Source organism: Nicotiana tabacum, chromosome 22 (assembly GCF_000715075.1).
Source record: "Nicotiana tabacum cultivar K326 chromosome 22, ASM71507v2, whole genome shotgun sequence".
In the NCBI taxonomy this organism is placed as follows: Eukaryota; Viridiplantae; Streptophyta; class Magnoliopsida; order Solanales; family Solanaceae; genus Nicotiana; species Nicotiana tabacum.
The window spans coordinates 161964393-162022197 of NC_134101.1; the positions used below are offsets into that span (position 1 = coordinate 161964393).

Genomic DNA, 57805 nt, shown 5'->3' on the forward strand with positions numbered 1-57805 from the left:
GCCCAGACTCTTGCTACTCGCACTCCGGAGTAGGTATCTCCCCAGTTCTAGACTCCAATAGTTCAGCCAGTTGGTGCAGTTCAGCCGGGCGTGGTAGCTTAGACCGGTGATGGAGCAACTATGTATGATGATGCTTTATGGAGGTTGGACAGGTTCACCAAGCTCTTCACTACTACTTTCAGCGGTGCATCTTCTAAGGATCCCCAGGATTATCTAGACAGTTGTCATGAGGTTCTTAGGAACATGGGGATAGTGGAGACCAATGAGGTCGATTTTGCTACTTTTCGCTTGTCTGGATCCGCCAAGACTTAGTGGAAAGATTATTGTTTGGCTAGACCAGCCTGATTGCCAGTTTTGACTTGGGAGCAGTTTACTCAGCTATTTCTGGAGAAGTTTCTCCCCATCACTCAAAGAGAGATCTATCAGAGGCAGTTTGATCACTCCAGCAGGGTTCTATGACTGTTACTCAGTATGAGACCAGATTCATCGACTTGGCTAGTCATAATCTTATCATACTTCCCACCGAGAGAGAGAGGGTGAGGAGGTTCATTGAGGGATTTATCCAGCCTATTCGGCTTTAGATGGCCAAGGAGACTGGGAGTGAGATTGCTTTCTAGGAGGTGGCCAATGTGGCCAGGAGAGTTGAGATGGTTCTATCGCAAGGAGGTGGTCAGGGGTCTGATAAACAATAAGTAATATCAAATACCTAATATTATTGCTTTGGATAACTATTATATTGATTAAAATCTTTAATATATATTTTTACTTTATATTTTATATTCTAATTAAATAAAAAGAAAAATTAATTATTTTTTAATAATAATATTTAAATTCATTTTTCTCTTTTATATAATAATATAATATACTACATGTAAATTGAATATGTATTGTCTTTTTTTTGTAATTCGACATTCAAAAGTACTTTTTGAAAAGATTGTCCAAACACAATTTGCTTATTAAAGTACTTCTTAAATGGACTGGCCAAACACAAATTGTAATTTTTCAAAAGTAATTTTAAAAAAAAAATACTTTTGAACAAAAGCACTTTTTAAAGTATAAGTAGTTTTGGTCAGCTTAGCCAAACGGGCACTAAGTACTAACCTCTTACTTATTGGATTAGTTACCTCCTATAGCAAAGGTTGATACCTTATTTATTTTAAATAAATATCCTTTTAAAAAATTATATTCCATAGCTACCTTTTAATTTTTTATAGCCAAATATCTATTTGTGGTCATCTCCTATCCTTAAGCCATAAAATAAGCTTTGTATAATTTTTTTTTTCTCATATCCCCTCAAATATTTCCTATCCCCTACCCCATATCTATTATCCCTCTCTCTCCCTCTACTTCCCGATGTCTTCTCCTCTGCCGGACGCTGCAGTAATTGCCACCGTCACCATTTCGAACGTGGCCGTTATTCATTGATATGCCGCCCTCAGCCTCCCAATCTCATTCTTTGACACAACATATCGGATCAACAAAAACCTCCGTTATTTCGCCGATAATTACGTGCTAATCGTCGGCAACCCGTATGTTTACCTTACGGAACTCAAAATATATGACCTTGAGTTTTCTGGTTTTCATCTTTATAAGATGTCTCAAGAAATTACACATAATCAAAGGACAAAATGCAATAAAGTGCAACTTGAAGTAGGTCAAGGAGTTGTATGTTAGAGATTCAGAATATTCATCTTCGTTCTGGAAAGCTTTTCATTGTTAAATAGTTTCATTGTGATATCTGATGGTAGTTAGATTCTTTTTTTTTCTTCTTTTGGTGGTCTTCTCTTGGGCAACGGTGACGGCGAGCAAGGACTGGATACTGATGCTACTTCAATGAGACGACATTAGGGTTGTTCTTTAACAAAGACGACGGAGTTGGGGGCTGAGCAACTTGAATTTTGTGTTAATATATTTCAATGTATCTCGCTATATTTCATTGTATTCATTGTCTTTTTTTCATTGTATTCAATGTATCTCGCTGTATTCTATGTATTTCATTGTATTCATTATCTTTTTTTTCCATTGTCTTTCAATGTATCCCGTTGTATTCTATGTATTTCATTGTATTCACTGTCTCGCTATATTCCATGAATGTATTCATATATTTGTTTAATTAATATAATTTATGTATTCAGATGTATTATATAATTTCTCTGAAGATTGCTATGTTTTTGGGGTATTTTTCGGTTGAGAATCTTTTTTATAATTGGAAATACAAAATTTGCGTGTTATAATTGAGTTTGTTGAGTTATATTAGAAGTCTATTATGTTAATTGATTCACTTTCCGTTTAAAAACAGTGTAATTCCCTGTTTCACATTGTGAATACAGTCGAATACAATAATTTGTCCACATGTAATCCCATGTTTCATGCCATGAATACAGTCGAATACAAAAATCTGTCTAGCTGTAATCCCCTGTTTCACGCCTAATAAGTTACGACAATGTTGTATCCTGCAGTATTTTACGTGGAATTTGTCGTAAGGTAATTGACATCAGTCCAAGGAAAAGATTATTTGGGAATTATAAGGATTATGCTATTTCACAAGTGATTAGTAAATTCATGAAGGTAAAAGGGGGAGCAAGTCTAAGAAAATGAATTTTGACAAAGTTTGGCATTTTGGGATAAAATACGGCCCGAGCTAAAATACCCAGTATTTATGGACTAGTGTCATGCGAGGTACCACATGACCATATTAGTAAGGTGTATAAGGTATGTGAAAAATGAGTAATATTTTAAGTAAGTGAGAATAATTCTCAATTTTACGGGTATACTTATTGCCCATTCGCCATCCTTGGTGTGGGTAACAGGACATTACCCAATTAATTAATAAGTAGATAATTTTTTGGATAAGGTTAAGTGTAGTAATGTGGCAACAAGAGAATCAGAGAAGTGTGACTCAAAAGTAATAATGATATGTGGCAATTCTTAAATAAAGTGAGTCATTTCCATTTAACACATAAAAACGTGAGTCATATCATGTCTAGTTACCAAATAAAAGGTAAGTCATATAACAAATGTTCCACACCAATTTCCAATATTATGATCAAATTCAAAGGAAAGTTCAGCAACTTATTCAAAAAATTGGCAATGTAAGTTTGATACAAAAATCATACGAGACTACATAATGTTGTAGCAATGAGATTTTGCGATTCTAAGAGAGTACGGTGCAATATTTCTCAAAAATATCATATGGATTTTCCCCTACTTCGATCCGCCGTTACATGTTCGTCACACAAGACGTGTGTTAGAGGAATTGTCAAGAGAATCGGTCCATGTATGTTAAGGCTATCCCTTCTTTCTTTTGGCATGAATCCATACGATACGAATGAAACGTGCAAATACACAAATTCCATAAATGACTCTATTCATAGAAGTATTAGAGATATCTATGTTCTTAAATTTTCATGTGTCATAATATTTTATCATCTGTTCATGGGTCTCAGAAAAATACGAAAGTTTAGAAGAGTTTACTTTATGATATTACTCAAAGGCAAAATGGTCTTATGACATTCCGAAAGATTTTATTAATGTACTTTTCATGCATTGCATTCATGTACATTGACCCGTGATCAGATGGTGTTATATACGCATATATATGTATGTATGTATATGTATATGGGATATGGGAAAAGGCTACGGTGTTGTATACGCACCACCACCTGATCAGCTGGTATATGACGATGATGTTGCCCACAGTGGCTAAAATATGATTCAAACGGCGTTATATACGCATATATATGTATTTATATGTATATGGGATATGGGAAGAGGTTATGACATTATATACGCACCACCACCTGATCAGCTGGTATACAATGATGATTTTGCCCACAGTGGCCGATATGATATGATGGGATACCCTCAGAGGCTGATGATGTTATGAAACATGTACCTATGCACGACATGACATTCATACGCATATGCATGACGCTAAAAGTAATTTATGATTTACAAAGTTATTCAGACTTACAAGTTGAGTCATGTACTCTATATGTCTTTCATGTCTCTTATGTATTTATTTATGTGCCTTACATACTCGGTACATTATTCGTACTGACGTCCCTTTTGCCTGGGGACGCTGCGTTTCATGCCTGCTGGTCCCGATAGATAGGTCGAGAGCCCTCCAAGTAGGCTATCAGCTCAGCAGAAGATGTTGGTGCGCTCCATTTGCTTCGGAGTTGCTTGTTTGGTTAGTATGATTTAGACGTGTATTGTTTGGTATGGTGGGATTATGTCTCGACCTTTATGATATTTATGTATTCTTAGAGGCTTGTAGACATATGTCGTGTACTTGAAAGATTGTACGGCCTTGTCAGCCTATGTTTTGAGTTTATAAATGATTATGTTGGCCTATTAGGCCCCTATGTCACGTGTATATGATGATGTAATAAGAAAGATACGTTACGTTGGTACTCGGTTGAGTAAGATACCGGGTGTCCGTCGCGGCCTATCGGTTTGGGTCGTGACAAATACAGTAGCTTAAATACATCGAATACACTCTAAAAAATCTAAAAACATAATTATAGGAAATAATATAGTAAATAGTAGCTACAACTAACTAATAACTACTAAAACATAGTGGTTTTTGAAAGTTTCTGCTGCTTATTTAAGTAGCTAATTGATTTGTTGAATAAGAAGTAGGGGTACCGGGGGCACAAGAGGAGGCGCCAAAACCCAAAAAGGCGTGAATATTTACCTTAGCAGGACGATTTTGTGGATAAGGAAAACAGGCCGAGTTCCATTCTATAACACTATAGCAAATTAGTATTCTCCATTGCATTTGCTACATTTTGTTAGTACATAAATATGGCAGCTGCAGCTGCAACCTGCTGGTTCTCTGCCGGCACTTCACTATACTCTCTAACGTCCTACCGCTTCTCAACACCCATAAGACCTCCTCCTTCTTCTTCTCCATTTATTCCTAAAGCTGTACATCAAAATCAATATCAAAAGAAGGGTCTCAAGAATTCCACCTCAGAGGTACATTACCAAGCCCAATTTCTTGTCTTTACTACTTTCCAGTTAAGCATTTGCTTTATTCTCTAATTTTAATAAAAAGTGTCTTTTTATTGCGTTTCTGAGCTGTTTACTTTTAGAAAATGCCTACATATTGGTTTGTGATTTAACAATTTTCTGATTAGTATAAGTCTTGAATAAGTATTGCACCTCTTGAGGTAAGTGCAAAAATGACCAATGAAGGGAAATTCGAGTTTTGGTTTTACTGGTTTTTATTATGTTTGTTAAAGTGCCTTTGACACATGAATGCTCGTATTGCTATGTCTTTTCTTGGCAGTAGATGCTAGAAAGATATAAGAAAAGGATATGATACAAATATGTTCATGTATGATTTCCGTTATCCAAGATATAAAGGAACATAGCTGATAAAAACAAGTTGGGGTTGGCTCTCACTTATTCCTTTAGATCAACTCATATCATCATCATACCGAATAAAATAAAGTAGAAATTCTCTAACAAGTCTAAAACCTATTCGCAACTAGTAGATATCACCTGTATGGATCTTTATCTTTCGTTATGCTCTATCTTTAAGTCTGCATTGATTCAAAGGATTTGTAGGTCTTTTGAGACAACTTTCTTTCATGTGATTTTAGGTCTACCATGTCCTTTTTTAACTCCTTCACTCACTATAGTTTCACACCTACAGACACGTGCATCTGTAGGTCGATGCAAGACATGGTCAACCCATCTTAAGCGATCTTCTCTCATTTATCCTTATTACATATGTCGTCAGTTAATCTTATCTAATCTTATATGATCGCACATCCATCTTAGTATTCGCTTCTCTGTTGTTAGCAGCACAACATTCACTACCATATAACTTTGCAGGTCTTAAAGCTGTTTTATAGAACTTACCTCTCACTTTGGTAGGCATCCTTTTATCACATAATATCCCTGTAGTACTTTTGCGTTTCATCCTTTCGATTTTAATCATATGAGTAGCATCTTCATCTATCATTTCATTTTCTTGAAACAATGATCCTAGATATCTAAATTATTTGCATTTTGGCATCGAAATCCCATCTAGTCTCACCTCAACTTCGCTCTTCTGATGCTGACTATACTTACATTACATGTATTTAGTCTTTTTTTAGACCGTTTACCAGCCTTGAACTCTTGACTAGTAGTTTGGAGAGAACTCCGTAACCACTATAAACAAGGATGGCCGGTGATACTTCAAGCTTTTGGTTGACACCCTCGCTAATTTCATCAATTAATTCAACATCATCAGCAAATAACACACATCATGAGACCTCATCTTATATTGTGTTGGTTAGCTCATCAATAGTTAGGATAAACAAGTTGCGGCTCAATGCCAATCCCTATTGTAAACCCACTATTATAAGTAACTCCTCTGAATCTCCTACTGTTTTCTCACTAGTGATGATTCCTTCATACATGTCTTTTATGGCATTTATATATTTAATATGAATTCCTTTCCTCTCCATTACCCACCAAAAGACCTTTCATGGTACTCTATCATATGCTTTGTCTAGGTCAATGAATATCATATCTAGATCTTTCTTCCTTTTGCAACATTTTTCCATCAATCGTCTTAACAAAATATGCCTATGTTATCGATCTACTGGACATAAATCCAAACTGGTTCTCTGTCACTCTTCTCGTGTTCCTAATCTATGATCTATCACTCTTTCCCAGAGTTCCATCGTATGATTCATGAGTTTAATACCATGATAGTTTCCACAACTTTGAATGTCTCTTTTGTTCTTGTAAATTGGAATCAAGGTACTTTTCCTCCACTTCTTAATATAGCATCGAATAGCTTGGTGAGCCATTCTATTCCAACCTCTCCAAGACACTTCCAAACCTTTATAGAGATACTATCTGAACGACAAGCTTTTCTAATCCTTATATTTTTCGTGGTATTCTTTACCTCTATCGTCCTAATTCTACGAGTGTAGCTAAAGTTTCTATCGTACACAGACATATAGAGGTCTAAAATGTTATTCTCTTGGTCCGAGTTGAACAATAGATCAAAAGCTTCTCCATCTCTCCTTGATCTCGTTATCTCGCGTCAACACTTGTTGAGAATCGTCTTTAATATACTTCACCTGGTTTAAATCCTTACTCTTCTTCTCTCTCAGTCGTGCTAGTTTAAACGTTTCTTTCTCCCCTTCTTGTGTCCCTAACTTTTGGAACAAGCCATCTAGAGCTTCCCCTCGGGCTTTACTAATAGCCTTCTTAACTTCCCTCTTAGCTCTCTTGTATTCTTCAAAGGCTACTATGTCTTCTGCTTTTGGCAACTTCCTATAACACTCTTTTAAAGAAGTTGGAATTCAAATTTTTTATTGTTTGTTCTGTTGTCACTTGATGAAAAAGATATAACTAATGAATTAGTGAAGGACAGTTTTGGTGAAGGAAACACGCAGCAAAAGCTTTTGTTGTTGATAGCTCGTGCTTGAATTCCACGTAAGTTTGATGATTCATATAGCCTGAACTGCTCTTATGAGTTCGTGTTTTTCAGTACTCATGGCCGTGCAGCTTGTCATGTTACTTTGTCCTAATTTAGAAAAAAGGTATTTTTCTTTTTGTTCATCAGTAAAGATTTTATTTAACAAGCAAAGGATGGATTCAGAAAGCAGTTGGTAAGCAGAACTTCCCATGGAGATCAAAAGACGAAAGGCTATTGGCAAATAAAGATGGTAGAAGTAGTAAAAACGAAGCAGGGCGATCTCAATCAACTGCATTTAAATTATCTGGTCAGCAGAGGAAAGGAGCAGGAAAGGGAGCTGTATTTGAGTCAAAGGAGCAGCAGGTATGAAAGACAGTAATATTACTTCCTCTGTTTGTGCTGTCGAGGTGACTTTCTTTCTTTCTCATTCATGAGACCTATAAATTAGAAGGCAGAAAGCTGGGTCACTGAGGGAAGGTGAGTTGAGAACCTGAAAAGCCTTATTATTTTTCACATATCTTGGTTCTGCCATAGTTTTTATCACACAGTGATGTTCTTGATCTGTCCATAAGAGTCATTAATTTGCCTGGTTGGGATGCAATATGCATTTTCTTCTACTTTACTATGTTTGTGTCACCTTTTCACTGTTTTTTGCTGTGCTTGAAAACAACAGCAATATTCTCGAGATTGATTTTGCTAGATATAAGGCTGTTCTCATGGACAATCAAAGTTCGTGTGTACTTTGATACTTCTGTGTTATCTCCATAGTCCATATTAGCTTCCATTCACCTGTTTATTTGATCCTTAATGCTTTTACTCATTGAATTATTTTAGTTTGGTGCTTATAAGTCCTTTCTTCTTTATCATGTCCCTAAACGAAGTTTCATGTTGTCTTTCTGTTCCACACCCCACTATCCAAGTTGCTTTCTTTTCCAGGTAGAAATTGGTATCATTGAAGATGCAACTTTTATGAATGCTGTTGTGAAGGTAAATATGTGGTTAACATGTCAATATTTTTATTATGCTCATTTCGTTTGGAGGCCTCATCTTTGAAGCTCAAGATTTCTTTTTAATTTGTTAATTGTTTGACTGAGTTGAACCTTTAGCTCCTTTTCCAGGAGAGTTGAACCTTTAGCTCCTACCAAGTATTATCCTTTAGCTCCTACTAACATTCTATACTGACCCATACCACTAGACCTGTAGCAAATTGTTGATCTCAGCTCATCCTTGCTTAATGATCTCTTCACTGCTGTGTTTAGAGTTGAGACTAAATTCCCGATTATCTGATGTCTTAAGCCATATATTGTTATATACAAATAGAAAACCACATAGTCTGATCTTAAATATTGTATGCTAGCCTCAAGAAAAACTGTTGGTGCCTTTTTTGTATGCTTCGTTGACGCTTCCATTTGACATAAGTTGATTTCAATATTTTAATATTAGGGTCTAAAATACCCTAATATTAAGATGAATGACATAGAATGACATAGACCTCCATAAACAATGAATGGCAATCAATTTTCTTTTTTAGCATCAGTAGGTATATTAACAGTATGAATAGTCATTTCACATATATCTGCAGTTGGATTTTTAATCATTTCCCGGAATGCATGGTAAATTTAAAATGTAATGGACTAACTTTTTCCTTTTCCATTATGCTTATCTGTAGGTTTACTGTACACACACCGCTCCAGATTATTCCCTCCCTTGGCAGAAACAAAGACAATTTGCAAGTACAGGAAGGCATGCATTTCCAGCTTTTGCTCAAATTTATTTTTTCCGTTAAAAGTTGTGAGAAAAAGAAAATTTCCTGCAAAAAGTTGTTCTCGATTGGGCTTAATGGCTTTTGATTCTCATTAGGAGACATGGAATGAAGTTGTTCCATAATGTGTAATTACTTATGAGGAATTGTTGTTCTGTACGATAATTCAATATTATGTGTGTGTGTGTGTGTTACATCTTTTAGGACAGGGGGTGGGAGTGTCTACGATTCTGACTGTTGTTTGATCTGTTCAGTGCTTTCATGATTGGTGATGGGAAACTCTTGACAAATGCACATTGTGTTGAACATCATACCCAGGTATTTTTGCAATTTTACTTTGCTATACTGACATTCTTCCTATTAATTAACTCTTCCATGTGTCTATCTGCTTTTATTATAATATGAATTTTGTATTAGCCTGCTATGAATTTTTCTAGAAAACATTTTTCATGAAATAATATAAAGCCCTTAAACTAGAGCAAATGGTGACATGTGAATTGTATATCATGACCAGTAAATCATAATTGTAATTCTGTTTTGTTATGTAAACCCTGTAGTGTGGTTTGTGTTGGATATAATATTTCTTTTTCTGAGAGGAGGGAATATCTAGGTCATCCATAACCACGGTCCACAGATCAAGGCTTGACTTTAGGATTAGACTGCATTTTTGGAAAAAGGTTAACATGCACTTTATTTCTTTTTTTCTTTTTTTGTTAAAGGTGAATTCGTGAAGGAAGCAAACTTTTGATTTGTTATAAAAAAGAAAGCGTGCAGAAGATGTAGAAGTGAAAAAGTAACTCCACAATTTGTCTTCTTTACTTTTTAGGCTTTGCACCGTGCCTTCCACAAATTTTATAGTCACACTTCTTTTCTAGTTTTTTGAACTTTGTTTCAGCTTTTCATCCTGGGCAACATTTTTTTGTCAAAAACTTGCTGGAAAGGAAATCTAAATGCATGGTAATGAAAATTTCCATGCACTTCTCCCTCTAATTACAGCGATAGGGGTGTTGGGACTACTCAAATGAGAAACAACTTGACATAAAAAATAGAGGCTCATGTCTCCTGACGTGGATGACTTTCTTTCCGCTAGGAAAATGATTGGCATAGCAAAGGGCAATAATCTCTAAACTCAATGGCAAAGAGAAATTCTAAACGATTTGGATGGCACTTTGCAAAGTCTTAGAGAATTGTAATTTGGCTTTAAAAAAACTTAAAGAGATCACGTTTGGGTTATCTAACCCAAGGAAAAAATATCCCTCCTAATCCACATCACCACGTGAAAATCCATCCCTTTTTGCAATTTACTCCATCCATGTCATCAAGGTCCATTTCTAAGCCCTACTTTTGTTATTCACTATTCTCAAGTGTATACATGGCTTCTGACTTGCTAGTCATAAATGGTGGAGACCTCTTGCAAGTATAGAAGGTTTTTTTACCCACATCGTTATTAAACTTTCTAACATATGCATATAAAAAATGCACTTTTAGATGAAGTATCTTTTTGGTGGCAGGTTAAAGTGAAGAGAAGGGGAGATGACACCAAGTATATTGCCAAGGTATGCTTTCCATGGTGATTTGTCAATGCCTATATTACTTGGGAGTCTTCTTGTAAATCTTTTTTTATGGGGTAGAAGTCTTAAGGATGCAAACTTGGGTGAGGTAGACAGAGATATTTACCCAGCCCAACTGCTTGCTGATCTAAACCAAAACTTTCTATCTGGGATCCGGTAAGAGGAAATGTGACACAACCCACTTAGCAGGTTTACCACGGGCTCATTGGGTTAGTAGTTAGTTGATAATGCATGTTATATGTCTGTTGGAACATAAGTTTGGAGCTTTCAGCTAATTCCTTCAAAGAGCAGTAATCGCATTTGGTATTATGCCTCAATCTATAAGATGGAAATTTTATGCTTATTGAAAGTAAGATGTTACTAGAGAATAAGAAATTAGCTTCTTCTTTTTTCGCTCAAAAAATTGTGGAGCTTCAATTAAGAAATTAGCTTCAAAAGCAATTGATTTTTATTTTTATCAATGCCTAGATGAAGTGATGCAGTTCCAGGGTTTGGTATATTTATAATCTGACACAATAAAGACACAATTTTATTCTTTAACTTAGTTATACTGGACCCAAAAATAGGTATCAAATAGATACGTTTTACTCTTTTCAATGCGGTTTAGGTACAGGCTAAACTTAAATATTATTTGAGTGTACACGTTATGGTATGGTCAAGGTGTCTGAGTTGAGTCTGTGCCTATTAGGTGCAACTGCAAGACGGTGACTTCACCAAATCCAGTAAAAGAGGGTATGCTAACTATTCCTCAGAAGTTCCGGTTTGATTTCCGTCTTGTGCCATTTCTTGTTTAAAGAAGACAAGAACTACAGTCTTATGTAAAATCACTGTAGGTCTTGCAGTGGTTTCAGATAGTATCAGGACTTAAAATCAACCTCGGTAAGTGTGAGATTTTCTCGGTGGGTGAGGTTGCTAACATTTGCTTTGTCTTATGTTCTCAGATGTAAGGTGGGCTCCCTTCCCACTACTTACCTGGGTCTCCCATTGGGCGCTTCGCATAAGGATACTACGTTTGGAATCCAGTGGTCGAAAGGGTTGAAAAAAGATTAGCAGACTGGTAGATACGGTACTTGTCAAAAGGCGGTAAGGAAGTGCTTATTAAAAGCACTTTATCGAGTATGCGCACCTATTATTTGTCCGCGTTGCAAGCTCCTCTGAGCATCACAGAAAAACTGGAGCGTCTTCAAAGGAATTTTCTTTGGGATGCGGCGGATGGAGGTAGAAAGTTTCATCTAGTGAATTGGCAGACAATCACTTCCCCAAAGAAGTGGGGTGAACTTGGAGTAAAAGATCTTTGGGTATTCAACAGAGCTTTGATAGGGAAGTGGCTGTGGAGATTCGGGGTAGAAGAGTATGCTCTATGGAGGGAGGTCATAGTAGAAAAGTACGATTCCACGGGAGGGGGTTGGAGGACCAAGGCAATCACAGCACCTTTCGGGTGTGGCATGTGGAGGAGCATCACAAAGAATTGGGAAGCCTTCAATGGCAACATCACTTACAAGGTGGGAGATGGAAGGGGAATCAACTTTTGGAATCATAGGTGGTGTGGAGAGGATACTCTAAGGGTCTCTTTTCCCCACGTCTTCAGAGTTTCAAACCAGAAGGAATTGATGGTCCAACAGATTCATAAGGAGCATGAAGGGGGGGGGGGTAGTATGAGACCTCTCATTTAGAAGGAACATGCAAGATTGGGAGATTGCAGAGCTCCAAGATTTGTTGACACTGCTATATGGGCAAGACAGGCCCCAGCTATCTTGTGATGCTTGGAGATGGGGTTTGCGTGGCGATGGTTTGTTCACTGTAAAGTCCTTTTACCAGAGTATGTTGGTGAGAGAGGAGGCCACTTTTCCATACTCCTCGATCTGGATTCCTAAGGCGCCCACGAAGGTGTGCTTTTTTGCATGGCTAGCAGCGAGGGGAGTGATTTTGACTGCTGAACATCTGCGAAAGAGAGGAATCATACTTGTTAGTTGGTGCTACATTTGTAAAAGCTCAGGGGAAGAAGTTGATCATCTTTTGTTGCATTGCCCTGTGTCCTCGGCTTTGTGGAGCGCAATCCTAAATGGCTAAATCTTTTTGGTGTTCAATGGGTGATGCCAAGCTAGGTGATGCCAAGCACTGTAAAGGAAATGTTATATACCTGGGCCAGTTTCCGTAGAAGAAGAAAGCAAAAGGCATGGAAGTTCGCCCCATTAGCTCTCATGTGGATAGTTTGGGGGAGAGAAATAGGAGAGCTTTTGAGGGGATTGAGTCTCCTTTTTCACATCTTAAGAATAGTCTTTTATCTTTGATCGCATTTTGGTGCACTCATATAGCCCCTACTTGTATAGAAGATTGGGCTTCTTTTGTAGAGAATCATGTTCTGATGTAAACTCTCTACTTTTTGGTATACTTCCTGTATACGAGAGTTCCCTCCCTTTTGATTAATACAATTTACCTTATCAAAAAAAAGAACTACAGTCCTCTAGTTATCAGTGGTTCCACTCATTATTTCGACCGTTCTTATTCTGTCTCTCTGCATATGTGCGTATGCAAATACCATCCGCACTGGAAGCTCCCGAAAAGTTTCCGATTTTAAACAATTGATAGGTAAACTAAATAGACCCCTTCACTTTTTTTCTTTTCTTTTGTAAGGCGAAATAATAAATTGAATCTGGAGTCTTGACAACCAGCAAATACTTTAAGACGATGCATTTAGTGATGCCTGCTAAATGTTAGACTATAAATTGAACGAAGGGATGCTATTCTTTAATAAGATCTCTTTTTTGATGTTGAGAATCATAGGCTAGGTGAGTATAGGGGCCTGATCGTTTGAAAAGTTGGTTTTTATAGATGAGAGTCAATATCGAAAGTGCTATAACGTAATTGATTTTTGGTTCCTGGAATATTTTTAACAAAATTTCTTATTTTATGCTGAAAACCAGAAGCTGAGTGAGAGATGATTACATTTAGGCCTGATCTATCGGAAAGATAAGTATTCTTAGGTGAAAAGTGGTGTCAAAAGGCTCTTTACCAGAAAGTGGTGTCAAGCTAAAATGTCATTGGTTTTTGATGCTTAGTTTCATCATCTGTTAAATGCAGGTTCTAGCTAGAGGAGTGGAGTGTGATATAGCCTTGCTATCTGTGGAAAGTAAGGACTTCTGGGAAGGAGCTGAGCCCCTCTGCTTTGGACACTTGCCTCATCTGCAGGTGCATCTCACATTCCTCAGTACAGATAAGTTCTGGTGCCAAATATATGCATGTATTTTTGAAATATTTGCTTTCTCATTTATCTTAATTTTGTCATATACAATGTTTTCCAATCATACTTGATTTTGGTGGAATATATCTTGGATTTGCCGATACTCTATCATAAGGTTGAGATTGTTTCTGATATTAGTGGTACTGGTATGTCTTATTTATGCCAGCAGTTTGGTATAATGTTAGGCTTCAATTGAAGAAATAATAGTCGATGCTTAGCTTTTATTTGGATTTAATTATTCTGTGAGGAGTAATAATAGTAATTCTACATGAAATTTGTGAAATCTTTGCTCAAAAAACTTGCTTAATTTTTGGGAATAGCTAATTTGTGGCTCACAGAGAGTAAAAACCTCTAATAGCCATATGGATATATTACTTTATCATTTGAAGTTTGCTGAACCATTTTCTTCTTCTGAAATTGCCATTTTCAATTGAAGTTCTGATGAAATCTTGACTTCTTATTTAATACCCAAATTCGAATCTGTCCAAGTCTGTTGCATTTTACATAGGTATAATTCTTAAGCTGGAAGTTATTTCTGACTTGCAGGATGCTGTAACTGTTGTAGGTTATCCACTTGGAGGAGATACTATTTCTGTGACCAAAGGGGTGGTATCAAGAATTGAGGTCTGTTTATGTTGTTTGGATTTCAGTTTAATGTTGCATCAATTTATCTATGCTACCAGGCAGTGACTTCATCTTCATTAAAAGTCCGTATTCCTCCATTCGCCGGTGCTGCTCCTTATCATTTTCTGGTCACACCATTTGGATTAAGATGTTATGATTGCTCCTTCTCTTATCACATTGATATTGAAGAGTAACCGTTTTCTACAGTTAGAAGAACCGTGAAATATTTACTTAGGAACCTCCATAGATAATACATGAATTTCACAAATGCTTATTACTGACATGGTATAGAAGCAATAAAGAGATACCATGCATATTGTTGCTTCTACTTCCAAAATTAGAACCTATGCTGTAAGGCAGTTCGTTTACTATAGATCAGGTTCGTCATCCTAAACTAAAATTTGCGGAACATCTCTATTGTATTACCTGGACAGTGGGCAAAATGACATTCCATCAATGACCTCCAGCAATTTAGCATCTTGATGGAAGCTAAGCACTATGGCGAATATCCTTTCTTCTTTGTGATAATTGTTTTTTTCTCTTTGAATTTTCTTTTACTTTTATGCTGTTTTGTTTCTTACTATTGCCCACTTTTTAATGGTTATTGTTACAGTTAAAGTTTATCACTTACAGTGGCTCTGGTGTTTTACTTATCACCAAAAAAAGTAAACAGCTTCCTTATTTCTTAGTTAATACTGAAATGGGGGAAATTTTTGGAAAATAAGTCGATCTTCCCTTTTACTCCTCGTGATAAACAACACATTATACTATTTTGTTCTCCTAAATGTTTAATACTGGTGCTAACTCATATATTGGTCTTCATCATTAGGTCACGTCATATGCTCATGGATCATCTGAGCTGCTGGGCATTCAAATAGACGCAGCAATAAATCCTGGTAAATATGGTCATTGATGATGAGACTCTTGATTTATAAAAGAATGCCCAATAAATTTCTCTTATTAATCTAGCTTGTTTTATACCTTATAAAAGAAAAGAACAAAAAAGAAAAGAAAATCTAACTTTTTGTTATGACTTCGTGCATGTGCTTGATCATGGCTTGTGCTTTCTCTCTGTACTGTAGTTTCTGCTACTAATAGCAACTGTTTTAGGTAATAGTGGTGGCCCTGCATTCAATGACGATGGAGAGTGCATAGGGGTGGCATTTCAGGTAGTTTCTTGTCTGAATCTGATATTGCTATTGTCAGGTTACTAAATTATGGCTTCTTGTGGATTACCATTTGGTCTATAAAGGATAATGTCTTTATAAATTGGGATGCAGCTTTTGCTCTTCAAGTTTCAATTGGTTTCTAACTACTTAATTGCCCTAGTTCTTCATTCTACCGCTACTGCTATCATCATTGGTTCGGAAATGCATGTTTGAACTAGTCTGAAACCTTGCTTCAAGACAGACCATAAAACTACTACCATTGGGAATTGGTAATTGCCTCCGAAGCCATATGCCTCATCAATAATATCACAAATTACTTTTTATACATTTTGCTTATTTGAAGCTTTTCTTGATATATTTTCTGCTTTACAAGTTCAAATTTCCTGAATCGAAACAGCAATATGTTCTGCCCTTTGATCAGTGGGCGACTCATTTCCTTGTGCATTTCCCCATCAAAACATGGTTATCATCATGCTGGTTTCTTCAACTATGACAATTTGATGACTCTCCCTTCATGTTTTCCTCTGAAAAGTTCTTTTTAAAGTTTGTGCTTTCTTTTAAGATATATGTTTTGACAAGAAAAGTCTTTTAGGTTTACAGGTCAGATGAGACTGAAAATATTGGTTATGTCATCCCAACTACTGTAGTGTCTCATTTTTTGGAAGACTATGAAAGGAACGGGAAGTACAGTGGTGAGTCTCCCTCTTTTGTGAAAATATGTGAATTTAAGGTATTCTATGTTGGGAAACTACCTAAATATCCAGGCCTCTGCAAACACTGTCTCGTTCCAATATCTTATTTTCTGGTATGCAAGAATTTTGATTTTCCAAATGACACCTATTGGCCACTGGGTGAAAATCACAAGGAAAGAACCTTCAATTGGACACACTTGGGTTAAAATCCTAACACTTGGGTTTAAATCCTGTGAAATTAGGATTTTACAAGCATCCAACCCAAATGTCTAAAATTCAATTAATTTTTGGAAAGAAGATAACCTATTCAGAACCTGCAAATGTTGACTATACCTGTTGTTTTGTTTTTAAAATACTCTTTGTTGAAGTGTTCTATATTGCTTGAGGGAATGAGTTATTATCTCCTTGAGGTCTTGGGCATTTCTCACCACATGAGTTGGGGTTGAATTAGGCCCAAGGTCCATTTTATATGGTATTGGAGCCAGACCTATCCATAATCTTGGTTTACTGAAGCGTTGATGCCCATGTTGTATTTTTCATGCTCCAGATGTCTAGCCCTGAGAGTGCCCGGGGGGGAGGGATGAGGGTGGTGTTATAGTGTCCCATATTGGTTGAGAGAATGTGTTGTCTCTTTATATGATCTGGCGCGGTTCCACCTTATGAGCTACATATTGGGTTGGGTTACACCAAATGTAACACTTTTGAGTTGCATGTTACAAAAAATCCCAGTTCTAAACGTGAACAGAAAATCCCAGTTTTAAAAAGGCTCTGTGGACGCCGTTAGACCAAAAGGTGCTTCCTGTAACAAACCCCATCAGCTCTCACAATGGTGAAACCAAAAACTAAGAAGACTTACTGCAAATAGGAGGAGTGCAAGAAGCACACCCTGCATAAAGTTACTCAATACAAGAAAGGAAAAGATAGCTTAGCTGCTCAAGGGAAGAGACATTCTGATCGCAAGCAATCAGGTTATGGTGGACAGACAAAACCTATCTTCCACAAGAAGGCTAAAACTACCAAGAAGATTGTGCTAAGGTTGCAATGCCAAGTGTGCAAACATGTATCCCAGCACCCAATCAAGCGGTGTAAGCCCTTTGAGATTGGTGGAGATAAGAAGGCAAAGGGAACTTCTCTCTTTTAAGTGGAAAATTCAAGCAGATGGCCTTCTTCTGTTCTGACATATTGGAATTGCTTTTCCAGTTGCAATGTAGTTTAAGATCCTTGACCATTAAAATCTGTGTTGGGAATTCTGTTTTCCAATGATTTAAACTTCGAATTTCCTTGTCTTTCAAAAAACAAAAATAGAAGTTTAGTTTGAAACTTAATCAAACTTGTCGGTTGCAGCAGCTGCTGCTTTACTCTTATGTGAGAATCAAGTATCTTTGTGCCTATTGTCAGTCTGTCATAATGGGTAAGTTGCAAATGAGAGGACCAAAGCATTTCAGTTCTGAGCCATGGACTTTTCTCTGGCAGCAAGTGCTGATGCTTCTTCGTTCTGCAAGATAAGCAAGGGTTGGTTTATGAGGGTTTTCGCTTAAGAATTTCAACAGTTGGTATTCCACGCATCCCTTTTTATATAACAATATTGCAATTTGGGCAAGCAAAGAGTTGAGGGAATGGTTTGTTGTCTTCTTAAGTTCTTGGTATTTCTTACCGCATGAGCTAGCTTTTGGGATTGAATTAGGGCCAAGGCCCATTTTCTTGGTATGGTAATGGAGCCAGATCTATCCATATTCTTGGTTTACTTAGTTGTGGGCTCCCATGTTATGATGTTCACGCTCTAGATGTCTAGTCTTGAGAGTGACGGGAAGGGAGGTGTGGGTGTTATAGTGTCCTATATTGGTTGAGAGAATATGTTGTTGTCTCTTTATTGATCTTGGGCAGTTCTCACTTCTTCAACTACATTTGAGGTTGAGTGATGCCCCTTAACAATTTTGAGTTGCATATTGTTTATTTTCGTCTTCTAGAGCCGAGGGTCTTTCGGAAACAGCCTCTCTACCCCTCCGGGTAGGGGTAAGGTCTGCACACACTCTACCCTCTCCAGACCCACTTGTTGGATTTTACCAGGTTGTTGTTGTTGTATGTTATAAAAAAGCCCCGTTCTAAACTTTAAACAGAAATTTATTTTTAAACTTAACCAACTTGCCGGTTGCTACTGCAGCTGCTCTACTCTTATGTGAGTATCTAGAATCTTTCTGCCTATTGTCAACCTGTCATAATGGGTAGGTTGCAAAAGAGAGGACCAAAGCATTTCATTTCTGCGCCATGGACGCTTCTGGCAGAAAGTGCTGATGCTTCTTTGATTCTGCAAGATAATAAGGGTGTGTTTGTGAGAATTTTTTGCTAAGGAATATTAAAAGTTGGCACTATTACAGTTTGCGCAAGCAAAAAGTTTTTTTCTTTTACTAAAATGTTCTATATTTTTAAATTTTTATAGTTATAATTGGTTGTGATTCATAATTCTTCTTCATCTAGTTTCTTAGTGTTTCAATTTTCTTCTACTCCCTCAGTTTCAATATATGTGGCAAACTTTTCTTTTTAGTCTGTCACAGAAAAATCATACCTTTCTATATTTAGAAACAATTCAAATTTAAAATTCTCGTTTTATCCTTAATGAGATGATTTATAGCTACACATGTTTATGACTGGTTTTAGACCACAAGTTTCAAAAGTCTTTCTGTTTTAAACTCCGTGGTCAGTCAAACAATGCCACAAAATGGGACAGAGGAGTAAAAAGATAGATTTTTTTTTGTTCCAATGCACCCGAAAATCATATGATTTGGACCTCCTACTCCAAACGCTTTCGTCATTTTCGGAACAGAGGAAATACTCAAAAATAACAACAAAACAACCCAGTGAAATGCCACTAGTGGGGTCTGGGGTGGGTAATTTGTACGCATACTTTACCCCTACCCCGATGGGTAGAGAGATTATTTTCGATAGACTCTCAGCTGAAGAAGATGAAAAGAAGACGAAAAAAGACAGTATATCAGTACCATCGATAAACCTTAGAAAGAAATAACAACATCACAAGAACATAGACGAAAAGCAAAACAATAACCAGTAGATAAAGCCCGACACTAAGAGGAACGAAAGAGTAATGTGAAGTCAACATTAACCACTAATAGTCTACGACAAAATCCTAACAGACTAGCCTCACTCTGGCGCGCCATAAGAATATGCATAACTACCTCCTAACCTACAACCCTAATGCTCGACCTCCACAACTTCCTATTTAGGGCCATGTCCTCAGTAATCTGAAGCCTCGCCATGTCCTGGCTGATCACCTCTCGCCAATACTTCTTAGGCCGCCATCTACCTCTCCTCGCGCCCACCAAAGCCTGCCGCTCGCACCTCCTTATCGGGGCATCTGGGCTTCTCTTCTGAACATGCCCGAACCATCTGAGCCTAGCTTCCCACAGCTTGTCATCCATGGGGACCACGCGCACCTTCTCCCGAATATCTACATTCCTAATCTTATCCATCTTAATGTGCCCGCACATCCACCTCAACATCCTCATTTTTGCTACTTTCATCTTTTGGATATGTGAGTTCTTAACTGGCCAACACTCGCCCCATACAACATAGCCGGCCTAACCACCGCTCTATAAAACTTACCTTTGAGTATCGGTGACACTTTCTTGTCACACAAGACTCTAGACGCTAACCTCCACATCCACCCCACCCCTATACAGTGAGTGACATCCTCATTGATCTCCCCATCCCTCTGTATAAATGACCCAAGGTACTTGAAACTGCTCCTCTTGGAGATGACCTGTGATCCAAGCCTAACGTCCAATCCCGCTACGTCGGCTCGACGCTGAACTTGCACTCTAGGTATTCCGTCTTAGTCCTGCTCAATGTGAAACCCTTAGACTCAAAGGCCTGTCTCCAAGCCTCCAATCGCTCGTTGATGCCGTCTCGCGTCTCATTAATCAGAACAATGTCGTCAGCAAATAACATACACCATGGCACCTCCCCTTGAATATGGCTTGTCAGAGCATTCATCACCAGGGCAAATAGGAATAGGCTGAGTACAGATCCTTCGTGTAGCCCCCAGTGATAAAAAAAGCGAGCGCTTCCTCGCTTTAAGTGAGAAGCGGAGCGGAAGGGTCAGCGCTTCTACCATTAAAAGCGGCTATGGTATGTATAAGCGACCGCTTCTCTGTAAAAAGTGAGAAGCGGTGAAGCGAGAAGAAGCGAGCGAAGCGGACGCTTTTTGATTTAAAAGACCCAAAGCCCTATTTAATTAAAAACTTGGTTCTATTTTAGTTCTCTGGACTTCTTCAGCAACGACAACAAGAAACTAGGGCTCTTCGGCAGCGATTTCTTCCTCTCTTTTTCATCAACTTCAAGCAGTGATTTCTCTTCTTCAAACTAGGGTTCTTCTTCTTCTTCTTCAACAGTACAACAACAACTTTCAACAGGTATGTTCTGCACTTTTTATTTTCATTCTTCTTCTTTTTCTTCTTTTTCTTTTTCTTTCTAAACGTCCAAAAAGCACCGCGAATTTTTTTCAGAAAAATTCTGCCCAGTTTTTGCCAAGTTTCTGCCCAATTATTGTATCTTTTATTCTTAGTTCTTATTGCCTTTCTTATGTGTTATGTAGTTGTTCTTTTAATGGCGCCAAAAGAAGATAGGAAAGACCCGGTTTAGGCTTACTCTGCAAGAGTTAACGAGACCAACAAGATGGCCATTAGATGTCTTTTTGTGATAAGATTACAAATGGAGGAATCTATCATCAAAAAGCGCATCTAATCGGTGGTTATCCAAATGTCGCATCTTGTCCTAAAGTTCCGGGGCATGTGAAGGAAGAATTGAAAGCTTACCTTCAAGAAAAGAAAGAGTTAAAGACTCAAATGATTCATGAACAAGAACTTTATAATCTTGATGATGATGATGAAACAGAAGAAGGTGACGATGCTTCGTCGCTTCCACCAAAATCACAAAAGTGGGGAAGGATGCTTCCACCAATGTCTTCTAGTTGTGGATCTACTGGCAAGATCAAAGGTCCTATGGATTGTTACTTCCCGCAAAAATCTGGAGATAAGGGAGTAAAAAGTGGTAATCCTCAAGTTGATGCCAAAGCGATTTTGAGGGACCGTGCAGTTACCTTTTTTGCCCGGTGGATGTATGATACAGGTCTTCCTTTTAATTGTGTTAATTATACTGACACTTTTGCTGCTTTTATTGAGGCCGTAGGCCAATATGGCCCAAGAATGAAGCCTCCAACTTATTATGAAGTTTGAGGGCCATATCTAAAAAAAGAGGTGGCAGAGGTGAACAAAATCGTGGAGGAGCACAAAGTAGAATGGAACCAGTTTGGTTGTTCCATTATGATGGATAAGTGGACGGCGAGAAATGGAAAAATGATCATCAATATCTTGGTGAATTCTCCTAAGGGAAGCCTGTTTCTTGAGTCCGTTGATGCAAGCGACTCTTCGACTGATTCAACCAAAATGTACTCCTTGTTCAAGAGTACAATAGACTCTATTGGAGCAGAAAATGTTGTTCAAGTTGTCACGGACAATGCCAGTGAAAATGTTAAAGCTGGTGATATGATGTCTGCTTGCTACCCGCATATCTATTGGACTCCGTGTGCAGCACATTCTGTTAATTTGATCTTCGGTGATATTTTCAAGGAAAGACCTTCAGTACTGTCTTTAATCAGGCAATTAGAGTGCATTCCTATATTGTTCAAAGGCCTTTGTTATTGAACATGATGAAGAGATTCACTAAACAAAGAAGCTTGGTGAAACCTGCAAAGACAAGATTTGTTACTGTTTTCTTGACTTTGGCTAGGATGTATGAGCAAAAAAGCAATTCGAAGAAGTTGTTTGTTTCAGATGAGTATACTAGCAGTGCCTATGGAAGGGAAGCTCGAGGGAGAGAATCTGCAGATATTATACTTTCTCCTTCATTTTGGAACAATGTGGTTCATGCATTGAAGATTGGTGGTCCTTTAGTTAAAGTGCTTCGTTTGGTGGATGGGGAGCAAAGGCCACCAATGGGCTACTTGTACGAAGCAATTGATAGGGCAAAGGAAGCTATTTAAGCCTCTTTTAGTGATCAAAGAAAATACAAAAGAGTCTTTGAGATCATAGATAAAAGGTAGGATAGTAAGCTTCATAGCCCTTTGCATGCAGCTGGACTTGTTTTGAACCCGGAACTGTTTTATTACAATGAAGAGAGGATTCTAGGAGATGAACCTTTGTGGAATGGATACTATGAATGTATTGAGAAGTTGATACCTGAAGAATCCGTGCAAGATAAAATCACAGAGCAATTTAGTATTTATAGGAATGCTGAGCAACTTTTTGGAAAAAACATAGCCATTAGACAAAGAAAGATGAAGTTACTAGGTGAGCGAGTGCTTATATGTTGTTTTATAGTTAATAAGTTATTTCTTTATCAATATTATGTTTTGAAAATTTGTTCTACTTCTACAGTTGAATGGTAGAAGCAATATGGTCATTCCACTCCAGATTTACAAAAGTTTGCCATCAAGGTTCTAAGTCTAACATGTAGCTCATCCGGGTGTGAAAGGAATTGGAGCGTGTTTGAGCATGTAAGAACTAATAAGAAAGATTTAGTATATTGAGATAATTAAATTATATCTCAATTGTCCTAATCTTACTACTTACTTATTATTTGCAGATTCATACCAAAAAGAGGAACAAACTAACCTTGAAGCGTCTCAATGATCTAGTCTTTATTAAGTACAATAGAACATTGAGGCGTCGTTACAACGCTCGCAATGTAATTGATCCAATTAGTTTGGACAACATCGATGATGCTAATGAATGGCTAACTAGAGTCGCGGAAGATCATGCAGATGAAGAAGTATTTGAGGATACTTCTGATTTCACTTGGGGTGATGTTGCGGAGGCGCGTGGAATTGGGGAGAGGGTTTATGGTTTGAGAGGGAGTACCTCAACTTCAAGTTCACAGAGGAAGGGAAAACAGGCAACTACTTTGTCCCTAGTTGATGAAGAAGATGAAGTTGAAGAAGATGATGAGCAATATAATAGTGATAGTAGAATACAAGAATTTGACAATCTTGTAGAAGAATAGGATGCTTATTTTGTGCTTTAATTGATGCTACTCTTTAGTTTTTTAATTGAAGTATTGAACATTTGCTTACAATTACATGTGTTATCTATGCAATATTTATTTTAATTTTTTTTTTAAAAATTCCGCCTCGCTTCTCGCTTTTCGTGAAATGGGGGTTGTCGCTTTTCCTCACTTCACGCTCTTCACAACACTGGTAGCCCCATAACAACCGGAAAATGCTCCGAGACACCTCCCACTGTCCTAACCCGAGTCTTAGCTCCATCATACATGTCCTTAATCACCCTAATGTAAGCAACCGACACACCTTTTGCCTCCAAGCATCTCCATAGAACCTCTCTAGGAACCTTATCATACGCTTTCTCCTGATCAATAAACACCATATGAAGATCCTTCTTCCCATCCCTATACAGCTCCACCAGCCTCCTAATAAGGTGGATAATTTTCGTAGTAGAACGCCCCGACATGAACCTGAAGAAGTACTCAAAAATAACGTGATAGATAAAGGGTCATAGTGAGAATCAATTCCTAGAGAGAAGAGGTGGGAGGGCATGTGGGCAAGCGGGGCCATTATCGTTTCCCAATGCATCCTTATTCAAAAATGGCTTCCTTTATTATGTTTGTTGCCCTTAATCCTTAAGCATAAAAGTAAATTGGTCTATCATGTAATGGTGTGTAAGCCCTCAAAGCAATATAGGCACTAGTATTACTTTATCATTGCTAGTTCTAATGGTTCCTTCTAATTGCATGGCTAATTTAGTAATTATGTCACACATAGGTTGAAGTTTTAACCTGTAACTTTCAAAACTTTATTGGTCCATTCAATTTTAGTTACTAATTTGTCGTTTTTTTTGTTGTTGACTGTAAACCACTCATTTGTTCACGTGGTGCCTATTTCTTATCTCTATTATTTCAGAATAAATTCATTTATCAATGTTGAAGACATAATTAAGTATTTAAATGTGTGCTCTCTCTAACAGCTTAAACTTTAGATGAGATGGTTACACACTTCAACATGGTACTAGAGCAGGCAGGGGTCTTGGTTTCTAGTCTCACCGCCACTCACTGTCAAAAAGAATTTCCACATGCTTGGCCCATAAAAAGAAATCAAGCCTCCACGTGAGGGGGCATGTTGGCAATATAATTAAGTAAATTAAAGTGTGCTCTTTCAAACAGCTTAAGCTTTTAGATGAGATGCTCTTACACTTCAATAATATAAAAAGATACTGCATAGTAATTTGGCAATTAGTTGTGTGCGAAATTTCTTGGTCCCATCCTTTATGCGTTACAGAACTACCAATGCTCTATATGATTTGATTTGAAGGCTTCTTTTGTTCCTGTAGGTTTTCAACAGCTTATCTAACAGTATTGCGATTTCAGGCTTTCCTTGCCTTGGAGTATTGTTGCAAAAATTGGAGAGTCCAGCACTTCGTGCCTGCTTGAAAGTGCCTTCGAATGAGGTTTGGTTTTGTAGCTAGATATATGAAGATGTCCTTATTGAGTTGAATAAGCACTTTATAACAGATATCTTTCTTTATGGAGTTCCTTACTTATTCTTTTATTGGTCATTGTCTATTTGTGGGGGAGGGGAAGAGAGGAGAGATCGAATTCCCATATTCGAACGAAAATGAAACCCCTTTTTTCTTTTTAATTTAGCTGTTTGTTTGTTCTTGTTTCCCAGTAGCGCTGTAGAAGTCTTCAAACAACTTTGTTACTACTAGAGAGAGAATGGGTACTACAACAACATGAGTAGTGTGAGAGAAGGGGAAGGATCCAGTGGCTAAAGTTCTACAGAGAGAGAAAGGGGCTTGTTGTGGAGAATTCAGAAAATCAGGACAGAATCTTTGTTTAAGGCCTTAAATATGAGAGAAAAGGTGGACATTTAAATAAAACACTGTTATCTCCAATTATACAGTGCCAGTTATCAGTTAAAAACACTGCCATCTCCAATTACTGTTCCATTGTAATTATACCAAGCAGATTTGGTCTATGTTTATTGATATCTTTGGAATCAATGGGTCATGCCAGGAATCATTTAGCATGAAGTAATCAGTTGGTAGTCAGTCATCAGATAAGGGAAGCAGTCTCTACTGGAATGCAGTACCTAGTTGCATTTTTTGAACACCTGGCTAGAGAGAAAAAATAGATGTCTTTATGGAAAAGTGGCAAATATCTTATGTTTAATCTAGATGTTTGAATAGTTTTTTGTGGTGTAAGAAAATTGTTGTATCTATAGTTTCACTGTCAGATCTATTGAACTCCTCCAATATCTAGGAGAAGGAAGTCATTTCTGATGTATTCTCTTTATACCTTCTTGTGGTACTCAAAGAAAATTCCTTACCTTTGCATCCAAAAAGAAGTTATCATTTAAAACATGTGAAAAGTGAGTTAAAGAAAATAGAATAAGTGTCATTTGGTTTCTATCTTGGGAAAAGTGAGTTCATCTGGGTAGGGATTGAGCCGAGTAAAGGCTCCAGGCTGACATCTTTTAACACATAAATGATCTGTTTAGAGTGGAAATTCCCTTATTGAGTAACATCAATGATATCCTCTTCTGCAACATTGCTGGATCTTGTTGAAGGATCTGTTATGAGCATTCAAGTCTCTAATTGTGTGTACCCCTTCAATTTGGTCAATCATGTAATTAGGTGATATAACCTGTCAACTGAGCGCTTTTATCAACTTAGATATTTCTAATTTATGCCTCATCAGAAAGCAAACCTATTTTGCATTTGTCAATTGAAGATGCCTGGGGCAATAATGTGCTCGAGGCATTCAAGTATAGTGTTTGCTGATAGTATCTGTATGGAAAGGTTAATCACTAATCTCTAGATATCCTTGTTCAATACATGATTGGTAATTGATTTGCAGGGCGTACTCGTGCGGAAAGTTGAGCCTACTTCTGATGTTAGCAATGTCTTGAAAGAGGTACCATCAATTTGTAACTGTTCATGAACCTTTTGACTTCTAGAGATTTTGCTGTTATGCATGATTATGTTCTATGACATTTGAGCGTACTCGTGCATTCTGTTTTACTTGTTAATGTCCTCAAAGCTTATAACCCTTAATGGGTTGGCAGGACCATGAAAATAAGATTTTTTTTAATGGGAGTCAGAATTAGTGCGTAGCTGAGACGCGTAAAATGGAATTGTATTTCATGAGAAGCTCGCTGAAAGTAATCGCTTATAATAAAAGCCTCAAACCAATTATGAGGTCTATGAGGCTAAGGCTGAATCAGCCGATATTGTTTACTGTACGAATCTGTGAATCATATCACAACTAAGGATCTGGCGACGAGTGTTTCATAGGCGGATCTAAGTTAGAGATAAAGAACACCATTAAAAACTTATCTTGTTGTGCCCATTATTTTGGAGAGTTGGTTATAATAGGCATCAATATATAAAATTTCAACCTTTTCTGAGATGAGTTTCCATGTTTAGATCTGATTTCTTCAAATCTCGTCAACTTATCAAGAACATGACAAATTCTACTGAGACGGCTATTGTACAAAGGTTTACCCTGACACTAAGAACAGATTGGCAAGTCTTAAGAGACCAAAAGAAACTGGCTTTGGGTCTAGTGCTTTCATGAGAGTCTAGACTATTGAGCATCAACTCTCTCCTACACAAGCTTTTTATTTGCTGAAATCTCTTGAATAGTCTAATTAGATGGTCAGTAATTCTTTTTCATGAACCACAATTAGATTGCACTAGACCAAGAATAGTAATTTTGCAACCTAACTTCCTTCTCTTAGTAATTGTATGGTCACAAGAGATGTGAGGATAGGCATCGAAATAGCCCCTGAAGGGTTTGGATAGTTGCAGGAGTGAATTTTGTGAATTCTAGAAACTATTACCTGTCTACTGTGTTGGGATATTGGTCCGAGATTTCAAAGAGGACAAATATGATTTGAAGATGCCCGGCCTAGACTTAGTCGGGAATTCTAAGACGCTAAAATAGAAAAGTTTCTCCATGCTAAATCTTAATACAATGTAGAGAATCACTTAGATGAATGAGTAGAAAGTTTTAGAATATGTGGGAGATTGTCTCTCCGCTACAATATAGGGTAGCTTTATTCATAAACTCCTAATATATTATGATTTATGGTACTCTAATCCCATTGATAATAGGACACCATTTCTAATTACACTTATTGTTTGATACGATTTCCTAATTCCACCATTTGTAGTTTTACCGTAATTACAATCAATAGCAACTAATATAGATTGGGGATCCAGCTGTACCATTTGTATTCATGTCATTCATTTTTACAACATTGATTAAGCACTAGAGATGTGATTTCTGCAACTCATAATTGATCCTTCATGTAAAAGTGAAGATGAATCTATGAAAATAATTGATGGACATAAGTATCCATTCCGCGTTCAGGGATTCAATAAATGTGTTTCTACACCTCATAAGGGATCTCCTCATGGGAAAAATGAAGATCAAGCTCTGAGAATGAGTGATGGGACCAGTTTAATGACTTGGGAAAGAAGAGTGTAGTGTATCTTTGATCATTTTTAGTTAGTCCACCTATTTCGCATTGGTATACCTGTCTCTTTGGTAGGGTTAGTTTTTCCTATATCATTAGGATGTTATTTTGGTAATGTCACGAGGTTGGATAATACTTGGTTCATCTTTTTCAGGGAGACGTGATTGTTAGCTTTGATGGTGTCCGTATCGGGTGTGAAGGGACAGTGCCATTTCGATCAAGTGCACGCATTGCATTTCGCTATCTCATCAGTCAAAAGTAAAGCTTAGTTACTTCCAGAGAAATTAGATTTACATTTAAGCATAATCCCAAAAGCAATACAATGTTGACAAAAATTAGTCACTTCATTTTCAGTTTGAATAACTAACTTTGGAACTGCTTCTTAAATGGTAATGCCAAATTTGCAAGAAACTACTCTGATGTTTTCTGCATCAAAATTCATCTTCATTTGATTTTTCTTTGGCTAGTGGGGTCATTATCGTCTTAAACTACAATCAGGATTAACTGGTAAATTATTCTATTTCATTGATGACTTAATCCACTGAATCCTTAGCATCAAATTTGAATGTCCTCATGCTCCCTAGTCATATTACCCCCCTTATTGTAAAGTTTGCACATATGCCTGTTTATATGTTACACAAAGGTTTTGTACTCTTCAGGTTCACTGGTGATGTAGCCGAGCTTGGTATTATTAGAGCTGGGGAATTCATGAAAGTTCAAGCACTTTTGAAGCCACGTGTGCATTTGGTATGTTCGCTGGCCCTTTGTTTCTTTGTTGACACCATCATTTAATCTCTGTATAATTGATTTAAATCAGTTGCTCTCTTCTGAAGGTTCCTTATCACATAGAATGCGGTCAGCCTTCATACCTAATAGTTGCCGGCTTGGTGTTTACACCACTATCCGAACCCTTAATAGGGTAAGATTACTAAAGATATCCTTGTATTTTCTTAATGGGGCTAGCGTTCTGTTATCTCGTCGAGTAGATTCTGGTGCACCAATTCTCAGACTGAAATCAATTTTTTCATCTTTGTTTGCCAGGGAAGAATGTGAAGATAGCATAGGGGTGAGTCTCACAAATGGGTGATTGCTCACAAGATTACAAACATTCTACTATGGTTGAAATTAACTGGTTTCTATGAATTTTGTCAGCTAAAACTATTGACAAAGGCTCGATACTCTTTGGCAAAGTTCGAAGGAGAACAGATTGTTGTGCTATCACAGGTATATAAAGAGAAAATCTCAGTCTTTGACAATCAATCTGCAACCCCGAACCACTTGCTGTTTTTCGTATTGGACTTGAAAGTTTGAACACACCCAGCCCCGAGTCAGTGCCACCTCTTTTATGATGCTGACGGGTTAAATCTAAGTAAGGAATGCCATGTTGGTAATCGTTATTTTACTTACAGGTCTTGGCGAATGAAGTGAATATCGGGTACGAGGATATAAGCAATGAGCAGGCAAGTTATTTTCCACTTTGATTTCATAATCCTTCCCAAGTTTAATCAAGAAGAATAATTGGTTTGTACATCAAAGTTCCATTTTTAGTCATTTATATTGCTTGAATGAAATCTCAAATAGCAATTTCTTGGCAGATCTTGAAGTTGAATGGCACTCGAATTAAGAACATTCACCATTTGGCTCATCTAGTGGATTGTAAGTGTTGGTACAGATAATCATTTGAGCTTTTGTTACTCTAACCTGAGCAGTTATGAATGGTCATATATGTTTATTCATGCAGCTTGCAAGGATAAATATCTAGTGCTCGAGTTTGAGGACAACTTTCTGGTTGTTTTGGAAAGGGAAGCAGCCGTATCTGCATCACCTAGTATTCTTAAAGACTACGGAATTCCAGCTGAAAGATCATCCGATCTTTTGGAACCATATATTGATTCCGTCAGACCAGATGAAGCAACCGATCAACACGAGTTTGGTGATAGTCCAGTTTCTAATTCAGAATTCGGCTACGAAGGGCTTCTTTGGTCTTGATCATGACCTATTAAGTTCAGTTTAGCTTCTCACCTGGAGCCTTCTTTAGATATCATCTCTAAGATGGTTTACTTTGGCAGTTATTTGTTCCTTGATACTTGACCGGAAAAAGACACAGATGACCAGGCAATATTTTGTCCATGAAGAATCTGTATAGTAGGGCTTTAGTGCTGTCCTTTTTGCCAAAGCAATTGCAAAATTGGCCAAAAAAGTGGATAATCATTTTCCAGTACAAATGGAGGTTGCAGCAAAAAATGTCCTCCAGTTGAAATTAGTGTGGGTGGAAATGTTGTACTATAGATTAGGCATGGAGCATTTTTGAGTTTTTTTTTTTTTTTTTGTTTCACGGGTAGGATGTAGTCTCCCTTTAGGGAACATGCTTTTCTTTATTTATTTTTATGTTTTGTAATTGACACGATTCAATTTTGACAACAATTAATAAAAGAGCTTACCCTATGTTTCGCAAATAGTTCTATTTACATAAACTATCATCCTAAGTAAGACATTTTTGTACGTAATGACGGCCTACATTTTAGTCATTTCAATTTTAGTCGTCAGGTGAGTTTGTTTTTTAAATTGTAAATTTTAATCATTCATATCTCAATTAGCCATGTCGCCAACCATCCGTCGCCACTACCATTATGTATCACCATCATCTACCACAATTATCAGCCACAATGTAAATTACTGCCATCAACTACCACCATCACCAATAGCTGTTATTCACAACCACCACCTACCACTGCTAGTCAGCATTACCACCGTTAGCCTTCACCTCCATCACTATATAAACTTAATTTTCTAATATTTTATTGATGTAATATTAAATTAATTAATATTTATTTAAATTTTATATTTATTAATTTTCAATAAAGACAAACTTTACATTCAAATGTCGAGAAAATAAAGGTTCTAAGTTATTTAGTTTGTAAATATCTTAATAATAAGATCTTAATATTCATACTTATTCACCATTAGTTTCAACATTCGAGATCAAAGTTTCAATAGAAAATGTCTATTTATTATAATTATTTGAACTCAATCTATGAAGTTGGCTCAGGCTGGCCTATGTGGGTAGCCTTGGGTTTAAAGTGAATGCTGGACACAATAGTCAAGCTGTCATTTGCTGCTCTCGAAGATTTGTTTTTCCAAGAAAGCACTGCATATATCTGTTTTCAGTTTGATTCATCGATTAAAGTTGCTGTGGGGAGTCCAAAACTTTTTTGATGTTTTTTTGGACACAAAATACTTTTATTCTGCTAAAAAAAAAGTTACATAAATGAGTAAGACGCAGTACTATACTGCAAACTACATTAACGGAAATGAGTTTGTTAAAGTAAAATGCAGTACTATACTGCGTTTTACTTTAATCTTTTTTTTTGTAATTCGCAGTACCGTACTGCGTTTTACATCAATTTTTTTTGTAATTCGCATTATAATACTGCGTTTTATAAAGTTGTTCGCTGCGTTTTACCTAAAACGTAGTATAATACTGCGAACAGCTTTATAAAACGCAGTCCCTTCTTCTTCTTCCTTGGACCACTGAACGCAGCCCCTTCTTGTTTAAAAATTTCGATTGTTCTAGTCCCCCCTTCCCCACCCCGTGACAAACTTAAAAAAAAAAATTCGGCCCCACCCGTCACCTAAAGAGCAAGGAGTGTAGGTCTCACATACAAGACAAGCTTTGGATTCCTTCTTTCGGGTGCAAAAATTCGATTTCAATCAAATTCAAAAAACTTAAATCAAGGTATTTCGATTGTGTTTATATCGAAACTCGTATAGTACATGCATATTTGTATTGTTTAATGTGTTTCCATGTTAATTTGTGTTATGTTTGTGTTTAAATTTGTATCTTATTTATACCCGGACTAATTTATTAGCTTTGGTACAAAAAATTGTTAAAATTTGATAAATTATTTGTATTGTTAAAAAATTAATATTATTTATTTTGTTTGTTGTTCATATTTGTATTTTATGTTAGTTGTTTTTATATGTAATATTGACCTTTTAGCGTAGTAAAATATAGAGCCTTTTAGTGTAGTAAAATATAGAGCCTTTTAGTGTTGTAAAATATAGAGCCTTTTAGCGTAGAGTCTATGTAGTTTAAGTATGTAGTAACTCCAATTACACTTTACAAAATTAATTATTTAATTTATAACAATAAACTTACAAAAGTAACAAATTAATATATGTTGTAAAATTAACTCAAATATCGAGCCTGGAACCCGTACATAATTATTCAATTCAATTTTAAACATAATTAATTATTTAATTTATTAAGCTAACATGCACAATTCTAAAAATGTTGAAATTAACACACATAATAATTAAGGATAACTCGGTGCTACCGGGCCTCAAATATCGAGCCTGGAACTCATACATAATTATTCAGTCCAATTTTAAACATAATTAATTATTTAATTTATTAAGCTAACAGGCACAATTCTAAAAATATTGAAATTAACACGCATAATAATTAAGGATAATTCGGTGCTACCGGGCCTCAAATATCGAGCCTGGAACCCATACATAATTATTCAGTCCAATTTTAAATATAATTAATTATTTAATTTATTAAGCTAACAGGCACAATTCTAAAAATGTTGAAATTAACACGCATAATAATTAAGGATAACTCGGTGCTACCGAGACTTAAATATCAAGCCTGGAACCCGTACATAATTATTCAGTCCAATTTTAAACATAATTAATTATTTAATTTACTAAGCTAACACACACAATTAATTTTGTTTAAATTATAGTAGACGACATGGTCCTCCGCCTGCGCATCCCGGACCTGCCGAGGATCAGCTACTAGTGTTGCAGACCATAGGTCCTCATTTGTATGGGAGGGACAACTCCCTAGGAGACCTGACGATTTGTGGAGTTCATCGGGGAGCATCCTTTCCATGCCCGCGTAGTCGCGCGTCTACAGGCTACGGGCTTCTATACAAATTTTGAGCTTGGACGGATGCAGCTTGATTAGTCTCTCATCACGGCCTTGGTAGAGCGGTGGCGACCGGATACACACACTTTTCACTTGCCCACTGGAGAGGCCACCATCACGCTGGAGGATGTTCAGGTTTTGTACGGGCTGCGCGTAGATGGACGGGCCGCAGCACTGCCCCAGTGCATTAGATCCATGACGCGTGCACAATTTTTGGATATGATGATGCATTTTACTGGTTATAGACCTCAGGGTGACGCTGGGGGCAGTCGCGTTGCTTTGTCAGCCATTAGAGATCATATGGCGTTTTTGCACCCAGACATTACCGGCGAGACGGAGGATCTCCATATTGAGAGGTACACGCGGTTGGCGCTGCTCCTGCTTTTCGGCTGTGTCTTGTTCCCGAACACTTCGGGGAGTAAAGTGAGTATGCGTTTTCTCTATCATCTTCAGGAGTTGGATGGTTTACCCCAGTACAGTTGGGGTGCTGCTGTTCTCGCATACCTGTATAGGAGCATGTGCCGGGCGAGCATGGGCCCAGCGGTGGACATATGTGGTTTTCTGCCCCTCCTACAGGTGACAACATTTTCGAATACTCTGTTCATTTCTCCGAATTCTATATGGTCGAAATGACTCATAAATTTTACATCAACCTTTTATCTTAGGTTTGGGCCTGACAGTGGATCATGCCGTTGCAGCCACCTCTACCAGCAGTTGCGCCTGGTGAGGCTTATCCGTTTCTCCCTCTAGCTTCTAGGTGGATTCTCCGGCGTGGGAACTACCGAGGGACCGATGCTCATCATAATCTCCTCCTTATCAGGGATGTGCTAGATATGCTGGTGGACGGACAGGTAGATATGTACCTACACTTACTTGTTTAAATTGAGTTGTGTTGCGCATACTCACTTTTATGTTATTATTTGGCAGTTCATCTGGATGCCATACAACGACGAGTTGGTAGCTCAGCTGCCCTTTTATTGCTCAGTCGATCGAATGCTTTGGAGCACCTCCGTCCCGATAATCTTCTTCGATATGGTTGAGTATCATGCCACAGAGCGTGTGCTTCGCCAGTTTCACCGTCCCCAGCCTATACCGAGGGATCCTAGATGGGTGGCTATACACTATCAGCGGGATGACCGTGCCAGGCTGGACGATATATATATGGGATGGCTAGAGCAACAGGTCATTATTTTGGAGGAACACCGAGCTGACCGTATTCCGCCAGCACCTACATTTACCCAGGAGGCCACTATTCATATGTATGCATCATGGTACCGCCGCCACACCCGACTGATTATCGGGAACCCCATTCATGTACTTGGCGAGCGCTACAGACCATACGCCGGGAGACACGAGACACTGGTATGTTTTTTGGCTTATTAATATCGTATAATTGTGATATAGCGTTATTTAATTAATATTTTAAATATTTCACAGGCTATTGGCCATCATCACCTCTACCAGTTGGGACAGGAGATGCAGCAACATACCAACATCCCTACAGTCGTTGACTATGGCCGGCGGGTGGCACAGTTGGCTCGTCGGACCCTATTTCAGGCGAGAGATGCCGCGAGGTTGGACCACGAGGCTCAGTATGCGGCGCCAGAGGACTACCATCAGGGTAGGGGTGTCTCACGAGGCAGGGGTAGGGCACGAGGGAGGGGTGCCCCACGAGGTCGCGGGGGTCGCGGGGGACGGCGAGGAGGTGGTCCCCAGCAAGGGGGCGTTGAGGCACCTGTCGACCCACATGTTGAGGGACATGATGAGGACTTTGGAGTTTTGGCACTTGAAGATGATCAGCCGGGTTATATACCTCGGGAAGATGAGCCTTCCAGCAGCATGCCTTCGTACAACCTTCAGCTATCTCTGCCAACATCGCAGGTCACCCCGTTAGGAGCATTGTCGATCACGGGTACATTCGACGGGGATGTATACCAGTACTTTGCATGCCTATATATCGCAGCTGAGGATCGGCCCACCCGGGACGTGGATGGCGGGCGCAGGTTGAGTTATGCCTCATCCCCGGTGGTTGATGCGGATCTACCACATGCGCATGTATGTTTGTATTACTTTAAAATTTCAATTTGTTTTCTTTTCCTTAATGAGATGCCATTAATTAATTTTTAAGGTTTTTATGAAGGCTTCGTCCCAGCCCATCTTTGAGGCCACTACATGCTTTGATGAGGACACCACAGATGCGGACACCACAGATGCATATATTCAGGAGGCCGACGAGACCACAGTGGGAATATATTTTTTGACTTAACATGTACAATACAAAAATACTTTGTCACCTGCTAAGTTTAGTACTTGTTTTGTAGGTTGTTGACGGCCCGACGACCTATTCTTCTGATCCTGCCAGCTGTTGTGTCGATGATGCTGCACATCCTCACATAAAGAGGCGGCTTGATGATAATGATCCAGATAGTGTACCCGGGCGACAGGGGATGCGACTCAGGCCAGCAGCAACACTGAAGCACACAGGCTGCGGGACTCACTGATTTACTTAGGTTTTTAGTTTGTGTAAATAGTGCATTATGTAAATAATGATAACAATTATCTTTTAACAACATTTTTATCTTAATTGCGTTTGAACAGCAGTTTTACTTAAACAGTACACAAAAAACACAAACATTGCAAACGTAACACAAAAACAAACAGTAGAACTAAAACCATCACTGCACAAAGGATAACTAAAACTAGCTTTTTTCACATGGTTTTCATCTTTTTCAGAACGACAAGACAACTCCATAAAATGCAGTACTATACCACGCTTTATGTATTAAATTTTTCTACAATAAACTAGCTTTTTTCACATAGTTTTCATCTTTTTCAGAACGACAAGACAACTCCATAAAACGCAGTACTATACCCCGCTTTATGTATTAAATTTTTCTGCAATAAACCAGCTTTTTTCACATGGTTTTCATCTTTTTCAAAACGACAAGACAACACCATAAAACGCAGTACTATACCATGCTTTATGTATTAAATTTTTCGCCTACAAATAACGGCATCATTGTAGTTATTTTGTGTGCTCAAAAATTAGTAAAAGCAAATATTTCATTAAAAGTAAGGTTTTTTTTACTAAAAGCAAATAATTCATTAAATGGCTCAACCTCTTCGTCCACCAAAGTGCAACTGTGGAAAAGAATGCTCGATGCAAAATTGTTAGGACGGTGGTGAAGTTGGACGCCGCTACTGGTGCTGTATGAACCAGTTATACAAGGTTCCTGGCGAACCTATTTGTGATTTTGAGGAATGGGTTGATGAACCATGTTATCAGGAATACTACAGAGAACAACTGCAGTTTCTTCATAATTTTTGTTTATGCCAACGAGAAACACAAAGAGAAAGCGATAGAATTATTGTAGAAATGAGGGCGAAACTGAAGGAGGTGGGAGAAGAAAAATGGAAAGCACAATGGAATTGTAAAACACAAAAGGAACGAAAAGAAAAATATAAACGAGAACTTGCAGAGGTGAAGGCGAAACTGAAAGAGGTAGAAAGAGAAAAAGAACGAATGGAAGAACGATTTAAGTGGTTGGAGCGGAGAATAAATGGCAATCGGGACTAAACATTGGCATGTATGTGTTTAGTGCATTTTTCATATTTCATGTATTTTTATTATGTTGTCCTATTATGTTTGTGTTTGTGCTGTAATAATGTTTTATTTACATTTTCCTACAATTAAACAGCTTTTTTTTCACTTATTCCAAATTGTGGAACATAATTTTATTTGATATATATTGCAACATACACAAGTACAAACACGTATTACAAAAAAAAACCAAAATAAAAAACTAGGGATATCCTTGATAGTTGGGTACATTCGACGAACTTGCACCAAGAGTCGGATTACCACCGCCACGCACACCACCTGAAGGACATTTACGACGGTCGTGTCCTGTTTGCGAGCATATGCAACATTTACGCGCATAAACGGTGTCACCAATATCCATTTGGTTCCGTATACGCGTTCTCTTTTGCACTTGCAGCTTGCGCAAATAGTCCTTGTTACATACCATCTTAAAAGGTTCCAGTGGCCAATAATGCTCAGCACCTAATGGTTGCAACTTCCCACTATACGTGTCTACATATGCAGCAACACTGTATTGCCTATCAATATAGTTTGTTGCCCCATATCCAACTTGTTGAAAGCACTTCAACGCATGTGCGCACGACATATGGTAGATGGTCCATTTCCCACATGAACATAACCTTCTATTTTCATTCACCGTCTGTAGATTATTCCCACGATGTCCGCGGATAGCGGTCTTAACTTCAAAAACACCCCATTCATGATCGTACTGAAGAAATGAATGCCACTGTGCTCGCCTCCTGGACCTTTCAAATCTTCTCATGGGTATTGGCATAAATTGAACACCCCTGTCCATCAATGCTGATGCAGCTGCATGCCTTTCAACAAACCTCTCCGCACTCTGTTTGAATGTCATGCGGACCATGGCAGTGACAGGCAGTCCACGGGCAGACTTCAACAAACCGTTGAATGACTCCGACACGTTTGTAGTGAGGGCTCCCCATCGTCTTCCGCCATCAGCATGTAATGTCCACATGTGAAGCTCATGCCCCATCAACCAAGTATAGGCTCGTGGTTCTAATTGCCGGATCACTTCCATGCGCCTCGTGAATTTTCACTACTGGTGCTCAGTTGCAGCCATCCACATTAAGTCATGCAATGCCTTGTCAGGATATTTCTTCTGGAAATTGGCCTTCAGATGACGCACACAGTAACAGTGGTATGCATATGGTTCCTGCCATTCAGGCAAGTGACGTACAGAACTTAAAATACCACTATGCCGATCTGATATTAGACAAATACCTGAACGCTGTTTGACAACGTGCTGCTTCAAGTGGTTCAAAAAAAGTGTCCATGTCTCTTCACTTTCGTTGGCACATATTGCAAAAGCTAGTGGAAATATTTGCCCGTTGGCATCTACTGCAACTGCAATCAAAAGCTTAATATCATACTTGTGAGCACGTTATTTTTGCTTCACGGAAACTACTCCAAAAGAAATCGGAAAAGAAATAAAACAAGTTACCTTCGGGTACAATTTTGAGGATTTGTGTGACATTTTGATAATTGTTTTGTCCGTAAATGCTCGCCTTGCTATAGTTAAAAAATACAAAAAAAAAACACATATTGCATGCATCTAGGAATTAATGGTACATTTAGGAATTAATTAACCATTATTTGGTTTTAAAAGCGAAAATCACAAAAATATGCATTTTTATTCTATTTTTGTTGTCATGGTGATTTTATTAAATGTTTTAATTCGTGTGATAACTGTTGGTAGGTGTTAATTAATATTCGTGTAGTTTAATTTTGGTTTTTAAGAATTTTTGTTTAACTATAAGAAGGAAAGGATCGGATTTGGGCCAAAAATTCAACTGAAATTAGGCCCAAACCAATACAATGACCCAGTCCAAAACCAGGCCTTCCAGGGACGCCCCCAAACGCCGCCGCATTGGGCGTTTGATCTGAGCCGTTCATCTATACTCATCCAACGGTCCACGATCGCGCTCGTAACCCGACCTGCTTACCCGGGTCGACCCAGTCCCTCATTAAAACCAAACGACCCCGTTTCTACACCAAACGACCCCGTCCTGTCCCTCACCAATTAATCCAAGCCGTTGAGATCATTTGATCTAACGGCTCAAATCAATTGCCACGTTCCGTATATAAGCCCCTCATCACACCCCACGCTCCCAAACCAAACCCCCCTTCGCCTACTGTGCACCGTCGTCCCAAACACAAACCCAAACCCCCCGTTCCAAACCCTAGCCGCCATCATACACTCTCACCATAAACCCGGCGGAAACAATGCCAGTGACCACCAAATTAACACCCCTAGTGCACCTCGACCCCCTGGACACGGATCTGCAAACCGTTGGGTTCGAATCAACCTATACCATCTGGAATCTTCTTCTGAAGATTCGAGCCAAACCCTGATCTACACCAACCCACCCCAGATTCACACCAGTCATTACCCTGCCCTCACTCGTGACCAAACCAAGTTTGGTTTGGTCCGAATCTACCCACAAATCCTCAAGCCCCAAATCGGACTGTTCAAACCCTAGAATACAAGAACTTTGGGAATCCGGCCAGTTTAAACGGAGGGTTGGGGTCTAATAGACCTTAATCAAAGTGTTCTTGGTTGAGAACACCTCGATTAAAGTCTGTTCGACCTCAAATGGTCAAATCCAGTTCAAGCCTGGGTCGTTCGTTGTTGAGCTTCCACAGTGAGTTTTCCTTTTCTTTTCTGTTTCTGTTTGAATGATGTTTGTGTTTGTTAGCATGTGTAGTTAGTTTGTTGATTTTACTGATGTTTTCTTTCAATTTTTTTTCCATCTTCGTAAGACCTTTTATTTGGTCGACTATTCTTCTGTTTATGGTTGAATACGTATGGTGATATACATACTTGATTTGATCAGTGTCGTCAAGTGTTCCATTCATGTTGTTCCTCTGTTTTGTGAAAAGTTGTATGAAGCCATTTGGGACCCTGTTCGTATTATTTGTTTAATCGACTGATTGTTCTACGTTATAATTAGTATAGTCAATTAGATAAACGTCGTCGATTAGTTTTATAGGACTGAATGTTCAAATGTCCTGATTCTGATAAGCTTCATATGATTGATCAAACCATTGTTGTTTAGCTGATTGTTTGAAACTATCTGTGAATGGTTTGTAGCTGCAGTACAATAGCTGGAACTCAGTTTAGGATAGTTTGAGTTTGAACTCAGAAGTTCAAAATTTCAGGCTGTTGAAGCAGGGTAAAACAGTAATAACCAAGGGTTAATATGGGTAGTTTGGGGGTGTGAAAAGATCAGAAATGGTTAGTTTAAGTTGGGCTGACAGTAGGGTAGTGAAGTATGATCAAACTAATACAATAGTGGGGAACAAAACTTGGTAGCATGGGATGTTAGTTGAGTATTATAATAGGCCCATACCATTTGAGTAATAATAAAATGAATGGATGGGGGATCAGTTGGATTGTCAGCTGCCCATACCATTTGGGGCACAAAACACCTGATAATGGGAAATAAAGGGGTATGGGCAGAGTTGAGGTCTGAAGGGAACGAGGCAGCGTGGGGCTTGCCTGTATTTTGCCTATAAATAGGCTCATTTAGGGTAGAGTAAGGGGTTAGACATCAGAAATTGAGAGAGGTAGAGTGTTAAAGCTAAAACTTCTACAATAAAGAGTTTTGAGTGTTGAGAGATAAAAAGAAAAAGCAAAAACAAGGCTGGTCCTTCAACCTTTAATGGGTCAGTCCAATTTCAGAATAATATAGAGTAAGAGTGTGCTGGATTTTTTACCATAACAGTCAGAAGCTACTGCTTTTCTGCATCTGTTTCCTTCTCTGCTTAGCTTGTATTTGTTTTGGTGCTGCTGAGCTGCAAACTGGGTCCTTTGCTGGTAGAGCACTATTTCAGTTGAGTCGTTTTTGGTTTTCTGAGTTCACTGGACCTCTGTTTGGCTCAAATCTGTTGCTGTTTTTTTTCTACTGGTTATTATTGGGTTTTTCCTGCTGGGTTTGTTTGGGATTCAAAAATCTGACTGCTGTGTTGCTTGCTGCTGAGTGCTTCCTTTCTGTTACTGCTATTGTTATGTGTGTGTGCTACTGCTGCACTGATCATTCCTCTGCTTCTTTTGCTTTCCCAAATACCAGGTACATCACTGATACACTGATCAATATAGGCTGAAATTTGAAGCATGAATACAAAGAAATGAAGAAGTTGAAGTTATTTTGGAATTCACTTTAGAAATATACTGAACATTAGTTGTATGTATGATGGTTCGCTTTCTCTAATAGAACTATATAGTCAACTGTGATGTAACTGAACCTTTACACATATCATTTAGCTGAAAAACTCTACGAGTTGCTTATAATTAAAAAGGACTAATGTTGTAGTAGCTATGTTCTATTAGTTCATTATTATTTGTCAAGAAGCATGTTAGGTACTCAATAGTTACTTCCTTAAACAAATATTTTTTTTAGTTGGTAGGAATATGGCTTGATTAAGACAAGCAGCACATTATATTTCAGTTCCCCCCCTTAAACGTCAAACATATACCAAATAAGTTAAACATGCCCAAATGGAATAAGGAAGGCCCAGGCCGAGTTTCACGTTATGCACATTGGGCCTGGGCCCATAATATCTAAGCAACAGCCCATATACGTGTTCATGTTTCAGATTTTGCAAATCATATTCGGAACCCGACTATAGCTAACTTGTAAGCATGTAAATAAAGTTGGACCGTTCTTCTTCTTTCATTATTAGAGACAAACTCAATAGAAAACATAACCACTATAGGACGCCCTTTTAAATAAAATAAGACGAGCCTCGCCAAATAAAACACATAGATTGTGGGGCCCTCACAAGATGTATGTGTTGATTACTTAGAACTCGGGATAGGTCGCTTAGCGAACTCCACGGCCTTACCCAAAGATAATAACACGTTAGACTCTTTAGGCACGATTTAATTAATCTTACCTTCTTAAAACTCGGGTGCACATTTATGTGACCCAAATCCAAATCTCAACGAAGTCGAAATGTGTCTCTAATCTCGGGAACATTGATTGTGACGTGGCTCGAGATGCGTTTTCACAACGTTGCAAATTACCCCAATGATAATAATAATAATAATAATAATAATAAATAACGAATGAGACGAGCCTCGACAAACAAGAATACCCAAAGTGCGGGGCCCTCAACGGATAATTATTTCGAGTACTTAGATTCTGGGACGAGCCGTTTAGCAAATTTCACGGCCCCACCCAAAATAATGATACACTAGTCGCTTTAGGCGCGTATTTAATAATGTTATCTTCTTAAACTCGGGTGCACATTTATGTGACCCAAATCCAAATCTCAACAGAGTTGAAATGTGTCAACAACCGCGGGTGCATTGATGTGACGTGGTTCGAGACGTGTTTCCACGATGTTGCAATTCTTGATAAAAAAATAGTAATGATAAAAGCGTTTGAAAGTTAAAACTTGCACATGAGCTCATAATTGTATAAAATCAGATAAACAAGCCGAATATGACAGTTGAGCGACCGTGCTAGAACCACGAAACTCGGGAATGCCTAATACCTTCTCCCGGGTTAACAGAATTCCTTATCCGGATTTCTGGTTCGCGGACTGTAATACATAGTCATTCTTTTCCTCGATTCGGGATTAAATTGGTGACTTGGGACACCCTAAATCTCCCAAGTGGCGACTCTGAAATAAATAAACGAATCCCGTTTCGATTGTCCTTTAATTGGAAAAACTCCTTCACCCCACGCGGGTGCGCAAAAAGGAGGTGTGACAATACTTTCCATAGACATGAGTACCGTCTATGGAAATAACAGGACAACAATGCACAAAACCATCAATTGCTGGTTTAAATGACCAGAACACATAGTTGAAAATATATTCGGGTCTGTCCGGACTCCGCTCACGCCTCCATTCAACAACAGTCCCGGGGTTAAAGTGTTGCAGTGCGGCCATGTACTTGGGCAGATTTGAAAAAGACTTATCCCAGTCGCCATACAAAAGTTCAAAGGCACGTTTGCGACCGAGATATATCTTTCTTTTGGTTATAGTACAACCATACTCCTGGTGGACGGCTGTAATACACTCTTTAATCTTGAACCTAATGGACACTTCCAAATATGGAATCAAGACAAGAGAAATCAAGTCCACATCCAAGTTGAAGTGATTCTCATTGTATGTGTCCATTTCACATCTGTGCTCGCTAATAAATTTACCCACTTTTCACAAACCTGATTTCTTCTTGGTGGCACGCAACATCCAGTGACAACCCATAAAGTCTCTACGGTATACAACCTTGTATTTCTCCTTAGTTGACTCACTTACTGTCATCTCACGGCACTCTCTTATACTGTAGATTTTTACAACCCTAATTAAGCGAGCTTTATCAGGGAAATACATGCCCTTTGTCAGAATAGCTGGTCTAGACTCATCCCACATCACTGACCGAAATTTATCATCATCCCTTGTGAGGGCATCCACGTTCGGCATGCTTGGCAAATTATCAAGTTAGGGAATATTCCGCTCATGAAATGGCACGTGGGACTCGTACACTCTTGGTCTAGCGGGAGGTGGAGGAACATGCTCCCTCGTCAGCTCAGGTTCAACATTCACTTCCTCCTCATCATCACCCTCATCATGGAAGGGTGTGTCATCCCCAGACTCATCCGCATTGTTGTCATAATCACTATCATCTTCCTGACTCTGCGCATCTGCCAAATCACGAGTAAATACGTCGTCTATGGGCAACTGTGTGAGGTTAGGAGCTTCAAGAATCTCGTTTTCACTGCACAAAAATAACAAAATGATAATATACCCAACTAGATAAATACTTTAGATATAGCTATATCACTTTACTTACAAGTCGTACTGTCTTGACGTTTCGTGATGGATATTTGCTTGTTGGTGATGACTCCCAGATGGACCACCGTGGTCCAATACTCCAGAAATACACATATTCCAACTAGGGGCGGGGTCATAATTTGTAAAATTCGTATCCGGACGGTACCCCCTATGAAAAATATGAGTGTTAATACAAATCCAATTAAAACATAAAATAAACATCGCTAAAACACCCACGGAATTGAAGTTTACCAGTCGTCTTGTTGATTATATAAAGTCGAAAAATTATTTTGCAGCTGCTCATTCGCTGGTGGTGACAAGTTTAAATCAAGGCAAGCTCTTTCATCAGCAATTTATCCGGCAAAAACTGCTCCAGAATAACCACCCGATGACTGGGGGTTATCCCTACTATGCATGCCCTCATTATTGGGAACGTCTTCCACCTTGACGTACATTTCCAATAATTTTATTACAATAAATTCCCTGTATTCATCCGGAATCCGCAAAAAAGAGTTTCATCATCCTCGATGTTAAACTCAGAATAATAAGCAAACCCCTACAGAGTCACTGAATACGGAAATCTACCGGTTATTTTAAGGTTAACTGAACGCCACCTCTCATTCATTTTTTACGTAACAACGATACCAATTTATCGTACTCCATAGTAAGCGGCAATTTAATATGACATTGTGGAGGTGAGCTATACTTCACAGAGTTATTCTCCAACACAACCTCACCCCCCAATATAGTGAAACCCTTATTTTTGCCACTTCAGACATTGTAAAAAAATGATTGATAAGAAGAAGAAGAGAAGTATGAACGTAAGTTTGAAGATTGAATGAATTTTCATAAAATTGAAACGCCTTTAAATAAGGCAAGTCCGAATGTAAAACACAGTACAATACTACGTTTTATGTATTGAATTATTGTTATGTCAGTTCATTATTGGTGGGACAAAAATCAGAGTAAAATGCAGTATAATACTGCGAACAACTTTATAAAATGCAGTATTATACTGCGAATTACAAAAAAAAATGATGTAAAACGCAGTACGGTACTGCGAATTACAAAACAAAATAAAAAATAAAGGAAAACGCAGTATGGTACTGCGTTTTACTTTAACAGACTAATTTCCGTTAACGTAGTTCGCAGTATATTACTGCGTTTTACTCATTTATGTAACTTTTTTTTAAGCAGTATAAAAGTGATTTTTGTCCAAAAAAATATCAAAAGCGTTTTGGACTCTTGCTGTGGGTTCATGAGTAGTAAACGTGTACATTTGGTCGGTTCGCTCTATTTTGAATTAATTCGGTTTGGTTCGGTTTGGTTCAATCTATTTTGAATTAATTCGGTTTGCTTTACAAGATTTTTTAGTACATAAATAAATGTATGATACCCAAACTAAAAATGTTTGGTCCTTTCAAGGAAAAAATATTAGTAATTAGATAAAAAAAAGAAAAATGATTAAAGATATAGGAAAAAAATTGAGATCTAGAACAAGAAAACATAAGCAATATACTTTTGTAATATAAATAACTAATAAAATAAGATTGAACAGAGAGAAAAAATACAAAGATGGAAATAAAAGAAATTAAGAAAAACAATCTGGAAAGAGGGAAAACAGAAAAGTAAAATTGGCTTTGCATTATGTGTGAGCTGCTCTTGGTCGATTCGCTCTATTTTGAATTAATTCAGTTCGATTCGTTCTATTTTGAATTAATTCGGTTAGCTTTACAAAAAATTTTAGTACATAAATAAATACATGATACCCAAACTAAAAATATTTGGTTCTTTCAAGGAAAAAATATTAGTAATTAGATAAAAAAAATGATTAAGGATATAGGAAAAAAAATTGAGATCTAGAACAAGAAAACATAAGCAATATACTTTTGTAATATAAACAACTAATAAAATAAGATTGAACAGAGAGAAAAAATACAAAGATGGAAATAAAAGAAATTAAGAGCTTGTTTGGAAAGCCACCTTGGAAATGGATTTGGGTGTAATTACACAGTTTGGCATGTTTGTTTGGTCAAGTAATTACTTGGTCAACCTGAAATTGGATGTAATTGGAGGGGTGTAATTACACTCTCCAATTCTCAAGGGGGATGTGAGAATTGATGGTAATTACACTGTATAATTACAATGTTACCTTTTAGTTTCTTTCCTTTTTATTTTTATTTTAATTTATTTTCTTTATAACTTTTTATTTCTATTATTTTAATTTTTTAGTTTTATTTTTATTTTTTAATTTGTTTTGAAATTTTAAAATATATTTTTTCTTCGTACATTATTTATCTTTTATTTCTATATCTTTACTTCTCGTGATTCCATGTAATTGCTTACTATATTTTACTTTTTATTTATTTTATTATTGTATTTTTTTAAATTATACCTCCTAATATTAGAAATAATGAGTCATTAGTAAACTTGGCATATAATGAGTGATGCAATTAAAGTGAAATTTCATTGTTGAATGTGGTTATAAACTTATCATGTTTCCTAATTATTAAGTTGCACTGGAACTTACTATTATTATACTGAAATTTGACATATGTTAAACCATTTTTTTTTTTGAATTTTGAAATTGTATTATATTCATAATTCAAATTTACTTATTTTAGTACTATTGGCTCACATTGCATGCTGTTCATTTTTTGGGTGTAATTAAGAGCTTGTTTGGAAAGCCACCTTGGAAATGGATTTGGGTGTAATTACACAGTTTGGCATGTTTGTTTGGTCAAGTAATTACTTGGTCAACCTGAAATTGGATGTAATTGGAGGGGTGTAATTACACTCTCCAATTCTCAAGGGGGATGTGAGAATTGATGGTAATTACACTGTATAATTACAATGTTACCTTTTAGTTTCTTTCCTTTTTATTTTTATTTTAATTTATTTTCTTTATAACTTTTTATTTCTATTATTTTAATTTTTTAGTTTTATTTTTATTTTTTAATTTGTTTTGAAATTTTAAAATATATTTTTTCTTCGTACATTATTTATCTTTTATTTCTATATCTTTACTTCTCGTGATTCCATGTAATTGCTTACTATATTTTACTTTTTATTTATTTTATTATTGTATTTTTTTAAATTATACCTCCTAATATTAGAAATAATGAGTCATTAGTAAACTTGGCATATAATGAGTGATGCAATTAAAGTGAAATTTCATTGTTGAATGTGGTTATAAACTTATCATGTTTCCTAATTATTAAGTTGCACTGGAACTTACTATTATTATACTGAAATTTGACATATGTTAAACCATTTTTTTTTTTGAATTTTGAAATTGTATTATATTCATAATTCAAATTTACTTATTTTAGTACTATTGGCTCACATTGCATGCTGTTCATTTTTTAATAGAATTGATAGATTAGTTTTGTCAAACATTTGAATAATGTTATGACATTATATTTGTAAATATTAATTTATTTTATCAAACATGAATTTCATGATGTTCTTACAAAATGTATATTTTTTATTTTTGTAAGTATCTAAACCAAATATTATTAATTTAAAAAATTTATATAAATTATTTTTACAATATTAGTTATAAGTATATGATTACAAAATTAATGTATAGGCATATATTTATTATATACATCTTAAATACAAAATATAATATCATTTATACTTATAAAAATTTATAGGCATATATTTATTATATTAACTTTTAAGTTTTGATAATTACTTAATTTGAAATTTAATCTAACTGTGTAATTACACTTGTGCAATCAAACAGTAAACTTGTAATAAAACAGACTCTAAGAAAAACAATCTGGAAAGAGGGAAAACAGAAAAGTAAAATTGGCTTTGCATTATGCGTTAAGTGTGGGTCGATCTTGGGCCTTGAATGTGGCTAGAAGCAGCTTGACCATGGCACCTAAAGCCACATTGGGAATTAGGGTGCCACTCTTTCATTATATATGTTTCTTACGTAAATTACTAGTGACACACATGAAATTTTATCCGAGCGACCGTGTGGCATACCACCCCTCTCCACTACATAGATTCGCCCCTGATACGTGAAGCACGGGCTTTATGCCACCATCATGTTCTCATATATATATATATATATATATATATATATATATATAATATTGATGCGGCGAAGAAATTCTATGTATAGAGACAAAAATATATATATGTTCCTGATGACATTACATAGAGACTATACATCTCATATTTTAATTAATTTAACTAACCAACAATCACATCCGATGGACCCCTTGATACTATTATTATTATTATACTAATACATGGAATTAAAGCATTTCAATTAAAACCTTGCACTCAACAAGAGTCTATATTATGAGAGAAGAGAGTTGATATGTGTGGCTATGCTTTGGGCATCAAATGCAATCCCATAAAGTCCTCTCCTAGATAGCCCCACACAGTAGAGTCCCTTCTTCCCCTTCCAGTGATCTGGAAATGCTGGTTTTGGAAGTCCATCTTCATTCAAAAGATAATCATCTCCCTACACAAAGATCGAGTCATCTGTAACACTAGAAAAATAGATTAAAAAGACAAGAGACAGGACAAAAGTTTTCCAAAAAATTAAATATACCTGAAGCCAGTTGTGAGTAGTTCTCTTGAAGCCAGTAGCAAAAACGATAACATCAAAGGGATGAGATTTACCATTCTCAAACACAACATCATTTCCTCCTGCTACGCGTGTCATTGCAGGTAACACCTGTCACCATCATTTTTTATGCATGTCAGAGTATATATATACTTGCTTTTCTTTAAAGTCAAAGTTTACTTTTCTTTAAAGCTTTCAAAAATTAAAGAAAACTATATAAATATATGCATGAAACATATCGATTACTTGCATCAGAGTTCTGTTCTTATTAATTACCTGGATTTCACCAGACTTGATTTTTTGATGTGTCCCCACGTCAAAGACTGGGTACTTACCATACTTTAGTTTAGAAGCAAAGGGTCCCTCTTTTGGCCTTTTCACCCCATAATACTTGCTTATTTCTCCATACTTTACCTTGCTTAACATCACCATTATTAAGTCCACCAGCTTGTATGGAACGCTATACTTCAATAACATCACTAGCCCCAAATATGCCATCTCTCTTGATATTAAGTGTATCTGTTTAAAAAAAAAAAATCAAGACTTAGCTTATTCAAAAGATGAGATATCTTGCTATAACAGATTAATTATCTAAAAATAACCATCAAAATCAAAGTAATTATCCATAATATAAGTGGATTTGAAATTTAGAAAATATAACAGATTAAACATTAATTAATTACCTGGCTTCGAACGATAATGGAAGTTTTTGCTCCATGGTTAGCAAGATCAAGTGCAATTTCCATGCCAGAATTTCCACAACCAACAACCAAAACACGTTTACCCTTAAATTTCTCTCCATTTTTGTATTTAGTAGTATGAATGGCCTCTCCTGCAAAATTTTCCAAACCAGGGACCTGAGGAATAAAAGGGTAACTAGCTTCTCCAGTTGCCACCACAAGAAACTTGCTAAAATACTCCTCCACATCACCAGAATTTCCATTTCTAACCTTAACATTCCATTTTCTTGTGGATTCTTCAAAAAAAGCAGACTCAACTGTTCTTTTGTACAAAGGAGAGATATTAAAATGGGAAACATAGTCATCCAAGTATTGAATGAACTCTTTTTTGGGTATATAAGTAGGAGAAGAAGAGGGAAATGGAATGTGAGGAAGTTGACAGAATTGTTTATCCAAATGAAGGTGAAGTCTATCATAGGAATATTTTTTCCACATAGAACCATAACAATCATCTTTTTCAAGAACAAGGTAAGGGACAGATTTTTTTTTAAGACATGCAGCTGTGGCTAAACCAGCAGGGCCAGCACCAACAATGATGACTTTAGGTTCTTGAATTGTTGCCATGGCTCAATAATTCACAAAGGAATGAAAGAAATTTTGTTGGGTTGTTGTTGGGATTGATTTAGAGAGAAAAGATGATGGATTTATATACAAGGAAGTTAACTAGCTGACAAACTTTTGACAATAGGAGTAATATTTTCTATTTTTGAGTAACTCATTTATGGTGACTTCAATCCTTCTTTTATTTTTCTTTTCCTTTATTTGTTTTCTTACTTAATTTGGTGGATTACGGGTTAATCATAATCTAATTGTATTGTTTGACCATGACTTTTTTTTTTTTTTTTTTTTTTTTTTTTTTGGTATTCTCAAGACTTATAAGTAGTAAACATTTTTCATAGTATGATATACTTTTGCACTAGATAACATACTTTTGCACTATCATTTTAACATATTATCTCACTTTTTTTTATGAACAATTAGCATAAAAAAATAATCTTAAATGTTATGCACGGTAATATATAGTAGATTTTTACACTATTAAATTGATTCAAATAATAGGTGAGTATTCATAGTAAATCATATATGGTAATCTGAAAAATGGACTAATAACATGCTATTACATGGTAAGCTGAATTAATGGTATGAAATAAATTTTTTAACTGTCAATACACAACTTAAATCGTTACGTTATCGATATCCATAGAAGTTAAATTCTCTTCTTTTTGTTGTTGTTTAGTTTGAGTTGATTTACTAAAAAAAGAATATTAATAAATGTTTTTTTATGCTCATGACTGATATATACCCGTAATCTGAAATATCAACTAATTTTGCAAAGATTTATGGCATAACCACTCACCTAAAATAATATTACTTATAGTAAATGTTGTTAGAAAATGTTTGCTATAGTGAATTATTTACTTTCTCCATTAAAAGTAATTAAAACATAAAAATTCCCTTTTAGATTTTGATTGCCTACCATATTGAACTTTGACCATAATATTCAGATTAAACCATATAGTATGGTTGTAAAAAGAAAAAAAACTTAACCTCGGACTTTTAGTAGTTGTCCTGGTTCTCTTTTTCACCGGAATTTGACAAAAGTCCATTGATATATATATATAGAGAACACCTAACATATATTGTTTTTCTTGTTGGACTTAATTAGATCACTGAACAAAAGTAAAATAGTTGAGGCATGTCAGATCATTGGAGATCAAAATGAGATTGACTCAAACAGGACAACATGCTACAAAATTATAAATTTTTACCATGCAATTTAGTGCCTGCAAATTAAATATTTGGTAGTTAAGTAGTTGAAAAGTCACAACCTTAATGAAGAGTAAGTTTTATATACGCCTTCTAAAATTAGAAAATTAATTTTCGGGTTCCTAATTAATTGCAACGGTTGAATTGCATTGAATGGATTGGAACAGTTTCATTGGATTCAACGGAAAGTCGTCTCTTTTGGATTTCTAAACATAAATAACATTAAATTTAATAAAATGAAAAAAATGAGAGAAAAGTTAAAAAAAAAGAGAAAAAAGATAAGTGAGTTTCTTGGACAAAGAGAGGTGTCACCTCAGCTTTTCAATTCCCTCTTTTATATATATATATAGATATATATAGATTTCTTGCCAGGTTCTATTACAACAATGACAAGAAATTCTAAAATTTCTACTTCGAGATCTTCTTTTCATGTTAGATTGATTCTAATACATAATTCATTGATCACCTGTATTTTTTAATCTATATTTAATTTTAATTGAAGTGTATAATAATAATACTATGTTTCTCTCTCGACTCTATCTTGATGAAAAAATATTTGTAGAGTTTATTATCAGACACTTGTATTTATTCATGTTCAATTTACCATGCGAATTCATCAAAATTGAATCATAAAAGGGAAGCATAAGTATGAAAACATTTTCAATACCAAACACATCTCTCTCCTAATGATTTTAGGCTGCATAATTAGAGGTAGCTGTGCCAAAGCTAGGACAAGTTAGCTATAGTAGAAGGATCCTTTGGATTACTTAGGATAAAATTTATCCAATGTCTGGTACACTTTCAACCTTTCGGTTTCTGGCTCTGGGTTAGCAGAAATAATCAAGATAACATTTTTATTTTTTATTTTTTACGTTTGGTAAGTACTTTTGCTTGTTTGATAGTATGTTTTTTTATTGCTCTCTTATTTTCTCCCCTTTTTAATTACGTCTTTTTTTCCTCAAAAGTTTTTAACTTGAAAAGAGTTTATATAAAACTTTTCGGAGAAATTATTTTAGTGAATGCCAGTGGTAGTTAATTATATTAAAAGAAAAAAAATGAGTGATAAACATGTCATGAATCTTAATTTGTATGTACTCTAAAATTGTTATAATTTGCCCTTCTACGAATTGTGTTGGGCTGGATTAGATTGGATCAAACATTAAAAAATGAAGAGGATGACCTAAGTTCGTTATTTTAAAAAGGGAAATTTTCGTTCATATACTATATAAGAAACTATATTACCAAATATGTTCATAGTTTGCATATTACCCTTTATGCTAACAGTATTTCTACAAAATATAGACCATGCATTAAATAAGGAATCATTGTAGCTGTAGGCTTCCTTATTTAGGCGCGCAAAAATTGAGGGATTAAATATTCTTCCAGATCTTCCAAACGCAAATCACGCACATTAATCTTCTTCGTCAGTTTCGTTTCAAATTTAGCGTCTCTACATCAAACACATTATTCTTCTACAATTCAAAAACGAATTGATTATTCTTCTACAATTCAAAAACGAATGGATTATTCTTCTACAATTCACAAATCAAAAACGACTAAATTTTCTACAATTCTTCTACATCAAATGCAATTATGTCCAAATTTCAGTTATACAAAGCAAAGGAAAAGAGAGCAGCAATTCCACCATTGACAGCCATTAAAAAGCTTTGAAGCTTTGAATTCAAATTTGAGTTTTCAAAAATCATTATTTGTTTGGATTGGGTGTTGTTGCAAATAATTGGGAATATGGTTTGGAGTTTATATCTCAATTTTAAGGAGTTTTGGTGAAGATTAGACTTGGTTTTAGCTGAATTTCGGATTGAAACTCAAAGAAGAAGAAGAAGACATTACATACATTATATTACAGAAATTGTAGAAAAATTGTAGTTAAATTGTAGAAAAATTATATTCTGTTGTTTATTTATTTTTCTTTTATCCATTTAACTATTGTATGAAAGTTGAACAACATTGTATAAAAATTATATTTAAGTGGTATTATATTATAGTTGTAAATAATTTAGTAGAAATAATGTACGAAAATTGTAGATAATTTGTAGATAAGTTGCATAATATATAATTAGTTATATGAAAATTGTTTTTAGTATGTATAAATCAGATACAAAATATACAAAAGACATATTGTATAAAATTTGTATGTAAATTTTATGTTATTGTAGTTCTATTTCACTGGGTGGAAATAATATGTGAAAGTTGTAGAAAATTGTAGATAAGTTGTATTCCTCTATAACGGGAGATGTTGACATATCAAGTAACTTTAGTGTTCCAGACGAACATGCATGAAAATAAAGATAAATTCTGTTATGAACAGTTTGTAGATAATTTGTAGAAATATTGAAATTCTGTATTTTCATATTAATTTTTCAAATGATATGTAGTTTTGTTATAGATTAAATGTCGAAAACAAGCCATTGTGAGTCTTATTTGACTCATTCCTCACATTCAACCTATTCTACAAATTCACGTCTCTTTAAATACAATACAATCATACTTTCTTGAATTTAAAGGTATAGCAATATATATAACTTAAAAAACATCTTCTCCTCTACATAAGTTGGCTCCAAAACAGACGAAGTGGAATAACAAGCTCCCATCAAAACTTTTAACACAAAAACACAAAAGCTCAAAAATAAATTAACAACAGTCTATAATTTTTCTACAGTTTATCTACAATTGTTGCACGTCTTCTTCTTTTTCTTCTTCTTCTTCTTCTTCTTCGAGTTTCAATCTGAAATTCAACCAAAATCAAGTCTAATCTTCACCAAAACCTCTCAAAATTGGGATATAAACTCCAAATCATATTCCCAATTATTTACAACAACACCCAATCCAAATAAATAATGATTTTTGAAAACCCAAATTTGAATTCAAAGGTTCAAAGCTTTTTAATGGCTGTCAATGGTGGAATTGCTGCTCTCTTTTCCTTCCCTCTTATATTACTGAAGGAACCCCGAAATCATAACCATCAAAAGGTATTGTTGTGTATGAACTTTGAAGATTTGACTTCAATTTTAACTGGTTGTAGAAGAAAAAACCTTGATTTTGGACGTTAATGGTAAAGGGTTTCATTTTTTTTTTTTGGTTTTAGCAGAGGGAATAATGGTTTGAAACGTGGGCGTGTGGTGATACGTGGGTGAGGGTGTGGGGTTGGGAGAGAGAAACGTGGGGAGAAGGGGGGGGGGGATTTGGAGGACTATACGGTACCATAAATTTAGGAGTGATATAAGGTATAATTAATGTACAATTAAAACACCTTATGATATAGAATTGATAATTAAGTATACTAAATGTAATTATATCAAACCTTAAACATTGAGGGTAATATAGTTTCTTATATTGCAAAGGAATGTAAAAATTCCTTTTAAAAAAGGATGATTAGTTATTTTCATGAAGGGCCGAGTGAAAATAGGAATTACATTGAAAATCAATGCAATCGACAAAACAAGTCGAACCTATAATAAATACCTCTTTTTTCATATTCTTCCATTACTTTTTCGGGTTCGATCTTTTATTGAAGCAGAAAGTTGATGTGATACTTTAAATAATACTTAAAACTGTAGCATACTCAAGTAGCTGTTGATACTTTAAATAATATAACTTTAACATATTCAAGTAGCTAGTTGTCCGTCATTGCTTGCACGTTCAAAATAAGAACTTAGAAAAAAATATTCTTGATGTGAAATCACAGCCAAATCAGGTATACGTGAAATTGTATCGTAACACATCATATTATATTATAAGTGTGAAGTCCTTTAGTGTGAAACTAAATTACCTAAATAACCTTTAAAAATTGAATGACCATTTTACCCTTAAGTTAAATACTACTACTACAATACTATTATACCAGAAAGAAGTCCTTTAGTGTGGAATTAAATTACCTAAATAATCTTCAAAAGTTGAATGACCATTTTACCGTTAAATTAAATACTACTCCTATAATATTATTATACCAGAAAGAATGCACTTTTTAATAAGTATTAAATTTGTAAGGGAATGTTTTAAGAATTTATCATGATGCCATATCTTAAATCTTTTTGTTTTTCAAACTTAAACCTTTTGAGTTTCATATGTGTATCAACGTAAAATAGTGAGTCATTAATTTCCTAAGGTTGGTGCACTAAGTAAGAGTAACGAATTTCAGCCAAATATCAGATTATTGGCAGTCAAAAGTGAGTAGGTCCTAAACTTAAAACTTAAACTATGCAAATGCTATCTATTAAAAATTGAGTGGCCATCTTGCCCTTCCAAAATAAAATAAAATTGAGCCTTATGTTAATGTTAATCTCAACTACATTGAATCGAGTAAATGAGAATGTGTTTCATCTACCAAAATGTGTTTCATTTTGATGTGTAGATTTGCTTATTTTTTGCTTAATAAATGGGGAGGACTGTTTAGACTACCAGTAATTATTGCAGATTCAAAATGTAAAAATAGTCCTTTGAAATTCCCCCTGTAATAACATATATCGTCTTAGACTTTTCATATATTCTATTGCACACATCAAAATGTCAAATCACTTTAGCGTTTTTCTCTTCTTTTTATCAGAAATTCCTAAATTTCCATATAAGTATAGTCTCTTTTCAATTGTCTTATTTTGTTCAGTACCATCCCAACATGTAAATTTATTTCTTTTCCCATTAGAATTCTTTTTTCATGGAGAAAGAAAGTATTCTGCTGCTTTACCCATGAACTCAAAGTGCAAGTGTTCACAATTACAAACTGCAAGCAAACATTGAAGGATAGATCAATAAATACCTTCACAATTTTTTTTTGAAATGTTAACCTTCATAGCAATTGGCTGGTTATAGAAAGAGCGCGGAGACGAGAAACACGTCCACCGTTGACAAAGAACGAATAAAGCTAATCATTTTGATTATTTTACTTTTGCAACACTATGGAGAAGACAAATCGAGTGGTTGATTTCTCTTTTTCGCCTTTATATCAAGAAGAAAGTGGAGATAAAATCGGGTTTTACTTTCTAAACTTATTCTTTAATTTCCTATCCTTATAAATTTAATTTTTAGATTATATATAAGTAATTTATAACTATAAATAAACATTACGCAGATATTGATATGGGATATACGTGCAATGCACGTGCCCAAATACTAGTATATCTATTTACTGGAATATAGTATAATCAGAGGCGGATCCATGATTTAAAGTTTATGGGTTCCAACCATAATCTCAAATTAATATGCAATACTAACTGAGTTCACAATTAAATATTTACAAATATTTAATAAATTTCTTAAATATAAATACAGGTATACGTAAGAGTTATTGGGCTCCCAGGAACCCATATTCAATGCTCTAGGTCCGCCACTGAGTATAACATGTGATTTTCACAGAACATAAAGGAAAAAACTCTTATGCCTGCAGAAATATGATATATGGATATATCAATTCTAGCAATTTTCAAATAGATTAGGATCGCTAGATGGCTGAAATGTAATCGGTATGTAGTGGGATCGTATTAGATAAAAAGTATGTTATTATTTTAGATATAATCAATTTGATGAATTTTTCCTAAAGGTAGACATCAAATTAGTGCTAGTTCACCTCAAACTAGTGCTAGTTGAGAGAGTTACTTCGAAAACAAAAAAATAAAATTATCGCAATATAACACCAAAGAAAATGAAAAAACAAAGAAGTATAATACCTGGGAATCCCTGAACTTGGCACCATTTATTCAGTCATACTTGAACTAATTGTAGTCCTAATTACTCCTTGGCAGTGACAAAGAGTTTGTATGCACTATCTTTTAGGCATGCCGGAGTGAAAAGAAAAAGAACTCCCATGTGTATTTATGTACAGTACTATTTAATTATTTGATTAATAAAGGGGGCAAAATGAACTCCCATGCCTGATAAATGCAGAGGGCGAAGATGGATAGACATTATAGCAGCCATAGAATTCATTAATCAGTTCTTTAATGAAATGAAATAAAGCCCAACGCCATGTACAGTGCCTCTTTTATCACTACACGATCTCATCGATCCCATACTCAGCATGCGCAGGCTTTATCTCTCATTACTTAATTCATTTAAAAAATGATTAGACATTCATTATATAGCAGCCATATTCTTCGGTTGTTCTTGTATATATAACTGTGCTACTCCATTCGATACATATATCGGTGTTATGTTTCATATCTACACAAATACACAGAAGGATGCTCAATTAATCTATTTGTATATTAATAAAATTACATGCACATGAGGCAGAATAGCATGTGTCGTCTGGAGCTTTCAGCCTGGCAAATATTTTGTGAGTTTTCTTCCTCAGTCGTTGAAGAGCACCAATCACTTGTTTAGAGTTTAGATTTAAACTTCTTCAGGATTCGATCGCCTCACATCAATAATCCAACTCTATGTAGTTTTAAATTAAATAAGTTGTTTGATACATATAGATTATAGGCTATAGCTCCTACCAGTAGCTAATTAACTTACCATGTGCAGCCATTAGTACATTGATTAATCCGGCAATAAGGGGTAAAACGGTTTCAACTAAGAAATATATTCTCCGTTTCCAGACTTCTAATTAATGATAGATAAATCTCAATCATTTCATCACATCACACTTGTTGGTGTTATTCTTAATGATTCACAATGACCAATAGAACGCTTAGTTGGGTGTTTCCTAATTCAACGACTCATTGAATATCTCCATCTATTTAATCTTGTGGTTACGTCATGGAGCTAAAACTGTGGTCTGTATTGATCTGTATTAAGTATGAAATCATAGACGTGCGTGTACTTGTCCTGTCCGCCGCTTTTACCGTTGTGTTTTTTTTTTCTTCCTGTTTTAAGTAGCGATTCTGAAGTTAGTGTTAAGCCAAAAAATTAATCCCTAATAGAAATGACTTTAGGATGTGTCTAATCTTTTTCTTTCAATTTGTACAGAAGAGATTATATAGTATATGCAGCACAAGATGTATTTCTTGCTGTGTCTAATATTTTTTACTCACACTTGTATTTGTTTATATTACAGTCGCAATGTTGATAGAGGTACTGGTCACAAACAAGGAGAGTAGTATATTTCACATACTTTTTGGTGTTACTTAATACTTCTAATTTATTAGATGTTGGTTCATAATTGATACTATATTTTTTCACAAAATTAGAATATTCTTGACTTTGAAGTGTCCAAGCTTGCAAATTTTTTTTTGGTAACAAATGTGAATATTACAACCAGAAAAATATTTTTTACAACCTATGAGCCTCTAGTGTCTGAAACAGATGGAGACACCAGAACTCCAAATATTTCAGAATTATCTATTTACATATT

At 36.1% G+C, this 57805-nt stretch overlaps 2 protein-coding genes across 2 annotated transcripts; one reads left to right on the forward strand and one right to left on the reverse strand.

Annotated features, from left to right (window-relative positions):
• The first annotated feature begins 4642 nt into the window (after nucleotides 1–4642).
• On the forward strand, nucleotides 4643–30513 carry LOC107807560 (protease Do-like 2, chloroplastic). The gene is made up of 21 exons (XM_075244171.1): nucleotides 4643–4983; nucleotides 7616–7795; nucleotides 8369–8419; nucleotides 9102–9175; nucleotides 9449–9512; nucleotides 10706–10750; nucleotides 13847–13954; nucleotides 14553–14630; nucleotides 15460–15526; nucleotides 15741–15799; nucleotides 16392–16491; nucleotides 24943–25022; nucleotides 26434–26490; nucleotides 28212–28315; nucleotides 28717–28804; nucleotides 28891–28976; nucleotides 29099–29123; nucleotides 29210–29281; nucleotides 29467–29517; nucleotides 29653–29713; nucleotides 29799–30513. The coding sequence occupies exons 1-21, from the start codon at nucleotides 4810–4812 to the stop codon at nucleotides 30044–30046; spliced, it is 1872 nt and encodes a 623-aa protein (XP_075100272.1). The 5' UTR covers nucleotides 4643–4809; the 3' UTR covers nucleotides 30047–30513.
• Nucleotides 30514–47533: 17020 nt separating this feature from the next.
• On the reverse strand, nucleotides 47534–49527 carry LOC107781817 (putative indole-3-pyruvate monooxygenase YUCCA10). The gene is made up of 4 exons (XM_075245023.1): nucleotides 48673–49527; nucleotides 48266–48508; nucleotides 47975–48100; nucleotides 47534–47884 (listed from the first exon to the last, which is right to left on the reverse strand). The coding sequence occupies exons 1-4, from the start codon at nucleotides 49291–49293 to the stop codon at nucleotides 47717–47719; spliced, it is 1158 nt and encodes a 385-aa protein (XP_075101124.1). The 5' UTR covers nucleotides 49294–49527; the 3' UTR covers nucleotides 47534–47716.
• Nucleotides 49528–57805: the final 8278 nt, after the last annotated feature.

Bases quoted from the DNA above. Each gene is read 5' to 3' on its own strand.
- LOC107781817 (XM_075245023.1), bottom strand. From the start codon at position 49,293: ATGGCAACAATTCAAGAACCTAAAGTCATCATTGTTGGTGCTGGCCCT. The intron at 48,509-48,672 runs GTAATTAATTAA...TTTTTTAAACAG, and splicing joins CCATTATCGTTCGAAGCCAG to ATACACTTAATATCAAGAGA. The intron at 47,885-47,974 runs GTATATTTAATT...ATCTTTGTGTAG, and splicing joins CTACTCACAACTGGCTTCAG to GGAGATGATTATCTTTTGAA.
- LOC107807560 (XM_075244171.1), top strand. From the start codon at position 4,810: ATGGCAGCTGCAGCTGCAACCTGCTGGTTCTCTGCCGGCACTTCACTA. The intron at 28,316-28,716 runs GTAAAGCTTAGT...TGTACTCTTCAG, and splicing joins CGCTATCTCATCAGTCAAAA to GTTCACTGGTGATGTAGCCG. The intron at 28,977-29,098 runs GTAAGATTACTA...TTTGTTTGCCAG, and splicing joins CTATCCGAACCCTTAATAGG to GGAAGAATGTGAAGATAGCA.